Source organism: Mercenaria mercenaria, chromosome 14 (genome assembly GCF_021730395.1).
Source record: "Mercenaria mercenaria strain notata chromosome 14, MADL_Memer_1, whole genome shotgun sequence".
Taxonomy (NCBI): domain Eukaryota; kingdom Metazoa; phylum Mollusca; class Bivalvia; order Venerida; family Veneridae; genus Mercenaria; species Mercenaria mercenaria.
The window spans coordinates 62450624-62522712 of NC_069374.1; positions in this window are offsets into that span (position 1 = coordinate 62450624).

Genomic DNA, 72089 nt, shown 5'->3' on the forward strand with positions numbered 1-72089 from the left:
ATATATACAAATCAATTTTCTGCAGTTACTGTAGCCCCGGACAAGGCATAAATAAAATGTATGATTATTACAACGCTACTGGTTGTGGTAGAGTTTCTTGAGTCCGTTTTTTACACTATTATCCTGTTTTATGCAATATAACAGTTACTATAGTCTGGTTTCCTCGGCATTGTGCAAGAATAATTTGTGAGTAAGCTCACAGTATCAAAGAAAATAGAATTTCAATAAGTTCTAATTCAGCTTTTATATTTTTTATAGGTTTTCAGTTTGCATTTCTCTCTGTGATAAAAAGGCAAACTTCTGCATAGCCTGCAAAAGTTTTGCATTTTTCATTAATAGTAAAGTACCCCTAATTCGTATTTGATAGTACAAACAGTACTAAATACGTAGTATAGCTTGCCATTTTTACATGTCTATTTAATATATATTAAATTGTGCTGTATGACCGGTCTATATTCTACAAGTGTTAACTAGGCATATAAGTCAAATACTTAGACAAAACTATTTAATTTTTATGCTTCTTAACAAAACACTTAATGAATGGCTCAAAATCATTCGCCCTATGTCCTTAATAAGTGTGTACATAAAAAAATCGTTTCTACTGATTTCAAATCATTAAAGCTTTCCTTATATTAGCATTCGTTTACACGTAATTGTATCGTGGATATTAATTCGATTGTTTTAAATGTTTTGGCTTTGCTAACACTTGTTGCAGTGCATATAAGTTAGAAAAGATCAGTAAAAGTCAGTGCCTTATCTAGATAAGACATGGTTTACAGGACACATCAAATTACGTTAAATGAACTAAACCTTTTAACACTACATGAGATAAGGTAAACGTTTTAAAAAGAGCAAAATAAATGCCAAGATTTTATGTTTCAGAATACGTCTTAAATTTTCACATTGTGCTTAGGGGTAAATAAGTCTGTCGTAGGTATGTGACGCAAAACATTATACGTGACTTAAAGTAATAATAATTACGATAAATATTTGAGAATAACGCTTTTACGGTTAGAAAGTCGTGTGGGTTTTGTAATTTTGAAACTCGAGTTACAGTCAAGGGCACTTATTGAACATTTGCTGGCGAACTGAGAGTCTGCACTGACTTGTCACCCAAGTTAATATACCGTGGTCACCGTGGCCCAGTGGTTAAGGCGTCCGCCTCGGGATCGGGAGGTCGAAGGTTCGAGCCCCATGGGGAGCGTTCGTCCGGGGGATGTTTGTCATGGGACTCATTCCGAAATGGCCGGTTCGTGAGCCGCGAGCTAGTTAAATGAATGGTTACCGATTTCTATCCGCCTGGCGCCTGGCATAGTGGTAGAAGTTGGTAGGTAATTAGTACGCACAATAAAAGGTGTCTCATAAGTCAAATTGGCTGGCCCTTTCAATAGGGGTGACACTATAATAAACAAGACCTTTACCTTTACCTTTTATACAAAACGCTGCATCCATTAAAATAACATTTCGTGTTAGACTCTTTGAACCAAGGAAATATTTCCTACATTCTCCTGAAAGTTGAGTATTTATTTTGTAATAATCAACTGTCATTTTGAAAGACTTTATCGTCTACGAAAAGCATTTTGACAGTTAAAAATCCAGTTACAACAAACTGAAAAGACAAAGGTTTTTTTTTTTTTTTTTTTATAAACTTTGGGTTTTCTTGGCAATAAAATTCGTCTGTTTTGAATAACTTCACAATATGTTCGCTGTTTAATGGATAATTATACATGTAACCTCAGTTACTAACCCATTTAAATAAGAAATTGCCTAAAAGATTACAAGATAGTGGCGGATGGTGGGTGGAGAGCTATACTGAAAATACCTATGTCCACCGGCAAGTCTGTTCGTCCGTCCGTATTTCATGTCCACCTCATATCTTCCTAACGTTTTAGATGATTTTCATAGAGCTGACACCATTTCTTTCCTCATCTAGACGACGTACAAAGCACTGGACCCAAGGTCAAGGTCACACCTTGAAGTAAATGTCGAAAAGATTAGATTCACTTCTGCTCCATATCATCTAACTCTGTGGATTCAAGGTCTAGGTGAAACTCAATGATCAAAGGCCATTACCTCTACATTTTACTCACGGTGGCTGGTAGAATTATCTCTTACTAGACTAGTAAATTCCATGAGAAAGTATTGTTTAGGTAAATACACATCTTAACAGTCAAATTAATTGACAAAGTTGAATGCCTTGTTCTGCTTTAGTAGTATAGTAACAATATATTAGGTAAAGGAGGGGGCGAAAACAACGAAATTTGTAAGTTAGTTAAATATCATTACGAAGACATTATCCTTCGATATTAATCAACGGATATTTGCAAGTTTCCGGCTATTAATTATTTTGAAAATAAATACTGTTTAATAACGCAAGTTGCCATAGAAACTGAATGCCCATTTTTTCGTCATGTATTTTGTTACGAGGAGTGTTTGGTTAATGTCATGCATCTAAATCATAATTATTCTGACAGAAATTGCTATCAGAGATTTTATGATTCATTAAAAACTATGTCGCTATTCTTAGATAGCCTTTCCTAGATGCTATTAAATGATTTTAGTAGTGCGTGTTCTTTGAAATTATATTTCTATAGCTAAACCTGCGTTCGAAGATTTCGAAAAAAATATTAAAGTGTCAATTTCCTTACTTGTAAAATCAAAATAAAAGGGACTGGGAAATCATGTCGCATGCTAATTTATATCGTATTAGAATGAATCAACGCACTGAATATGTGAAGTCTCCTATATTAATATTCAAATAAAAATATGTACCTTTCACTCAAATCAAAAGTCATTTTTATCTAAATTTCCGAGTTTAACTTACGCTTTGACAAATCAAATATAATTATGTAAAAAAAATGATAAAAATTTTGAAACCCGTTATATATGAATCGGAATCTCTACACTGGATGCAAACCGCTTGAAATTTATCAGGGCGGATTAAACAGTTTATTTTTAAAAACATGACAAACTTGTTTCAGAACGTTTCGTTATTGCTTAGGTCCTTCACAGATCATTTATGACTTTCTCGTTTATTTCATATTTCATAATGAACAGATATTAAAATATTATAATCTATTCTAAGCCGGTTCATTTCTAATTTCTCGTCGCAAGTGACTTATCGATGGGCGACCAAAACCTTTTATAACATTAAGTCATACTGACAACTTGATGCTCAGAAATATAATCGAGTCCATATGTATTTTTTTTATTCAGATGTATGACAAATGATATCTTTTTGTTTATAAATTGGATTAAACTGTACGCTGCCGGTTCAGTACTGAATACAAAGAATTGATCATGCTTAACGATTATGACTGAATGTTATATATTTCGCTACAGCTTGAATGGCATGCCGGGAAACAGTTATACAGATTGAGCATTTACTTGATGACGTGGTTAGCTGATGTTTGCACTGATATTACACTGAAATTAACTAAACAAACATTATAGTCTGGTGCATAATACTAGATGAATACAGAGTATTTTAAGACTAATGAGGTTCCATAGAAACTATTACAAACACGATACTTCTGTGGACTTCTATGGGGATTCCAGTAATCATGTATATTGAACATTTCAACCCAATTGGTTTTGATATTATAACGAAGGGTGTTCAAAAAAATACCAGAAAAGGTGCTCTCATTTCTGTTTCTTCATATATCATCAAAATTGACTGAAACTGCTATATAATGTAAATTAGGGAATACCTAGTTGATAATTTATGTTAAAATGATATTTTCTTTGGATAAATAATAAGTAAATATTAGTTCCTATGGCAACGTTATGTGACGTCATCTGGCCCAATTTTGTCTCTTTTTCTATTTTAAATTCCCTAAAACATTATTTGCCACAGGCGTATTTTTCAAGTTATCTCTTCTTAAATTGGGTAAGTATAAATGTGAAGTGTAAACGTTACCCCGATAACGTCAAATCATAAATGCGACAACACTAAAATGTTTGATAGGCATATTGTGTTGGTCATCGTTTGAGAGTCAGTGTTGAACCGAGTCATGAGAAAACAATTTGTGTTTTGAACCGAAAATCAAGGAAAGACACAAATGCTAAGTGCAAAAGGTTTAATAGACAATGCCTTGAAGAAAACAAAATTTAAGCAGTTGAGCGAGACGTGTAAAAGTGGTCAGGAGAATATTGCGGACGACTTGTGGTACAGACATTAAAAAAAACGTTCAGTCACGTTTAATTAATTAAAGAGCGTCACGATACGGCATCATAGTTCAGTGTCCTATTTCATCAATGCGACATACATACCCTATGAACAGTATTTATTTATTCGTAGGAATGTGTAGAAAATGCATTTAATGGCAATAAACATTGAATCAATGGTAATCACGAGTTGTACTGATTAATGGTATGTGATATGACACAGCTTCTTACCTCATTTGGCCGTTGGGCCGCTTTTGAGGTAGTGACGTTTGCCTAGGAGACGATAAATAAATATTGTGCATATTCTAAGATCTGTAATTTAATTATTCGCATCTAATATGTTCATATCTGTCACATTTTCAAAGTTTAACAAAAATGAGTCAGACAAAAAGATATTAGAGAACTTTTCCATGTATTTTGAACATCCCTCATATAGCTGAGTAACAAACGTTTAAACATCGCATTCTCGTATACACTGGTATTACTATATCGTAAGCATGGAGTGAAGGAAATTAGATCCTATATAAAGATGCGTTGTTCCCTGAATATATATCAGCCATGCAGATTCTGCACTAATTTAAAACTGCTTAGGGTGATTCTTCCCCATCCAAAGACACATTTAACAGTTGGGTAAGGGTATTTAGAAAGGGAGAATCAAGAGATCTATACCGTGTATGCTGTCATGAAACGTGAGCATCCTCTCATAACTTTGCTGCCCTAAGAAGCCATTTTAGCAGAAGATTTGAGATATACAAATTCCAAAATAGCTGAATTAGTGGGAATTATCTCGGGAAGTATTCATGAAATTATCGAAGGCGTGTGCAAGGTGGTTACCCCAGTGTTTAACCAGAGAGTAAAAACCGAAAGGTTGCAATGTTGCAAATACTTTTAAGCATCTATAAAATATTATATAAAAAGATAGATGAAAGGAGGTATATAATTTCGGGCCTCAAAGGCGGATAAACAATAGACATTTGCTTATTAAAGGACATGAATGGCCAGTTATTGCAAAAAGAACAGTTTTCTTCAATTCACAATGCTCTGTTGTGCAAATACCAAGTGCACCCAGCAGAGCAGTTTCTGGGCAAGAAAATCAGTTACAAAACATTACGTTAAATGTTGCTCGAAATACTAGTTTACGAGGCATCTGCCTTATTCATGACAAGGCATCTGCACACAGGAGCACCATGGTACAGCAGTATTTACAGAACAAGCAGATGAAGCAATTGCCGCACTCTCAATACTCCCCCAACGTTAGTCCCTGTTCCTTTGCTGATTCAAATACTGGATGGACGTCGCTACAATTCAAAAAGCGCCAATGATAGCGCAGTGTGTCAGTGTCTGTAAGGTATATTATTGTTATCATTTTTACCAATTTATACCGAGGTCAGTACACTGCGTCTTTTCTGTCACGGATAGCCCGAAAGGAAAAGTATGTGTATGTAGAGGTTGAATATTTTGAGGGAAAGGTGTGAGCAAAAAGCGTAAAAACAAGCTTTTCTATATTGTATGTGGACGATCTCAGCAATCTCAAGGTATTCTGAATTTACCTCGTATGCACTTAGTAAATGTTATAATTGTTTGCTGATTCAAATACTGGATGGACGTCGCTACAATTCAAAAAGCGCCAATGATAGCGCAGTGTGTCAGTGTCTGTAAGGTATATTATTGTTATCATTTTTACCAATTTATACCGAGGTCAGTACACTGCGTCTTTTCTGTCACGGATAGCCCGAAAGGAAAAGTATGTGTATGTAGAGGTTGAATATTTTGAGGGAAAGGTGTGAGCAAAAAGCGTAAAAACAAGCTTTTCTATATTGTATGTGGACGATCTCAGCAATCTCAAGGTATTCTGAATTTACCTCGTATGCACTTAGTAAATGTTATAATTGACTACCTAATTTCATTCGGAGTTAACATATTAAATAACTTTCATTGTATCGTTTAATATACAGATAGTAGTTATAGATAGAAAGTTCTTTGCAAAATACCAAGTATTAATAGGGTAACAGTCATTACAGTCACGCAAAAACACAAATGTTAAACTAATACAATTTATACATTTCTGGCATCTGTTTGTACCCGGAGGATATCAGCAGCCAATATGCCAATAGGAAATTCAGAAGACATTCCAGAATTCAATGCCAGTTTTCATATTTTCAGTAATTAATTACCTTTCAATGAGAAATTTCAACAGCTTTAATAATCAAAATAAGGTATTTTCCTTATATTTCCACGAAATACACCGATCACATGAGTTTTGACTATTTACTATAAAACCATAATAACTGATAACTTTTACAAATGATTTGAAATAAAATTATCTATATTGAAAGCCTTATTTATTCATTTGATAAGTGTGCATTAAAATATGTGATCCAAAATGAATATCAGAAAGTTAAGACTGACCAGTTAGATTTAGTGTAGTGTAGACAGGACTTTAAACTATTCGGTTATTTCATCATAGGCTTACTTTATAGAACAACTGACGTTGTCATTGCATTGCAGTTTCCATCGTTATTTAATTGACACACATAACATATATTTTTTATTTCAAAACAATGTGTACAATAATGTATGAAAACGTCAAACTACTTTTTTTCACAATGCATGTCATAGATCTCTCATATTCGAGTTAATTATTAATTTTGTCAGGGCGACGTCAAACCGAACAAACAAACAAAAATAATAATTATAAATTTGTGTAGAATAAAAATTGACATTTGCAACTATTAGAGCTATCAAATTGTAAGTTATAAAGAATGTTGCAATATCAGAATTAAGAGTTTTGATGCTTACTGTTTTATGGTGACCATTCTTTAGACATTCTCATTTACAGATAAAATACAGACTTTAAGATCAATGAAAAACAATACCAGTGCCATTTAGTCGTCTTATAAACAAAACAGTAGATAATATTAAATCAATGAATGTCAATACAATTTTTATTTAACTATGAAAATTGCACTGGCTTTGGTCGTAAATATTTTTTCCGACTCAGATTTCATGCGATAAAACACTCAGAAATACAGGGAAACCGAAAGATCAATGGTAAAGATAAATTATTTTGTTCAACTCCAGCCTGTTATAAACCATATCAATATATGCACGAATCGGATTGGTCAGCCACCTCCGCTCCGCACACACAACAACCAACCAAGATGACATGCTTCGCAGAGATGAGATTATCATCTTCGCAGCAGAAGGACGAACAAGAACATATGATTCTCTTACATGGCTTTATATCCAAATGTTTTTCAATTTTGAGTGGATTCATTTTGCAGACTATCTGTTACAGCTACCTGAAATTGTCAACAAAATAGGCTACTGTTCTTTTCATATGATACTAATATTTTTTGCGAAACAATTTGTCAAATATTGACTGCACGCAGCCTCTATTTTCAGACGTATTTGTCTTCAGGAAAATCAATTTTGAGGTTGGAAATAATTACTTCGTTTCGTTTTCTCTAGGAGGCCGACTTTTCATAAAATGTAGTGTGATACGTCAATCAAATGTTCTTCCAAGTTAGAGATTCCAAGTTAGAATTATACGCCTGTTGCAGTCATTGTATGAGATTTTTCATTTATTGCAACTTGTCTTGGTTTTTCCTGAGGATCTGATATCAATTAGACAACTCATCTACTGGTGACTTTACTGTGTGTGCCCGTACGTGTGTGCGCGTTTGCCTAAGACTGTGAAAAAAGTGAGCTCCGGGGTTGGTGCAATATTAACACAGGGGTATAATTTGAAAAAAAAATGACAACGCTACATGCCAAAAGTCTAAGCGCTGTGGTCACAATAGCCAATCCCAAAAAACTAGTTATGCTCAAGTGAAACAAAACTCTTTTATCCGTCCGACTTGGTGTATGTAAGTAAACAAATAAAGGAAATATCAACAGAGTTGTGAATTTCTAAAATATTCAAGATTGATTATGTATATTGAATTGATATTGCTTTTACCACATTTTACAGTTTGAACCGACAAATAGTGAATATCTTCAGAAAAAACATGTCTGTGCTGCAGTATATTAGTGTTTTGCTTCACATAACGAATTAAATTGTCATTTTAAACTACGATTAGTCAGAAGAAAATGTGTTTGAACGAAAGCAACTTCACCTGGACAACATTTCAAAGCACAAGTTAAAGTTCATACGAATATGTTAATCTAAAGTAACAAAAAATTCTTCGATACCTGAAGTAATGCAACCATCAATAAAGCTAGCGGCATTATGGCCAATAAGATCTGTTTTATTATATTGCATATGCAGTGTGTATAGATTACATTACTACTGAAGAGGTAAGCTATTGGTTTGCACTGACTTTACGTTGACACTATTACATTAATTGCGTAATAAAATCTGTGTAATGTGTTGCCTAGACAAGCCTCTAAGTTTACATCTGTCTCTTTCATCTTCCAAATTGTCTTTAATTAAGCTGTGCATCGACAGATGTTGCATCGGATTGCAATAACTTTGTCTGACTTAAAGTCAATTACAAAGAATTATATCGGAATCCTCAATTATACAGCATCTTGTGTCCAATCTGTATTTATTCTCTACACTCTCCTTTATCTTGAATAAGATCAGAGAATGTGCGTATCTTCCTGTCATCTCGGATTTTGCCCAGTTTATAATAACTTTAAGGTAAATGTAACATAAAGTTTTATTTGCGAATCAATATATGTTTGACATGTTAAAACTTCAAAATATCCCCATGTATACGCTCTCATAAAAAAATGTATTATATCAATACATCATGGAAACTTTGTATATGTGCTCTCTTAATGTACGTGGTTTAGGTAATTACAAAAAACGACAGCAAATATTTCAATGGTTAAGTGATAGGAAATATAAAGTATGTTTGTTGCAAGAAACCCATTCAACAAGTGATGTAACTGATACGTGGAAAAGTGAATGGAAGGGAGAAGCTTTCTTTAGCGGGAATAAAAGTAATAGAGCCGGAATAGCCATACTTTTTGACGAATCATTTTCTTATTCAAGCAATAATATTTACAAGGACTTAATTACGGGTCGACTAGCCAGTGTAGAACTCACTATCAATGATAGAAAAATAACGATATTTAATATTTATGGTCCAAACGATGATAATGCATTAGTATTTTGGTCAATTTGAAAATGAAATATTAAAACAATATGGCACAAACATCTTTTTAGGGGGAGATTTTAATACGATTTTAGACATGAACTTAGACAAAAAACATGGAAGAAATGATACCCATAAAATGTGTAGGAAAAAAATAATTGATTTGATAGATTCCTGTAACCTTATTGATATTTGGAGGAAAAATAATCCAACGCAATTAAAATACACATGGCACTCTAATACAAAACCAATAATTTTTAGTAGACTAGACTATTTTTTAATTTCTGATACCCTAGTAAATATTACTCATAGTTGCAAAATAAAACCAGGATACAAATCGGATCATTTAACTGTAGAAATTAAAGTTGAATTAACAGACATTAAAAGAGGCCCTGGTTATTTTAAAATGAATAACAGTCTGTTAAATGAAGATGAATATCAAACAATTATAAGAAGTAGTATTAATGAAGTTGTAGAAATAAATAAAGAATGTAATCCAAATACATTGTGGGAAATCATAAAAGGTACAATTAGGAACCAAACAATAAAATATGCCACAAATAAGAAAAAAATAGACAAGGTAAAAGAAGAAAAACTTACGAAAGAAATAGAAGACCTAGAAGATATAGTAGTTGATGTGACTGATGACACAGAAAACAATAAAATCAGTTTAGAAAAAAAAAAACAAGAACTTGAAAACTGAACGATTCAAGAATAAATGGACTTTTAGTTAGAAGCAAAGCAATAAGCATTGAAGGGAATGAAAAAAAATTCTAGATATTTCGCAAGTTTAGAAAAGAAAAGTGCAGAGAGGAAAAACATATTCAAAATAAAAATTGGAGATGCTGAAATAAATGATCAAGTCGAAATTCTTAAAGCTGAAAAAATCATTTTATGAAAATTTGTATTCAAAACGATCAAAAATAAAAACAGATTATGATTTCTTCAATCAGCATATAAAAAAACTAAATGAAAATGAAAAGGAAACATGTGAAGGGTATTTATCTGAATATGAGTGTTTAGAAGCTTTAAAAGAAATGAAAAACCAAAAGAGTCCTGGTTCAGACGGGATTACTAGTGAATTTTATAAAGTTTTTTGGGAAACAATTAAAACACACTACGTTAAAGCAATTAACTATTCCTAACAAAACAACTAACAGACCTACAAAAGCAAGGAATTATTACATTACTACCAAAAGAGGGAAAAGATACATTATCTTTATCAAACTGGCGCCCTATAAGTCTCTTAAATGTTGATTATAAAATTGCAACTAAATCAATAGCGAATCGTCTTAAAAAAGTTATAAATTCCATAATAGATAAAGCTCAAACAGGATTTTTGAAAAACAGATACATCAGTGAAAATATTAGGTGACTATTTGAAACTATGGAATATTTACAAACTCAAAATGAACCCGGCCTACTACTGTTTGCAGATTTTGAAAAAGCTTTTGACAGCATCGATCATACTTTAAAGTTTCAGTGCTTACACCACTTGAATTTGAGTGTCTCTTTTTTTGATTGGGTAAAATTATTTTACAACGATATAAGTAGCGTAGTTATAAATAACGGAAACTTGTCCGAATCCTTTCCAATAAAGAGGGGTGTAAGACAAGGATGTCTATTGTCATCTCTGCTTTTCATAATATGCATTGAATTTTTAGCAAATTCTATCAACACTGATAATTCTATTAAAGGAGTGACGAACAATGGTAAAGAAATTAAACAAACACTTTTTGCAGATGATGCAACCTTCTTAAACAACGGACAAAGAAACTCATTCGAAAATCTTATTGATGTCATCACTAATTTCGGAAACATATCAGGACTAAAACTTAACTTCAACAAATCAACAATTTTAAGAGCGGGATCTTTAGTAAATACAAATATGAAACTGTGTAATGATAAAAGATTTAATTGAACATCTGAATCGGCAAAAACACTTGGTATGACATTCTCGAACAATATTAATAAAAATGTAGACCTTAATCTAGACCCAAAATTTAATAGCTTTAAAAACTGTTTGAAACAATGGGAACACAGAAAACTAACATTACTAGGAAAAATTACAGTGATAAAAACCTTTGCGTTACCGAAGCTTATATATCCCTTTACAATTTTACCAAGTCCGTCTGAAGAAAAATTAAAGGAAATAATAAAGATAATGTATTATTTTATATGGAACAATAAACCAGAAAAAAAAATCAAAAGAGATGTACTACAACTTGATTACGAGAAAGGAGGACTAAAAATGATAAATATTAAGTGTTTTTTTGAACTCGATAAAAGCCTGTTGGATAAAACGATTTATGTGTAACAGTGAAAGTGTAATTTAGGGTACTTTCTATAATACAATTCTAAAACCAGCAGGGGGAAAGTTAGTATTTGAATGTAATTTAAATGATAAAGACATTGAAAACATATGTAAAAACAACACATTTCTCAAAGATGTTCTTATTGCATGGCATACCATTAAGAAGGTTGAATTAATTGACATAAGTGGAAAACAGATAATCTGGAACAACTCTGACATAAGGAATGGGAATAAAACGTTGTATTACAAAGAATGGAATGAAAAAGGAATAAAATATTTAGAACACTTATTTGATTACAGGAAAAAAGATTTTTACTCTTTTGAACAATTCAAGTATTTATACAGTCTAGAAGATAATGAATTCCTAAAATATTATCAAATTATCACCAGCATTAAGCCAGATCTAAAAGAATCACTTAAAAAGAAAACATTATTTACAATACTACAGACAACCTGCTTAATAAAATTCAAGCAGCAAAAGCACCAAACAAATTACTATACACCAAACAATTAAATGTAAGACTTAAACCAGAAATAAAACCAGAAAAGAAATGGGGATCTACTGTTGAAAACAATAACATAAAATGAAATAAAATTTATGGAGAAATTTTTAAAGCAACGATAGACACATAAATTAGAAACTTCCAGTATAAATTTTTAATGCGAATAGTTCCAACAAATAAATACTTGTACAAAATGAAATTGTCTAGAACAAACTTATGTGATTTTTGTAACATGCAAGTGGAAAGTATAGAACATCTATTTTGGGAATGTAATCATGTTCAAATTTTGTGGAATAGACTAAGTAACTTTCTTGCAGAAAAGGGAATATCGTGCCTGTTCAATCTAGAATGTAGAAGTTTTGGCACTGTGCAAACGGGGTTAAAAAGCAATACCATAAATTTCATGATTTTTTTGATGAAATATTTTATTTTTCAAATGAAAAATAGACAAAAGGTTCCCGTATTCAATCAGTTTTTATCCTATTTAAATATCAAAATTTGTCTAGAAAAAGAAATAGCAATAATGCAAAACAAAATTGATTATCATTTAAAGAAATGGTCTTTCTTGAATTTTTAATATGCATCCTTACCACGTACATCACTGAGACACATGAAAAAAAATTTTTAAAAAAATTGAAATAATCTATTTCAAAGGTTATCAAGAGCGCACATGGGTATACTCTATACTTTTTTTTTCTTTACTTTTATTTTATACAGTGTTAACTTTCTTCTCAAATTAAGCGTCTTATCATGCAAAGTGGATACTTTTATTTCTCTTTTTTTGACATACAAAACGATTTAATAAACAAAACTGAAGGGGAAATAATTGCAATTGTTTTATATATCTCAAAGATATTATTTCTGTTTTATTATTATTTAGTAGGTCTGCAGAATTGTACAAAACAAGTGTAACGTGTTTGTATGATGTATGTCATAAAAGAGAAAAAATAAATTATAAAAAAAAAAAACTTCAAAATGAATTCCGCATTATGTTGACGGAATTTGTTCAGTTGGACTATGAATGGAAAGTGACGTCGCTAAAAATTTGGAAATTCATCTGTACCTGAGTTTGGTTTGAAAGTGGTTAGAAGTTTCGTGTATTAGATAAGGTTTTGACATAAAGACATAAAGAGAGAATGAGAGAGGAATGCATCCAGTCTAACTAGTCAAAATCTACACCTACATTTTCAACAAAAGAAAATGCGTACATCTGATCTAATTTGTATATAAACAAATTATAATGCATTAATCTAAATATTTAACGCTCCCTCATAGGTTTTCGCATTTTCTAAGACTAACAGATTATTTACGAAATTTCTTAGACATTTTGACAAATGTGTTGTTAAGAACATATGAAACTTCCCACAATGTCAAAGAGTGCAAATGTATTAATTCATTCATTTTACTACTTCTTATCAAACTAGAGTACAGATGCAGGTTTATTTCTTATTCTACGTGCCCTTATCTTTATAACACTCCAATAGTGTAGCTATTTAATGTTTACTTATTTATGGTCTAATATCAAAAATGTTGCAGGCTCGTTTTGATTCAGCCTGTTCATGAACGGTAGTGAAAATGAAAGCTACCGTCCACGCACTCTAGCCTCCTGTTGAGCAGAACTTAACATTTACACATGCCTGAGAGTATAATGTAGACACACCGGCAAATCTGAATTTTTCCAAAATATGGCAGAATAAGCAAGTTACTTTTGTCGTGACTTTCCTCCCTTATTACTTAAAGGAATTGCGCTAGTTGGTAAATTGTAGACATTTGATATAGTTACGCAGTTTTGTAACTGTTAATATTTACGTTGGGATCGTAAATGCCTAAAATGATATCATAGCACTGAAATTTGTACAGCTTTAAAAATATATTGTTCATAACATTTGCAAAATTTTTACTCTATGCATTGCAAAATATATCAAGGGAGTCGTTAGAAGTTTCCCCTAATGTTTAAGATTGACTTAGACAAAAGATTTCAAGTATTGTCCATATTCATAAATCATAAGTTCACCAATTTCATATGAACAATTTCGTGGTGAAATAAGTACATAGCTGAAACGTGTTACATCTGAATTGTACTTACAGTTACTGCGAAATGAATCAAAACAATACTTTAAGAGGTATATATTGTAAACATACGGAAACACATGTATTTATAGAGCTGTTGTAACTACGGGCATTAAATCAAAACTAAAACAGAATTCGTTATTCGTAATTAACTAACATATGATTAGAAGTAAAAAAAAAAAACAGTAAAAGAAAAATCACAGGTAACATTTGAAAAAGCTGACGCAAACTGAGTTTCAATACATCAAACTTAATCCATGTCAGACATTTGCAAGTGTTAAACTTGACACGTGTATATTATATTCAGGGAGAATATCTGCATCTCGTATATTTCTTATATATTTGATAAAGATATTCGTTTCATGAAAGAACACGGATTTAAAAATAAGCTTATAGTTCTACATTTTGGGGTTTTTAATAAGAATTTTCTTTCATAAATTCGTACAGCTCTTTGGGATCATTGAGTTCATTCAATTGATATGTAACAGAGTGCCGTTTATGTCAGTACTAGGGGGCAGGAGAGGTGTTGCATTATTTTCATTACCTCTCATAAACAAACTTAATCAAACCGGGTATGTTGGTATTCTGCCTGGTTGCATTCTTTGTTTCCAAAGGATCTTTTTTACAGGTTCCATTTAAGATTCAAGCAAGCATTTACTTTTATCTCTTTAATAATTGTTTTCTATAAAATAAAAATGCAATAAAATTTTGTTATACTATTGTGAAGGTTACTGTTTGAATAGCAGCGCACTTCAATAATAGCCATAGTAGTGTTCCAAGGAAAACGGTGCTAAAATAAAGAAGACGAACCATTTAATAAAGACGTGGAAAGCAAGACTGACAATCGTCAGACTTTGTTCGGATATACTTTAGCAGTGTAATGGAAACAGAAAATTTCATTAGCAAATGTCATTGAATGGGGATAAAAGCATTTAAGGGGTACGTTTAATGCTTATATCGCAAATTGAATGTATACGTCAATGTTATAGGTCTAGGTATGTTGTCTGAGACATGAAAAATATATTTCAATGTATCAACGTTGCTTAATTAAATTTACTAGATTCTTGATAGAATAGTTTTTCTTTTAATATGTTTGTACAAGAAGAAGAAACGTTCTGGTATATTGTTCGATGTTGATTGTATTGGGAGAATAAAATTGTGCGGATATTTAAACAAGTTGTAGTGTTAATTGTAATTATATAGTGAAAAACAAGTTTCTATACCGAGCTTTTTTATCATTGTATCAGTTGTGTTCTGTTTTGAACCACATAGTCTTACGAAGTTAGCAAGAGTAAGGGACGCGTAAGAAACAAAGACAAGTGACGCTTAAGTTGCAAAAGGTTCAGTAAAAACCGAATTAAATTAATTTGGTTTATGTTAGACATCAGTAGGAGTTGCATGTACCACTCAGCACGGTCATTATTCCAGTTTTAGCTTAACACAGGATTAAAAATTTAGCGGTACAAATAAAGCAGTGTACACGTGCCTCGAAATTTCGATGCAAATACCGGTCTTATTAAGTGTCACCTTTGTACGCTTTTACTGACTTGAAATAAGTATTCAAGGTCTTGAAAAGAAAACAATTAAAGTCTTCCTCTACAATGTATGTATGCCACCTGTTTTGTAACGATGAATCTAGCATAAGGGGTTTTCGACTACACGTTTATTACCCAGTGCTTTAGCAACTGTCTATAGCTCTAAACCAACTACCAAGTTTCAACGCCGCGTCGTTTGAGTTTTCACTCTATTTCTATTTGACCCCATCAGACAAATATTCTGGACGTGTCAAAAATAGTCCTATATTTTTTTTAAATTTTTGGTATTGCGCGAGTGTGTGGGCAACTGAAGGGAAAAAAACAAGTAGCAACGGATTCTACAGTAATTATGAACTTTATATTCACATTCAAAATATTTGAATGACTCCGCTCACTCTGTCTTTTTTTCTACATGAACCCACTCTCGCGCATACCTAAATTTCTTCTCGTAATTCAATACGCATAAATAAAATTCTGTGCGCTCTGATTGGTTAACTACATGGAGAGACGGTGTCCTCATTAGTTAACAGCATAAAATGGCGACATATTCTAGAAAAGTCGAAGTTAACACTAACCCTTACCCTAACTTAACCCTAGCTCTAACCCTAACCCTAACTTAACTCTTATCCTTACCCTTATCCTAACACTAAAATATCACTCAATAAGCATTGGCTATCAGTCCTTTCAGGGCTTTGATTTAGTTAAGTTTTCTAATTGTTAATAATTTATGTTCATTTATTTATACGTTTCAAAAGTGATCGTAAAACATGTGGATCAAGATGTATGTATGTAAGATGTAAGATTCAGTATGTTGTCGGAAAATAAACCATATGATTGACATCTTAACTTTGTATGACTTCACCTGAAATGGGGGTCCTCTGCGGCCGAGTCGTTAAGGTCGCTGACTTCGAATCACTTATCCCTCATCGATGTGGGTTCGAGCCTCACTCGGGGCGTTGACTTCTTCATGTGAGGAAGGCATTCAGCTGGTTTACGGAAGGTCGTTGGGCTACCCAGGTGCCCGGACGAGATGAACTAATGCACGGAGGGGCACCTGGGGTCTTCTTCCACCATCAAAGCTGGAAAGTCGACCTATGACCTATAATTGCGTCGGTGCGACGTTAAACCAAACAAAACAAAAATAAATAAAAAAATAGCTGAACTGTAAAATCAGAGCGCATGGGTGTAATAGTATTTGTTAGAATGAATTGATTAAACCTAAAGCAATCATTTGGCTAGACTTTTTCTCCAAAAGTTAAAAGAAACAACATGCATTTGGAAACGTAATAAAAGAAATGTAACATATAAATAATACGCAACCAAGTATATATGAGATAAGACTCTGTTCGATTAAGATATAAAGTGAATTCACTGCCCTAGTACCGGCTTCATCATAACAGTGTTATACAATCTTGCAATGGGTGGCTCCCCATGTGCAAGTACTCTGCGACATTTTACGCCAAATAATAACTACTCTTTAAATCATATCTGTGCAAAGATTTTTTCGAAGAAACAGTAGACTTGATTTTATTAAAATACATAAGAAACAGCCCTTGCACTCCCTTAAAACGGCTTAAAAATCTCACGCTTAGTTTAAATGAAATTCAAATTTGAAAGAAATTATATCATGACATGCTTTACAGGAATTCTATCATAGAATTACACTGAATAGAATACTCCATATAAACGGATTAGAGACGAACATTACCTTATCGTCTATGGTTTTCACTCAAAGTATCTGCTGCTGTCGAACTTTGCACTGAAGTTTCACATAAGTCAATATAAAAATCGCTGCATGCATTGAGTTAAGAGTCAGTGATAGCCTATGCGAACAATGGAACCATTTCCTGCGTTTTTCTGAAATGCAATACGTTACGTATGGTGAAGCAAGTAGAGTATTCATTTTGTAATAATCAATTGTCATTAATTTTATAAAAGGTTTAATTGTTTCTGGAATGCATTTTGACAGTGCAAAATCCGTATACAACGAAAGGTATAAACAAAAGGTTATCGTTTGCAATAAAAAGCACCTGTTTTGGAATAACCACTAACCTTTACTAATATGTAACCTGATGGATTATTATACTTGTATCCTCAGTTATTATCCTATTCATGTATAGAAGATTATTACACATGCATCTTAAGATTCAAAGTAGATTCAAGGGGTGTGTAAAATGGGGGGGGGGGGGGGAGCATATATTAGAGATACCCATATCCGTCAGGCCGTCTTTTCGTCCGTCCGTAGTTCGTATCATCTTAACCATTAAGATGACTTTCATAGAAGCTGCACCAATTAATCACCGCCAAAGGACGATGTGCAAAACGCACAAGCAATGCCAATAGACCGACGGTCAAGGTAACATTTAGAGGTAAAAGGTCGGAAAGTTTAGTTTCAGACCTGTTCCATATTACTCAGTAGGTTCAAGGTCTAGGGCACTCTCAGTTATCAAAGGACATAATCTTTACATTTTTACTTAATTTGTTTCGAAGCCGTGTCTCGGATTCATTTTGCCTTAATGGATCAGAAATTGAAATGTGCTGTTGTTCCGTAATTTTCTTACCTGATCGTTTTACAAGATTGATTTTAATAATGCTATTAAATAATGTATTTTTATGTGATTCAAATGAAAACTGGCATGACAGAGCCTTATTAAGATATTACATACGGAAGAATGTTACAGTTTTGAGATGACACAATTTCAGGCAGATTCTGTTAATTTTATAGAACATTTGAAATCGAAATAACTTTACTGAGTGAAATCCAGATGAAGTATTGTTTCAAGACTGGCCTAGCTTAGGGTTAAAATTCAAATATAAACTATTTTTTACCAAAAAATATTTTTATACTATCTCATGTGCTCTTCAAATATGTAAATATCTATGCGAATTATTATTTACTTCTAAAAGTTCTCACTCTTGAATGTTTTAAATACGTTTCGACGCGCCGACAAATCGAAACAAAATAAATCAAATATATACAAAAAGAATAAATTTCAAAACACCAAGGCAGAAACAGATAATTGGTGTCTCTACACTGGATGAAAATCTCTTCAAATTTTTCAGGATGGACTAAATATTCTATGTAGAATGTAACTGTTTACAAATGATAAACTTGTATAATAACGCTTTGTAATTGCTCAGATCCATCCAATAAACAATTTTACAGACCATTTAATACTTTCCCGTATATTTTCTGAAGAACAGATATTAAACTATTATATTTTAGCTTTAAGCCCGTTTCTTCTAATTTCTCGTCTCAATTGACTTACCGAAAGGCGGCAAATTTTTTATACAACATTTAGCCATACTGACAATTTTATGTACTTAAACATAATCGAGTCCATATATGAATTTGTTTTGAGATTTAAAATATGTATGATATTTTTTGTTATGAAATTTGATTAAATTGTACGCTGCTAGTTCAGTTCTGAGAACAGATAATGTATAATGCTTCACGATATGATTTACGTTATGTTTTGCTCTAGGGCTTGAACCAAAATATTTGACCTGACTGCATTGCATGGCGTCAGACAATTTTGCTTGATAAAGCCATTTAATCGTGTATTTTGAAATTGCCTTTGCATGTAGGGAAACAGTTATACAGTTTAAGCATTTACTTAGTGACGTGGTTAGCTGATGTTTGCACTGATATTACACTGAAATGAACTAAACAAACATTATAGTCTGGTGCATAAGACTGGTGGAATACTGATAATTTTGAGACTAATGAGGTTCCGTTGAAACTACAACCAGCACGCTACTTCAGTTGAATCCTAGTGGATTTAAGTAGTCATGTATATTGAACATTTCAAATCCACTGGTTTCGGTAGTATAATAGATGAGTTATAAGCGCTTTAACTTACCATTCTCGTGTACACTGGTATTAGTTTACCGCAAGTTTGGATGCAGGGACGAAATTAGGTCCTTCGTAAAGATCTGTTGTTCCATGCACATACCTGCTATACAGATTTTGCAAGATTTTAAAACTGTTAAATGTGACAAGGCCACAGTTCACAGGTGGGTAAAGGTATTTAGAAAGGGAGATGATCTAGCGATCTACATTGTGTAGGCAGCCACTAAACGTCAGCATCCTCTCAAAATTATGCTGCTGAAGCCACCATTTTTACAGAAGACTTAAGATATACAGTTTCTCAAATAGCGGAATTAGCGGGCATTTTATCGGGAAGTATTCATGAAACTACGACGAAACACTTAAAATAATCAAAGGCGTGTACAAGTTGGGTACCAAATCTTTTAACCAGGCAGTAAAAAGCCCAGGTTGCAATGTTGCAGATACGTTTAAAATTCTATAGAAAATTTGATGAAAGGAGGTATAATGAACTGGTAACAGGTATATTATCTCGAGCGTCGAAGGCGGATAAACAATGGACAGCTATTAAAAGCAAGCAGGATCAGTTACCGCATACATAACTCAAAGTTCCAAACAGGTTCTTTAATCAATTTTCTTCAATTACAAAGGCCTTGTTGTACAAGTACCCAGTGCATCCGTCAGATCAATTACTGGGAAGTTTTAAAGGGACAATTAGTTACAAAGCATTACCTTAAACGTAGCTCGTGAAACTGGTTTACGTGGTATCTGCCTTAGTCATGACAATGCGTATGCACACTAGAGCACTATGGTACGGCAGTATTTACAGGACAATCAGGATAAGCAATTGCCGCAATCTCAGCACTTGCCCAATCTTAGTCCCTGTGATTTTTGTTATTCCTAGGCTTATATCAATCCTGAATGGACGTCGCTACAACTTCAAAAGCGCCATTGGTAACTCAGTGTGTCAGTATCTGCATAAAATACCAAGGTCTGACTAATGGGCTTTTAGCAGTGTTTTGCAATTTTGAGTGGATCCAATTAGCAGAATACCAATTGCAGCTATCTGAAATTGTCAACAATAAAGGCAACTGTGCTTCGCATATGATAAACATATTTTCTGCGAAACAAATTTGTCAAACATCGACTGCACGAAGCTTCTATCTTCAGACGTATTTGTCTTACAGGAAAATCAATTTTGAAGTTGGAAATAATTATTTGTTTCGTTTTCTCTAGAAGGTCGACTTTTCATAAAACGCAGTGTGATACGTCAGTGAAATGTTCTTCCAAGCTAGATATTTCAGTTAAGAATAATAGGCCTTTTGCAGCCATTATATAGCGTATGAGATATTTCGTTCATGAGCAATATTGCTTTTACAATTTATCTGGGTTCTGTGAGGATCTGATATTACTGTAGACAACTATTGGTGCTTGTGTTTGCGTGTACGTGTAATATAAGACTAAGCAATGGAATGATTATGACTGGTCTGTTATAGTTGCCTAGCTAAATGCCTCGAACAAAATGAAATATTTGTGAACCATTTTTGAACCATTTTTTGGGTTTCTCTTCATTGAATGTTCAAATGCCTATTGTGCCATAAAAGGCAAAGGTATTTTTAATGAAACTGTACTGTATTTATTTTGATCCGTTTAGAATTCCTTTTGGTTATCCATCTTGGACCAGAAGATATGTACGCTTGTTTGACCAACAAGGTGAACTCTTATGCGTTCCGTTCTGATTATTATAGAAGGAGAATAGATAGTCAAACGATTTCTTTGTACTCACTTCGTATGTACAACCATGCCGAACACACTGGCACCAGAACAGAAAGAAAATGCCTCTGTACATGTTATACCTTACCCCTAGGTATTCTATAAGAACCATGGTCATGAAGAGAAAAATATACTAACCCGTTTCAATCGCGCATTTCATACCTAAAACACGCAGTTCGATGAATGTGCAAGATGGATATCAAACAAGTGGTAATTTATATTCCATTGTGTACTGGTCACATTTCTTCAATACATCTTATCTTAGAAAAACAACGCGTAGTTTACAGTTATTTCAACGTTACTCAAAAAACTTGCTTGAACTTCCCTGGTGAAGTTCCGTTCTAGATTACAAAACCATTCTGATTGGCTAATGTGAAAATGAATGTCAATCGTCATTTTACTACACGTGTTCGCTAAAATGTGAAAATGCAGCATAAATGTGCAAAATGAATAAAATAAACAGAACAGATGCAGACCAATGTACGATTTCAAATTAAAGATCATAAACAAGATGAATTTCATTCATCATTTCGAGTTTTATTGTAAAAATGTGATTTATTTTTTAATTCTGTTTTGTATGTTTACATTTCGCCAAACATGTGCACACTGCCGTGACCGCTAGACCGGGTGTTCATTAGGGAAGGTCAAGCAAGTTTTTTCTGTAACGTTGACGAAAGCATAAAATATGCTGATAATCTCAGCAATATGGAATATTGAGACAATGTGACTGGTGCACGATGGAAGATAAATTATCGCTAGGTACCCATTCACCGAACTGTGCGTTAAAGTTGAGAAATTTACGATTGAAACGGGTTAGTATATTTTCCCGTTCATGACCATGATTCTTATAGAATGCCTAGGGGTAAGGTATAACATGTACAGAGGCATTTTCTTTCTGTTCTGGTGCCAGTGGCCGAACACACACGTATATTGCTATTAGAAACAAGATATGTAAATAACTAAAGACCATGTCAAAGTAATAGATGAACTGAAATTTTAGATCATTGTGGTTATAGACTGTTGGTTTATGCATAAAACTGGTTAAAACTTCCCGGTGATGTGTTTTCCACTGACCATTCAAATCCATTCCGTTATATTTCTACAGTATTTGTTGTATTTTTGTGAATATGTAATTACAGTGGAAAAGCTTCTCGTTTCAGTGAGATGACTGTTGTATTCTTTGAATGAGGTTTTTCCTTTTGGATATTTTTTTATTTATTATAATTTCGCAGACCATCATTCCAATCAATATACGTAGTATATCGATTATACCTTGTTAATATGTACAAATACGTTTTGGTAAACTTGTGATTTGAAAATTAAAAGTAAAAAGAACGAAGCACATAGCACAGCTTCATAGTGAGTCATACATTCCAAGTGAAATCATAACATAAACGTGAAATTTTATAGAAAATCATCTAATGTATTTGCAAATTAACATTGCGATATCGTGGGAGAAACCTATAATTTGAAATTACCATATATATGACAGAATTTGGTGATAAATGAATACATTCCGATTACATATAACAATATGTAGGACTGACGAGAAAGTGATGTAACCATATATTCATTAAATAAAACACTTCTCCAAAGAATGGTTGAAAGGAAATATTATTACTCAAAAACTTTAAATAAATATATTTGTACTACTACTAGTTTATGACCAAATTATTTTGACCAGAGACAAAGTTTTTAAAAATGCAGTACAAGGTGTTGCATTGCACAGAAACTGGAAGAAGTTAGAAAAAACTTTTAAGCTTTTAACCGGATTACAGTAAAAACTGAGCAAATGACAACCTGTGAAATACGGCCATAGCTATTGCTTGTGTTGATGAGTTCCGATTTCTCCCTTTCCATTAAACTATAAATGGTGTAAATTTAATTGAGTTCATACAACATCAGTCAGCTTGCACTTTCCTTGGAATGAAATCCGGTTTAGCAATTTTCATTCTGATACGGAGTAATGGGCGTTTTTTTATTTTTTTATCAAACTCTTGTTTTAGTTGCGACGCTCCATGCGTCAAAAATCACCATTTCAAATGAGTTTTTAGCCTTATTGTGTCTGATATAACAGTAAAAATAGGCATTTATATAATTATACTGAAACGTTCGTTTATGCTGTATCATACATTTCAATGAAACACTCGGCTTTCGTGGATTTTGCCAAACCGGATCACACTCGGCGTAAGAGTCTCATAGGATCCGGAGCTTGCAAATCCATTCAAGCCGAATACAACATGTCAGAACAAAGTACTGTTACAATAACCTTGTCATATTTTTGTAAAAATCGAAAATATTTTTTAAAAGTTGTGTCTTTGCAAGTAAAATTAATTTCTATAAGTCAAAATAAAAAAAATAATGTTTTAGTTCATTCTAGAAAAATATAAAGAGGCCGTAACATTAACCATTAAGATAATGGTAGCCCGAATTTTACATAATTTTTATATTTCCACAAGGTACAGTATAGAAGATTCAAGGAACAGTGCGGGTTACATGTCTTATGTTTATATCCCAAACAAATAAAGACATGTTTCGCCGGCTTGCTCTTCCATTTTTACATGTCTAGAAAACGGCCTCAAAATTTCAACATCACTTATTTTGGTTATAATCAGGTCTTTTTTTGAAAAAAGGCTAAAAACGATCGAAATTCTTTCTTGCTATTCAAATATCTGGATTTTTATTGAACAGAATTGCTTCACATTTTCTTTTAATTTTTGAGGTAGATCAAAGATAAAAAAAAAAAGAAAACAAAAACAACAATGAAACAATAGCTTTTTGTCACTACTATAGTGTGCTATGTACCACTTATTATATAAAATAAAACAGAACGTGTTTAAACGTAGGTTGATACTGTGTTAAGGAGTGAAAGGTTTCAAACTGGATTTTACTTAGTTTATGATAATTCTACGGTAAATATATTTGAAAGTTATATTTGCTATTTAAATTTCCAAATGAATGCCGCGTAATATTGACGGGATATATCTAGTAAAATTATGACTGGGAAGTGACGTCGCCAATAGATTGCATGTTTATTTGTACCTGAGTTTTGTTTGAAAGTGGTTAGATTTTCGCGTATTTGGTAATGTTTTGACATACAGAATTAGAGAGAAGTACGTACGGGCTAACTTTTTTGTGTCTCTCCTACGTTTTCAAGTACATAAAGTCCATACATGTAATCTAATTTGTACAAAACGTTAATGGGGATATAAACTGATTAAAATGCATAAATCGAATTTTTGAACGCTCCCTTAAAGGTTTTCATGTTATCTGTCTAAGACTTATGGAATATACATTTTGACAAATGTGTTGTAAATAACATATAAAATTTTCAATAAAGTCAAAGAGTGCAAATATGTCATTTCATTCATTAAACAACCTCTATCCATTTATAAAGGTCACAAAGTACAACAGGTTTATTTCTTATTCTACGTGTACTACTACAGTGGTGAAGCTCTTGAATGTTTCCTGATATATAATCTAATATCAAACCAAATTTGATTCTGTTTCAAAAATATGACAGAGTGGAGAAGTTACTTTCCATCCTTAGATTCCTCCCTTATAAGGTTGCAATATATAGACATTTAATATGCGTAGTTTTATGACTTTTGATTTTGTTGCAATTTGTCGATCTTTTCCAAAAATGTTTTCTTAACATTTGTAAAACCTGCACTCTATGTATCACAAAAAACATTGTTAAATATATCGAATTTGAATGTCTATAAATGTATTACATAATAAAGTATAAACCTGTTTGAGTGATTTAAATATTTTCCTGTTTCATCAAAGTTCATCAACATCACATAACAAATTTCGTGGTAAAAACAAGATCAGTTATCGTTCTGTAATCCAAACGTGTGATTTTGGAGGAGTAGTATATAGAAACATGTCATTTTTGAAACGTACTAGCTGCGAAATGAATCAAACCAATACTTGAAGAGGCATATGTTGTAAACATACGGATATACTTATGTATTTATAGAGCTTTTTTAAGTGCAGACAATTTATCATAACTAAAATAGAATTTCGTGAGGCGCACTTAACTATCTTACGATTAGAAGAAATAAAAAGTAAAAGAATTACAGGTAATATTTGAAACACCTGATGCCAACTGAGTTTCAATACATCAAACTTAATCCATGTCAGACATTTGTAACACTTAGTGTTAAATGTTATGAATGTAACACCAGGTGCCTTGTATATTATGTAAATGGAAAATATTTGTATCCAAAAATGTCTAATATATTTGATAAGGATTTTATGAAAAATCAACGACTTCAAGATAAATTATTATTCTACATTTTGTTGCTTTGAATAAGACGACATTTCTTTCTTAAATCAATACAGACCTTAAAGAATTAAGCAAACATAAAGATTTATGTCTTCAATAATTGTTTTCTATTTTAATACAAATGCATGAACAGTTTGTTATGCTATTGTAAAGGTTCCCTTTTAAATAGCAGCGCACGTCAATAACAGGCATAGATGTGTTCAAAGGAAAACAGTGCTAAAATAAAGAAGACGAAACATTTAATAAAGACGTGGAAAGCTCGACTTAGAACCCCAGAACCTTGTGCGGATATACTAAAGCAGTGTAATGGAAATGGAGAATTTCATTACGAAATGTCAGTGAATGGTGACAATAGCATTGAAGGTTAACGTTTAATGCTTATATCGCAAATTGAAGATATATATCAATATAATAGGTCTAGATATGTTGTCTGAGACATGAAAAAATATTTCAATGTATCAAAATTGCTTAAATAAATTTACTAGATTCTTAATAGAACAGTTTTGCTTTTAATCTGTTGTTACATGAGAAGAAACAAATGTTCTGACGTATTACCCGATGTTGACAGATTGGGATAGTACAATGATACTGATAAACAATTCCCAGTGATTGCACATAATCAGTTATATAGTGACAAACAGGTTTCTGTACTGAACATTTTTATCATTGTATAAAATTATGTTCTAATTTGAACAACATAGTCTCACAAGGTTAACGAGAGTAAAGGAGAAGTAAGAAAAAAGGACATGTGACGCAGAACAGCAGTAAGTATAAGTTGCAAAAGGTTCAGCAAAACAGAATCAATTTTATTTCTTCGGTTTGGAGACAACAGTAAAAGTTGCATGTACGACTCGACTTGCTGATTGTTCAACATTTAGCTTACCACAGTTGGTATAAATAAAGCGGTATACACGTGTCTCTTAATGCCGAGGCAATTTGCCATGCATTAACAGTTCCTCCACTGAGTCTAAATGCTCGGCAGGATACATTTTACGGGAAATAAAAACTACTTTGTAAAACAAATATGTACGAAGATCATTTCGAAGAACAGATCTCATAAATAGCAGACTAGATTTGAATAAAGAACGTATAACACCCCCTTAGAAATTCAACCATACTTGGCTTCACGAAATTCTATCATGATAAGCTTGAGACTTTAGGCTTTGAAGAAATTATATAATAGAGTTACACTGAATGGCATACTTCATGTAAACGGATGACAAACGTACATTACCTTTTCGTCTCCGGTTTTCGTTCGAAGTGTCATCTTTATAAAACAGTCCTTGTAATACAAAGTAGTCTAAGTTTAATTAAAATTACTAATTGATACATGAAATGTAAAGGCTGGTCTTTTCAGAACATTGATATTTCAAACTTTGTTCAATTATGTTAAACCTAGGTACCTCTGTAGAAATCGCTTAGTGCCGGAACCTATCAGGGCGAGGCTGCTCTACCAAATCCTTGGGGATTTTGTAGCTGTTATAACAGGAAAACATGTAATTATGGTAAACAAGTTATCTAATGAGTTTTATTTCGACAAATGTTCATTTCTTCTTAATGCTGTTAAATTGTTGTGTATTTACGTTGAAAGTCTATTATCTAAGCTTTTTGTTACATTAGATAAATCAAGACGAAGGAAAAGAGCTGCGTAAAGATTTTATGTTTATGACGTGTCTTCAAGTTTCATTTCCCTCTAAAGAGTAATTTAGAAAATATCGGCTGTTGTTATGTGACGCAAAACCTTCTACATTACCTAAAGCAATAAGACCATAAATAATTAAGTGAAAAACGCCATTACAGCAATTAGGCATGTGTTTTAAAATCGAAAGCACACGCAAGTAAAACAAATTGACTTCAAACCACGCATAGGTCATTACAAAAATCGCTACGCTAGCAAATATGATCTTAATAAAACTGGATTATCAATTATTCCCTGATTTATCATACTTTTAGTTATTGGTTGCATTCTTTGCTTCCAAATGATCTTTTTACAGACTTTATTATCTATCACAACAGAAATTTTTAAGTGTCATGTGGCGGCTGTAAAAAGTACCCGGTACTTGGATTCAGTGTTGTTATATTTTCTGATCCTTTGTGATCATGGAGTCCATTCAACATATGTGTAATAGTTTCCGCTTAAGCCGTTGTTAGAGGGCGTGAGAGGTGTTGCACATTTCATTATCTCTCATGGACAGACTCAATCAAAAGATAATAGGTAAGGGTAGATTTCTCGGAAGCACAGAGCACCATAAACACAGCCTCAGAGCCACGCATTTGCAAAGTAGGCCTTCTACAAAAGGAAGCTGTAACGAAAAAATATTACAGACGGGTGCTTCAAAACTCCAACAAGTATATTTTAATTTTATGCAAAATATAGTTCAGAGAAAGAGGAAGGGGTAAGGGGTAGAACGGGGGTGGGAGTGGGGGTTGAAGGGGAAAGTAGAACAAGGATGAATATACAAAGTAAATGTTACGTTCCTTAATCACAGTTGCACTACAACGTGAACCACAGTAGCGCAGACATTCATTTACCAAAGACAAACACACCCACACACAACTATCTAACATAGATAAACAGACTAGTAAGATATAACAACACTGTAGGGCAACGCCCAAGACACACAGACGAACAAGCACACAAACGCACATATATAATCTTGAAAAAACAACAATCGGGCATCGCTTTAGGATTCCGGGAGCCAAAATTAGGGTGGGCAGATAACTTACTCATGGTAAAGTGGGAGGGGATGGCAAAACAAGGGAGTGCAATTACAACGGGAAAGGACTGGGGCGATAGGGGGAGTGAGGAGAAAAGGGAAAGAAACGCTAACAACCAACAAGACAACATACGCAACACAAAATACAAGACAGACAGAAAACAAGTTGAAAATAGAAGCACCGCCTTCCAATTGTCAGTAACCTATATAAAGGAAACTGGGGGTTTAAACGCGTTTAGGGTATGCCAACCTCGCACTTACCCTATTTTCACCTATTTTCAGCAAGTTAGACAACACAATGTAAATAAAATCCCCGCTGAGAAACCGAGTCAGACTTTGCTAATTTTCATCTTGGTTGCATTCTTTGCTTCCAAAGGATCTTTTTTATTTACAAATTGTTGCGTGTTTTAACTCTGATAATGTTGCACACGATTGATTCTGGCATTACGACCAGTGCAGGTCATGATCAAGCTGCACATCCGTGCAGTCTGTTCAAGATCTGCACTGTTCGCCATTCATTTAGTATCTTTTTGGTAATCACCCCCTTTTAGCAGCTCTCTGTTGGTGGACTGAATATGGTAGAGACGCTGAGTATTCTCTACTATGTAGTGTGATCGAAGTATGTTTTATACTTAATGTTGTAATTTGCACTGTACAGTAATTTTGTCAAGTATGTCGTGTTTCATTGTTTGATACCATTATGTATATATTTTATCATAAATTTTCTTTTTTTTTAATTTAATATACAACGCAAGTAAATATACTATGTGTAAAATTAGGCGTTTAATAAAAAAAAAAGCAGTTTCAGTTTCAGCTAATGATACTGTCAAAATGGAACGATGGACAAAGGTTAAGCTTCATGAAGTGCAGTTTTGACTGTGTTAAAGTCCTGGTGTATTTTTATATTCTTAACACTAGTTTACATTGTTAAAGAGTGTGCACAAATCAATATATAGACGACATGAAGCACGTAAACAAACAAATAAAGGATGATAGCGGGACAACGCCTTGTAGTGGTCAATGACAAAAACGCAACTGGGGGAGTTGAAATCGGTTAACATACTTTACACCAAACATGTTCCAGATTTGAAGATTGGTTTAAATACTAGTTGTTATGCACGTACTGGTAACAGAAGGCGAGATATGTAGTTGCTCTTGTAAAAATATTTATTTCGTAATCAGTTAATACACCGTTAAATTACATTTGAATCTGAAACATCAATAGTTTTCCATGTGATGTCTGAAATCTAGTATCTAACGTCATTTGTGACGTTGTTTTTATGCGTCTCGTCACATTTTCCAATTTCTTCGGGATTTTATTAAATATATTATGTTTTATCATTTAATTCAAAGTAAAAAAGAATATAAGAGATTAGTTTATTATATGTATTATTGCTTTCTAATAGATACTATCATTCATTTCTATACACTGACTATCCGTACTGTAACATCAGTATTAAACTGGCGTCAGTTTAAAGAGGATGTTTTGATTACCTCATGATGCATGGTCAGTTAAATGTATTACCAAAACAGGGGAAGGAAATTCAAGATCGGTATAATAACATGTTAAAATATGAAAACTTATTTGACATATATTTGATTTTTACTAACTGAACATCAAAATCATTTTCATGTAATGTATGTCATAAATTCATATTAATTGGCCTTAATAATTAACAACGCTTTAATCTTAAAACAGAAATCAACACTGAGGAATTTTCCGCAATAGAATAATTTTACATTATCTATAATATTTAATATACATGTATATCGGACATAATAATGTTTGCCCAAACATTTCCTTAGACGTTTGCCTCCAGTATAGAAGAAACGTGTTTGTGTTCTTGTGAAAATGTCATCGGTTTAAAATTCAGTTGAATAGTGTTTATTCTGTTAATGGCAGTAGCGTATTGGGTAACCTGGCATTTCAAAAGATTTGAAGTAAAAATAAACGTGGGAAGACACTTGCAAAACAATGTGCAATGCAATTCTCTACGGTACATAAACGGATATTTGAATGTTTCCGATTACAAAATCTATTGTAAAATGATACTGTTTTATTACGTCGATTGTCACATATCAAAAGGGTGTAATTTTCAGGACTTTCAATTTACATGACATTTATAGGACTTCTAAATTAATAAATGCTACCTTGCAATGTTTAGACATTACTATGTTTACATCGCGTCAGCATTTAGACATTCTGTAGCTTTGTGTACACACTTTCGCTATATTAACTTTAAATCATTTCAATATGGTGCGTTTTTTGTCGTTATATATGAACAAAGGTTCTTAGTTGGAAAAAAAAATAGGATTAACATAAGATATGTATAATATCGATTACACGGGGCAGCATAGCCGGCAGTTAAATTTTTTCTAATGTTTACTTAAACGATAAAGCATTAAGGAAGATTGCAAAGAAGCACCTAACACAAAAATACAAGTAAGCATTTTCTTTATAAATGAGACTACATCGTCCCCCCGTACAGACATCGTTTTTTGTCTTCAATAGATCAGTGGAATACTGCGTTTGTAAAACACACACTATCGATCAATATAATTATGTAAAGAACAATTCAATTATTCCTATCACTATGGTAAAATGCGGAAAACTATATTCAGTAGCATACGATCAGATAAATAGTTTACATAACATTACATTTTAAGCACTGTATTAAATTAAAAAAAACACCATTTTCATACGTTCAAATGAGCTTTATGGTAGACATTCTTATAAATATATATCATGCATACAAATTTATAAATACATACATAAACCAAAGACATTTAAGGGGAAGATTAGTTGGTGAGCAATGGCATAAAGGGAAAGATGTTCTTTTACTACTATTTCTGTCATTATATTTTGTTTAATGCTGTCTCAGCTGTTTCGACAAAGGTTCATCAGCTTTGCTTCATTTTACATTAACATTTTCATGAACACAGCTAACTGTCTTTCACCAGACAAATGCTAACAATACGGTAACCATTAAACGAAATAGTACGCATTTTCGTAAATCTTATTTTAAAAAAAGAACATCGTAATTTTCTCACGAATTTTGTCTCATTTTTATATTAATTCTAAGTAGTTATTTCAACTATGGATATCCAGTTATTAAAGTTCTTTAATGTAAAACAGGTACAACCTACTAATTTCAGCCTAAAGGTGTTGCGTTCTTTAAAATGATTTCCGTGTTTATTAAAACATTTTAAAAGAACCATAACGTTATTGGTCGTGTACGAGTACTATACCTAGGTTCAAAACTTTAAACTTTCAGAGATCATTTCTATATGGTTACTATTTCTACTAATTTTGATTAATAAACAGTTCATTCATTCACAAGGAACTTAATGCTTTCAAAAAAGGTATGCGTTTTTCTCATATTGTGGTCAAGAATGCAGTAAAAATGCGGCAATGGCACAGAGTACATCCTAGGAAATGTTTAGATCAGAAACGATTATGGATATTCACCCCTCTATCCAAAACAATCACTGAAGTCCATATTAATCATTTCCAAGTATAAGTCGATACAGTGTTGTAACCCACTTTATGGAATTTAAAAGATGAATTTTCAAATTTCCTACTGACTTTAAAGGCGTGATAAATGAGCACTGTATGTAGTTTTGTATATAAGTATGACGAGTGTTATATAAGATCAATAATTTTCCCAGAAAGTACGTTTATGTTTACAATCGAACGCACAATCACGGTTATATTTAAGACATTGTTGACTTAAATTAACTTGAATATTTGTGTAATTCCGCCACATTTCACAATCGAATAACGTTACCTTGATAGAAAACGTTAGACTAAAAGCAAATATTCAAATATGTTTGTCTGGTCGTTATTTGTCACCTACTACAAAAGCATGGGGGTGGGGGGGGGGGGGGGGACGCAATAAAATGATTGCATTGACAGAGTTAAATGACCATAAATTTGTCTTAAATAATATTAGAATTATCTCCATTTTTTGTCCATACTTAATAGTCATCTTTATCTTTAGGTATTTACTTCAAATCTACAACATACTCATCAACATTACTAAATGATATATTATTTTTTCATATAGAGCTACATTCATAATAAAATGTCATGCAGTAACAGGTGATTGTTGAAAAACAGCTACATTTTAGTTGTAGTACACATTTAAATTGTGTTTATCTATATATGTTTACATCATGTACTAATTCAAACTTAATGCATACTACTGTTAATACACATACGCTTTTGTTTACATACACTATATGAAGTTACTGTTATTATTTTTGAAATATGAAATTCGAATCTAATATACCTTTAATCCTGGCGGCCGATTGGGCAATGTCAACTGTTATTTCTCGAAATTTTGTCAACGAATTCTAGTAATTCAACTTAAAACTTTGAAACCAATATGTATTTACAATTCTTTAATATTCATGTTAGTGTTTATACAGTTTCACAAAGATGCATCAAATCGTACAGTTCAATTTGTTATTTTTTTATTTTGAACATTAATGAATTCTGCAAATGTGTATTGCATTATATTTTTTTTCTTTTGGAAACGCATTCTCTCGTGATAAAACGATGCCTCGAGGAATGCAAAAAAAATAAATAAATCTTAATGACATGCCTTGAGGCATAGGGAAAAGATCAACCAATGCTTAATGAAATCAGTGAGGTGAAATTTTAATCTTTCCAGTATGAAATACAATGTATTAATTATGTAAATTTTGATTAATTAAATGTTCAATTGTCTCGTTTATTTAAACATTGATTTTCTGTAACTAATTCAGTAAGAATTGTTTTTTTTTTGGAAAATACTGTTCTTTCATAGTATGTCATTTAGCTTGAAATTTGAACGGCTATCACAGTAACGAAAGACAGCCATACTTACAAAGTACACTCTAAAGGAAATAGAAATAAGTACTGGACATTATTTTTGTCTGGATAAATGAGATGTCATTTACCTTATAGATTGAGTTTATCAGTCGATGTCAGTCACTGTTGCAGCACGAGAGTAAAATAAAGTCTTCAACATCACATTGTTTCTTTTGTTTTTTTTTCTTTTGCCTCCGATAATTATAAACTTTTATGCAGCTATATGCGTATTCATTTGCTATATGAAACATACAATCATGGCATTGTTTCCTCCTCCTTTGTGTATATCTATGATATGTGTATTCACTGCTTATAAAAAAGAATGTACAATGCATATTGGAATAATTTGTATGGAAAAGACCAAATGCTAGTTGTAACCATGCGATAAATATGTAATACCATTGCGGGGATTATGCTGTTTTAAAGATGTAAATGGTGCTAGTATTTACAAATGTGAGTCTTTTATTTCGTTCCCACGTGATACCTACCTCGTGGCCTCGAGTTACTACATCGTTCCTACGAGTTAATGGCCGCACGATATCTTACTCACGGCCACAGGAAAGTACATTGTTCTCTGGAGTAAGTATACCACGGGTTAAAACACACTTGTCACCTCATCGCTTCCATAAATGTTTTCAATGATGGTTTTCTATAATATGGAGACATTCGAAATAGTATAAAATATTTTAAACTTAAGGTAGAAGAGTAGGTTTAGGTTGTGCGAAGATCTCATGCCAAGTCGGATAAAGAACAAATTATTAAAACAATAGTATCTTAGAAATAAAATTCGTATTCTGTTTCATTTGTGGTATATTGTTTTGTACAATTTGAAAGATGTTTTATCAGTCATATCCTGTTGCACAAACAGATTCTCTCATAAATTCAAAATGTTTACTATATGAAATTAGGAGATGCTTCAATTATGGCATCTTATTTCAAGAGATCAAATTAATAGTTAAAGAACAGCTCCTTACCTTGTTTTGATTCACAAATAAACATGCTTAGTGTTACAGTACAATTCATTTTATAGCAAAAACAAGCCCAAGTTAACTTTGGTGTCAAAGTGCGAAACGTCACGCACGCTTATACATTTTTTCTCTCCTAATTCAGCGTTAAAATAGCGCAAATTTGAGTTACCTCATCAATTCTTAGTCGCAAGATACTGTGTAAATCCCCTGACAACCCATCCTGAATAAAATACATGTTTACAGACTTTTTTTTAGAAGACGGCAAAAAATGCACAAAGCAAATTGATAGTAGACACGCCTTATTAAGTATGTTCGTGAGAGGTTACGCATGGTGCAGTTCACACTCCTCGGTCACTATTACCGTAGTAAGATAAAGATATCGGACGATTTAAGTGATTTTAAAGGACCACTGGTATTTTTTCATGTTATCGTTTTCATTCCCTCTTGACATACTTCTTTTTACATCAGATCTATTTAAATTTTATCCAAATTATTCACGTTTAGTTAGTCTGGCAGTTCTCTTATTTGAAGGTCTTTTAGCAGTTACTGTAGTCTAATGTTATAGACGAAGCATGAATCAAGTAAGCATCATGAAGTTTAGACTCGAGTTTCGTCATCTTTTAAAACAGTAGGAGAATTCAGTTTGCAAATATACAAAGGTGACATTTGAAACGTCACTTCACTTTAATAATAGCCACTGGGTTTCATTTTACAACAAAAAATTTGATACTGAATCTACAGCTAATATGCTGTCAACGAAAAATTCATACAAAGCCATATTCCAAAATATTTGTATGATATATGTTGTTGCAGCATAGAATGACACAAAATAAAGAACTAATCATAATATCAAATGTAAGATACGTTATTCTTATCATCGGGATATCTAGGTAAATGTGTGAGGAGTACAGACACTGGTCTGGCGAAAACATGTGCCTAGATGACAAAAACATTTCTTTAACATTGTTGGTCAACCATATAAGACCTACATTAACCTTTCTAATATCTGGATGGCTTGAGATTGACAGTCCTTATATTCTTTGATTGTGTATTCCAACAAGAATTAATTTCTTCTATTTTCAGCTCATGTTGTACTTTCCAATATGTATTAATGCAACTTGTCAAGCAAAAGACACGATCGTTCCCATTTTTATGGGCACTGCCAGCTATATGTAATAAGATATTGAGAATGTAAATCGGTTTTGTGGCTTCTTCTGGTCGTGTAATAACAGTGCCCAAATCTAGAGAATTCATTCAAATATGAAATATTTACTGGAAACCAGATCCATAAGAAAACCTCAGACGATGTTTCACTGAGACACTTACAAAAAACACAGAAACATTTAAACTACAGGTACATATACAATATACAACAATATTGAAGCCCAAATGGCAACAATGTCGAGCGTATTATTTGTTGATCAGCACCTCAAGGATTCAGATAGTTGAAGATAGCTCAAGCAATTCAAAGTTACAGTTCTTCCTTACTTTTGCTGTTGGTTTTTGTCTTACAGTTTATATATTGACCTTAAAAGGCATGTAATATTGCACTGGTACATTTGAACTATCGTGACAGCAACTGAATTGATTTACAGCTTAACACATACAAGTATTTCAAACTCCGTATACACATTAAAAAGAATGTATAAAGCGATTACAGAAGTTGTATCTGCCTGCAAATGTTTTCCTCGAACATCATGTTGTAATGATAAACTTAATTATAAGAAAGGAAATAACAATTTAGGAACGGAAAACCCGCATTTATATAAAGTAAATTACATTGCCTGACGCGAAGGACGTTCTTGTGTATGCATGTATATTTGTATAATTGGAACTAAACTATCACTATTAAAAATCTATTTTTTACCTTATACCAATATATTGCGCTTACAATTATATAAAGGACATTTGGAAAAATATCTTGTTTGAAACAATTCGATTTCAGAATAATTTCACATAATCTTTCCTTTGGTGACCTTCTAACAAAATTGTTAAATCAACATAATAGCCTCGAAAACATTATGAGGCGGGCAATCTAGGGCCATCGTGGCCCTCTCGTTTTTTAACCTTGATACACTTTATTGTTTATTGATAAAAGGAATTACGTCAAAAAAGAAAACAATGTTTATTCCCATTTGGGTATCAATCATGACACTTAGATCAACATGATTGCGAAATGTCTCCAGTTAATTGCAACGTCGGACGCAAATCTCACTATTAAATGGGTATGGCGACGTAACATTCACAGGTCCTGATTATCTAGGCATGCACAAATCAAGGATCAAAAAAGCAATGAAATGATTTACAATAACAATGTGACATTAACTTTTAGCGCATCAATAATTTAGATTAGTCAACATTTGAAACCTGCCATAATAGTGTTGTTTTTGTATTTTAGACCTTGGAATAAATTTTGTAAATACATTATGAATAAGATTAGGATATAAAAGCAGTGGCTCATTTCTGAAAGATACCTCCGAATGAGTGACTGTAGTTTGTTTATTTTTGACGCTTTAACTTTGTGTAATGGCGTGTCCCATTATGCCAAAGACTTTGTTATTTACTATAGCTTTGATATAAGACTATAGATATTGAGCATATTTAAATGTTCAGAGCTACACAAAGTATGAACGGAGAGTTACTTCCTTTATTTGTCTTCATGCTGAATGAAATTTTATTGCAAATGGGATTGAATATAGGTAATTTTCTTCTGTTTCTTACATAATTCCTTTAACATAAATTTAGATCACCTAAAACACAAGATGAGTCTGTTATCGTGTCTAGCGCAGTTAAATGACAATCAGGCATGCTCGCTGAAGAATTAGTCGTGCACTTCAAACTCATTTTAAGATAATTATTATTATGCAATACCAACCCCCAACGGTTTACAGGAAAAATAAATCCTAAATGTCTTTTAACGAAGATTGCGAACGCGTTTGATGAAAGGATAGAGCAAAAGCTTATATAACATAACAGCACGTAACTTGACGACATGACAATGACATACGACTCTCATGTCTGTTCAAATCCTTGTGCCGCATAAGAGGTTGCAGATGTAAAGTGTTTAGTTTACTTTTCAACTCGAAAAACACTGATATCCTAGCCGAGCCGATTTGTTTATCTTATTTTGTTAATATTCTATACATATACCAGTTATTAGATTAACTGATTTTAATCAATTACACTTCCAAAACTTTTATGTTGATTATTTTGTATAAAGTGCTAAAACGACGCACCCATCTTCTCACTCAAAAGTTTTAATTTTCTTATTTAGAAAGTTGATGGATTTAGAAGATTGAAGTGCTGTGATTGATTATGTTCTATTGAAATCGCATTTCCGTCATGAAAATAAGCTATTGAAGATGGTAGAAATGAAGATACTTAATTTTACCTATCAGTGAAGTGGAATTTTGATGTTCTCAGCGGAAATCATAATGTGTTCCTTGAGTGAATTTTAATGTATCAAATGTTCAATTTTCTCGGCACATAAACTTGCAAATGCTATAAAATGCACTTGTTTGTAATATACTACCAGAGGTTTTGTCAAAATGAATGATTTATTTCGAAATAAAGCTGGGCATGTTAGTATACTAAACATACAGCAACTGTATATATAATAGACATACATAGGTTAAAGCATTGGAATATAAATCAGATTATGTAAATGACTTTTTTCTCTTGAAATATGAGTATGTCAATCGCTGTAGCAACAACAGAACAAATTTGAAGATTTCAAAATAACACAACTCTTTAGACCTACAATATTCATTCCACGTATCATAATATATTGAAGTGTTGTTTTTTAAAAAGGAACAATTATAAATGGCTTTTTTCCTGTGAAATCAGTCATTATTTAATATTTCCGTTATATGGCACCAATGGTATAATATGCAGACTGTAATATTATAGGGACTAGCTGGTATTTTCATCATTGTCTGTGTTACATTTGTAGTCTATATAATGGAGACTTCTGTGATTGAATTTTGGTAGTCAATAATATAATTTTTCAAGGTCAGACGCACTTTACCTGCATTTTCTTCTGAGGTGGATTTGAAAGAAACCCTGAAATATTGCAAGCTTTAAATATTATTTAAAAGTTTTAAATCCAAAGAGATGTCTGCGTCTTTGACAGCATGACATCAGTGTGTACATACAATTTTGACTGTGGGAACATTTTTGTTCTGAAATCTGTTCTGAGACATATGACAGTATGATTTACAATTATACTAGGTTGCATGTATTTTGTACCTGTTTTGTATAAGAACGGAGCCTTCTCCAACAAAAGACTTACTTGTATGTGTGAATGAACAGATAATCTGTACAAAAGTACATACAATAAAGTAAAGCGAAAAGACAATGCGAACAAACAAAATTAGGGAACAAAGTTATTCTCACTCAGTGACAAAACACCACTTATGAATTGAAATCGGTTATTATGCACTAAACATTATCCAGGAGATACTACACGGTAGTGGAAACAATACACTTTACCGTCGCCAGATAAGTCTCTTACAGGAAATTAATCAACAAAAGCATGAAAAACACAATAATTCTTGTGTCATGTGTTTACTAGAGTCAATTGTTCGTGTTTGGTGTGTGCAAATTGAAAATAAAGGGGAATAATTTCATGATAGATATCACTTATAATTGTTCTTTCAGAATGTCAATTCAGTTTAATTCCAGATGTTCACAAAGGCAAAAATGACGGTATCCGTGTGAAATATAAAAGTAAAGCTCTCATAGACTGTCAAATAAAAGCGATTTGAACTGTTATACCGTTATAAACAACACTTTTGAAATAATAAAATGTGATTTCTTACATGGTAGAAACAATGCCAATGTGCTGCGGTATTGCAAACAAACGTTACTATTCTCCTTTATATCTTATAAAGCAACATTCGATTTTTATCAACAAACTTGGGATAAGTCTCACTGCACATGTTATAGGTATCACGTCATCGTCGTTACTTAACACAAATTCTCTATCCTCGTGCTTGTTTTTTGAAAATGGTTATTTTGAAGATATAACTCTTAATTAATATATTGATAAAGTGTCAGTCAATAAACACTTTTATCAGTTATCATTTGCCAGTCTGAGACCAAACAAAATATGTTTGCTGAAATAATCAACTGAATGAAATGGTATAATTTTGTACGTTCCAGTTAAATTACAACTCCACAAATAACCATCTATGAACGTCATTTAAATTTTGAAGCCATTTAAATGCAAAACAGATGCTGCTAACACATCGGCAGAAATTGCAATTACTTTGAATGATTCTTTTAATTTCAGTCGGAAATGCGACGACTCTTTAAATAGATTTTGATGATGATAACCCCGCTTCTGTCAGGTTTGTAAAATATGTATCAGAGAGTAGTTAGATAATACTCTAATACTTGTATTCTTAGAGCCAAATATTTGATTCCAGGTTAATCATTATAGTAACTATATTTATTTTCAAAAACTTATATTCATATCTCTGTGTACTTATACTGATCAAGAAAACTAATACCGCATTGCGCCAAACTAACAACTTGCATGCAGTTTCTTCCTCAATTGCAGGATAATAAGAACTGAACATTCTTTATTAATGCATACTTTGATAAAAAAGGTATATCCTGCATTGACAAAAATACAGTGAAGATCGGTATAAAATATATGGGAAAGCGCATGTATATCGCTGTAAGTGCTTACATTGTAACAAAAGTGGCATGCGCATTTCCGATATCAAAATAAGTACACTAGAGCTCCGTCTGTCCATTTTACCAAATATATCCTAAAATCTCTCTTGTTTTAGTCATTCGCAAATAGTTATATGTATTTTAATAAAAGAAACCCGAAACATACAAACATATGATCTCTGTTCACCGGAAATCATGCCTGTTAATCTCAAGTTTTATTCTTTAAGTTATTGTGTCCGCACCGTTGTTCTCAGATTATCAGCTTTCAAGGAACGCCACTTTGAACAAGTAAAACTCGCAATTTAGAAAATCGGAACGGTTCATTAAAAATGGTTTATAGCGTTTACATAATATAAATTATGAAAATAACACATACAGCAAAATCATCAGTTTACAAATAATATCTCGATTTAAGTTTAGGCATGCTTACCAAACAGACAATTGCAGTAAAATGTATGTTTTAGACATATTTTATTGACTCTGCGTCTTGTATTTTATTGTTGGTCTTTTACCGTATATTTTATAAAACGTGTTGTTAACGTATTGCAAACATTCTTTTAGGCATATCAACTAACTAGTCGGGAAGCTTTGATTAAACTCTTAAAAAAGAAACTTTGATTTCGTACCTTGTTCCAGTGAACTGACGAAAAGTCGACATTTGCAAGTGTTAAATTTAATGAGGTGAGAATCAAAGCTGCAAATCCATACTTTATTCATTTCATCCCTAGTAACAAAAAGAAACCGAAGAAAAATATCTATATCAAAAAAAAGAAAGAAAGGACAAAGCTACATAATATAATGACAAAAGTGTAGAATGTCGATTCTGTGTAATGTTATGTCGAATCAACATTGTTATTCTGACCGAAGTTTTTGATGATTTCATCCATGCCGTCAAAGACTACAGTCAAACCTGCTTAAGAGACCAACTGTATTAAGCTAAAACCTGTGTTACAAGACAATTAATTTTAGGACCCTTTATAGTGCATTTCATATAGATCGAAACTGTATTAAAAGACTACCTGTCTTATGGGACCACTTTTTTTCTCTCCCTTAAGTGGTCTCTTAAAACAGGTTTCACTGTATGTTATTTACAACAAATAATTCTTGCATTGATTATATATTGTAAAATGCGATCAAAATCAAATACCTTGATAGTTAGTTGATCTCAATTCCTTACTGTATACTTCTCGATTCAAAATAAGTTAATTTACGGGAAAAAGACAACGTTTCGCTACAACCGAAAACAATATGAAACCGGAGCTTTGTTGTACGTCATTGTAACGTCATAATTTCACTTCTCTTTTCGGACGTTTATTTCCAGCACTTTGCTTAAATATGTTGATGTAAAGAAGAATACAAGTACAAGTATTTTGTTTTGCTTTATCTATTCTATAGTTTGTTAAGATACGGTATGCAAGAAAATTCATCAACCCTTTTCTGCACATGTAGATGGGAATATCCGGGTCTTTAGTTAATGTTTAGAAGTAACTTGGCAGGGCCTCGTTACCGCCAAAATAGTCACCTTCGAACCTGATATTCCTATCTGCATCTTCAACCAATGACAACTAAATATGATATTGAAACGTACACGGGGTATGCTAGCCCGTGCACACATCAATATCCAAACGTGGGTTCTTCTCAAACACACGTGGGTAAAATAGGGAGATGATAGGGAGTAAATTATACGGGCACTTGAAATAAAATTAAAACACAATAATTTATATACTAGTATATATGTCATTTCACAAACAATATGCGATCGGATATGGTGTATCTGTATACCTTGTCTACCTCTGGTCAGGAATGTTCGTCTGAGACAGTTAAAAGATAGTTCCAGAAATTCTAAAGAGTATAGAAAGTCTTGACAAAAACAGTGTCACATCTTGCCTTGGTAATATTGGAGGCTTGACAAAAACGGTGTTACATCTTGCATAAAGGTCTTGTCAGGAAATCTGGTTGATGGTACTGGCTCTCGGAATGGATGAGAGTAAAAGCTATATAGTTGAAAGGAATCTATGTTAAGTTTACATCTATAGTAAATGGTAATATTCTGTTTGGGACTAAGAATAGAGTCCTAAGTCTACTAGAGATAGGTAGTGTAACTTTTATTGTAGGTTTGAGGCTATAAGGGTCTACTCGTATCTAGTCTTGGATTTTGTAGTTTTATTCAGAGCTTTATTATATTTTCGTAGGTTAAGGAATTCTGCCAAACTGTCAAACCCTGCTAGAAATTCTAGGCAATCTTGGCGTCATTGCGCGTGCGACAGAAATAAATTCAAAAATATGTACAGGAGAGGCTAAACTCTTGATCCACATCGGGTATCGGCATGAGGACGTCCTTATAACATAACTAAGGTGCGAATAATTACTGATTTCGGATAATCTACATCCGGACGTAAATTGATGATGGCTCGTTACAATATATCTACATTGAGTGAAATACATATTCATCGTAGGAAGTAAGTGCAGCACATAAAGGTAGTTTTACATAACTTAATAAAGTAAGTAAATAATATTTAATGAAAAAGTTCACCATTTACGAACATTAAAACAGGAAACAGCTTAGGCTGCTCATATATGACAAAAGGACCAAATAGCCGTGGGCCGCACATCTGAGGGACATGGAAGACATATCAAGTAGATGATTAGTGAACGTCCAACTGGTTTTAAGAACGAATCCGATATATTTTGTTCAGTTTACATCTGAACCTATTTGTTGAACATCCAAAAGTAGTTAAAAGCGCAAGAGTGAAAACAAATTTAACAACAACTTGTTTGTTTTTCTTTTTTTGCTGCTTCAAGGGAGCATTACTCCGTTTCAAATGAGGCGATATGGCTGTTCAAGAAATTAACCGAGAATTTTTGTCCCTTGGCTTGTGTAACTCGTGTTACAGACCAGCAAACTTAAAACCGGCTATTTTTTCTACTTGAAGAGAAAGTGACTCCAGCGCCAGTTATCCTAACATTTGACCAAATTTGCAATATCGTGGGCGCATTACCCTGGCGCCAACAATCTGATCAGGCAGTTTGGAGAACATCGTAGGAACTAGAGTATACACAATGCAGAAGTCAGCAATTTTTGCCATCTCATGGGCCATAACGCTTACGCCAACAATCTGATATGGCCCATTGTATCCAGAATTTGAGATCTTATAATGCAAGACTGGTTAAAATCAAATGAAAAAGGAAGATGCTATCATAATATAAATGGACCAAAAACGATACTTAGTCTAAATCCTCTTCTGAGCCTTTCTTATGAGTAAAAGTTAAATGTTATAATAGCAAAGCAGATCCCTAAACTTGTTGATTTCCCTGTACCAAGATAGATGCCTTGCCCGAGATAAAATACCTTGAACGTCATATAAGTAAATCAAAAAACCTTTTACGTCCGCTTTTACGGTACAATACATATAAGAAAATATGATGTAAACAGGATATTAGTTACAAAACAATATGCAAAACTTAATTCTCTTTGGTAAATGAACGGATATTTGAAGGTTTCCGATTACAGTCAGTGTAAACAAATATTGTTTGAAAATGCTGTCATATTACTCAGAATGCTCGTTGTGATATTATGGACGTGGCACCGTATTACGAAATTTAACGCATCTGTGTGTAGAGTCCTGTAATGGGCACGACGATTATACAAATTTAAGTCATTATTACAATGACAGTGACTGCTTCAGCATTCAGAGTTGTTGAGAAATATCTGCTGTTTGAATAGCCTTTACTAAAAAGCCTACAGCGTACTATAATTATTGAATTACATCTATATTTTTTTTGTTTGGTGTTGTTTATGAGCAGGCATGGTGCGTTGGCAAAATATTATTGCATAAGAAAGTGATAACATAGTTCTAATAGCCATATAATGATAGCATAGTTGTCTTGCGAACAGTTCATTGACAAATTGTTTTATGCAGTAAATCAGCATAGGATAAAGGGAAATCAGAATAAGCACAAATAAAACTGAATCTAAATATTATTATTATCAAGAAAACCACATTTGCTGTCTGTGTTGTGCACTTGAAGAAAATCGATTAATGTATCATGTTTCCAAAAGTCATTTGTAATTTGTAAAACATAATACATGCAATGACTCTCTAATTATTCATGTAAGAATATCTATAATTATATTATGGGCAGGCTTCATATTCTTCAATGTTTTAAATGTTTGAACCATGATTCTTGAATTTCTGAAACATATCTGCAGTATTCGTCTATGTCAACTTTAAATCCAGATGACATAACAGGCGTGGAAACATAATAATGCAATACAATATATATAATAACATGATACCTTTTGGCATGCGCCAAAGATGAGCATTAGTGACATGTGCATATTAGCTATAACTCTAAATCTATGTTATGAAAGAGTTGAAATGTCGAGTTAATAACTCGAGATTACGACATATTTGCCTTCGGAACGCCTCAAAAAAAAAAAGCTGTAAGGACGTTGACTACATGCTATTAAGTTATGTCTTTAAGACTCGGTCTTAATCGAATTCCTTCAATATAGGGTTGTGTGCTTGTTTTTTCTCTAGAATTATTTGAAATAATTTGGCCTTACGCAAATCTATAGGAAAGTCAAACTTTAGATAACATTTCGCGGATGATTAATATCTTGTTGAAAAAGTAATAGGTGCGAGTGGTTATTTTAGGGATACTTGCCCATTGTTAAAAATATCTGCACATTTTAGACAGCTAGTCGAAAATTCGAGTTAATATCTCGAGAGTTTTAGTTGATCAATAACACACACCGGACATTGATGTTCTTCCTTAAATAAGATTATATTCGAAATACGATGTATGTATATAGAATAACAATTATAACCTTTACAGCTGAAACTATTGCAATGATTTATTGCGATGAAAATATATATGCTTCTTGTCTATTTTCATTCATGCTATATGACTGTGCCTCTTCAAAAAATTAGCATTAATAAGACCTTGATTGCATGTGTAATACACTCCAGGCCGGTATTTCATTATCAGAAATTATTATAATTGTAGTTCTTTAAGAACTGTCTATATTTAGATACAGTACTACGCTTTGCTTTTTGACTGTGCAATGACAAACGTTTTTCTGAGACCCAGTCATGTTCTTTTTTTTTACCAAATTTTACACATACCGTATGGAGAGAGTAGTCTTGCCTAATTACACCATTACAATTATGTCATCGGCACTCTGTCTTCAGACAAGATGCTGAGTACATTTGTGTACTGAGACCTCAATTTGGCCCTTTTTGTATGCCTTATTGTATATAATTGAGTATTTTATCATTAATACTGGTGAACTTTTTATACCGTCTATTCTGACAAGTTAAAAAAGAGTAAGTGTGATGTTTGAATGCCCATAACTCGTTTAAACACCCAATGAACATTTACAAAGGTTACAGACTGTCCCTAAGGCAATAAAACCGATTATGGCCCTTTCGTGTTACATAACCCCGCCCATTCCCTTAATAATTTATATCGTATCGATATGATTTAAACTCTCAGTCTGCTTTATCTTTCCACTACAGTTTCTACAGTTTATCTTGAATGACGAGACCACAAACGGAAATGGTAAAAAAATGGTTTTGTAATAAAACCAGACTATTATTTTGTTAACTGCATGTGAAGAAACTGAAATGAAGGTGTCTTGAGCAATCTGATTGTGTTCGGAGCGTTTGCTTGGTGTTGTCCTATCGCGTTTAATTGCTCATCTTCAGAGATTATTCTGTATTTCCATTTCTCACTTTTTAGCTCACTGGCAGTGCCAGTGAAGTTTTCTGATCGCTCGATTCGGCGTCCGCTCTGTCGTCTGTATGTCCGTCCTGTCGGGCCGTAACATTTATCTTGTGTATAGCGATGAGGCTTATTTTCAACTACGATCTTCATGAAGTTTGTCAGATATACTTATAAAATCTAGACCGAATGAAAATGGTCATCTGGTCAAAAATAGCACTAGTCTATCAAGAAACCTTATGTATGCGTAGAGGCTGTATTTCAGTTGATCTGCTGAATTTGGTCAGAATGAATACTTGATAAACTAGGCAGTTTGGAAATGGTCATCTGGGGTCAAAACTAGTCACTAGGTCAAATCAAGTAAACGAAATTATGTATCGATAGGACTGTATTTTTTAAAAGATCTCATGAATTTGCGTCAGAATGTTACCTTGATAATATCATCTAGGCCAAGTTTTAAAATGTCATCTAGGTCAAAACAAATCATAGTCAAATCAAGAAAATCTTGTGTATGCGATAGAGCTGTATTTCATAATTTAGATCAGGATAATTAACTTGATGAAATCATAGTCATTCTGAAATGGGTCTCTGGTCAAATAGTCACTAATCAATAAAGAAACTTGTGTATCGATAAGGCTGTTTTTTCAATGTCTCATGAATTTTGTTCAGATGATACCTTGATGAATCTAGTCGAGTTTGAATGGTACTGTGGTCAAAAATCATGTTATAGGTCAATCAAAGAAAAACTTGTATGCAATGAGATGCTGTATTTTCTATAATGATCTTCATGAAACTTGGTCAGATAAATGCTTGATAAAATCAAGGCAGTTACAAATGGGTTCTGGGTAAAACTAATACTAAGGTACAAATCAAGAAAAAACTTGTGTTTGCAATAGGCTGCATTTTAACCGGATCTCATAAATTTGATCGAATGGTTTGTATGGTGAAATCTGGTCAAATTTGAATATGGTCATCTGGTCAAAACTAGGTACCCGTAAGTTAAAACCTTGTACGCATGGGTCGTGCTTTACTGATTCATATAAACTTTGAAATGTGCTAATGACATCTATAAGTTGGAATAGGTCATCTGTGGTTAAAAAACAGCTCTAGTCAATAATTAAACTGTTATGCGGAAAACTGTCTTTTTCAATGATACCCATAAATTCGTATGTCAGAAAAGATAGCTTGAAAATTTAGTCATTTTGAATTACAGGGCATCTGAGAATCAAAAATAGGTCGTCATGATCAAAACAAGAAAATCAGGAATTTTGTTGCGAAGAGCTGTATTTTCAATGAGGTTCTTGAATTTAGTCAATATTGCCTTGTCAAAATCTAGGCAATATTGAAGTACTTACTTGGCTTACAAAGGTCATTATGGTAATGAAGGAAATACTGTTTAACTTCAAGACTTAATTTTTTGGGCATCTTAATGAAATTGGTCAGAATACTGTTCCATAATCAATATGTCAAACATGCTTACACTGTAATGTGTGTTAGGTGACGGCCTAGGGCCATCTTGGCCCTTTGTTTTTTTTTATAGGAATAACTGTTTTGTACGTCATAAGTTTAAGCACAGCTCTTCCTATTCATACTATTCCATCTCACTTACTTTCAAATATTTATGGTAGTGTTTTCATGTATAATCTACACTCTTAAATTAAAAGGATGTTTCACAAGTTGTTAAAAGTGCAGTGTATTAACCTTACGATTCTAACCGATCTTTTTTACATGCTACACCAATGATTTAAAGAATTGTTAATAATTATAGTATGAGATTTTAATAAAAAATAATGACATGACAAGCCGGAAACAAGGTGATAGCATGGACAAATGATTAGATTTGTTTTAAGAGGACAAAGTTTCATTAAGACTATAAAACATGGAATGGAAAGTTTCTAATTACTTTGTGAATTCAGATTTCTATTCACGAGTGGCAGAACTTCAGATATATCGAATAAACATCTAGCGTTAAGAGTTTGATCTAAACATACACATCAAAGTTTATTGTAATTCAATTTTCACGTACCAACTAACAACATGAAATGGTATGTGTACAATGTAAAGAACATAGCTTACATTTTGTTTTTTTTCATCATAAGATGTTCTCATCACGAATATAAATGTTAGGACTGTTCATTGCATCACGATTGAATGACAGTATCTTTTGGGATTTGCCTGAATACCTGACATCAGGCATTGCCATTGCATTTCTTTGCTTGATAATGTTTACGACATGTCCTTATTAATTAGGTGTGCGTTCAATCCAGTGCATGCAAGAAATATTATGACGAACTAACATTTTGTACCTGTGATTGTTCACTGAACAACTTAATTCATAAGTAGGCCTAAAAGGACAAACAAAGCATAGGAAATGGCCATAGCGTTGAAATTTATGTAGATACTTTGACTTGCCATTATTCATATAGAGACACAAAAAGATGTTAGTCGTATTTCAACATTTGAATATGTGCAAGTGTCATTAAATTATTTCAACAAAATAGTGGAATTTCAAATGTATCTCTGAAGGTGAAACATTTTGCAGTAGGCTCATTAAGTCTGATTAAAGTTACTTTCCAATTCAAGTGCAAATGTTTTAAATCATGGGATCTGATTTCGAGACAGAACATCCACTGGTATTGTCATAAATCGGTTAAATATATCGATATGTTCCGCCCTTAATCGATAGTAAAAATTACAACAGACAAAATATTCTGGCACCATAATAACGTTAGCACAAATTTAATATGTTCACTTAAATAATCATCAAGCTATGATGGAAGATACACAATAGAAGATGATCCTTGACGCTGTTTCAAGTATCAATCTCAGTAATAAAACTTTTTGGGCATTTAAGCCAAACCCTCACTATATAATGAACTGCTTAATTCTTACATTTGATCTAATATATTTAGACTGTCAGTACTGAACTATCTTTCACGCATACCATACAGTTTTGATTTGTTTAATTCTGCAAAATAAACACAAGTGATAAAGAAATAAATGTTTAAATACATAATGGTAATAACATTAAGAAGGGATCTATGGTATAACCCTTGCATATACAGTTTCCGAAACTGAAAAAAATGTACGTGCTGACATTATACAAGTCTTCCTTGCCTGTCTCATATAGCTTGTGTTAGTGTGTTAGTTTCAATACTGGTTTAATATGCTCAAGTGTTTCAAATTCATGTGGTATCTCCTATTTCATTTCTTTTATTAGTCTCCTGAGCAGTTCAGTGAGTTTTTTGATCGCTCGATGTTTTCAGAATAGGACCGTTTTGCTCCAAATGTACAAAATGCAAAATATTTTTCTCCTAAAAAAATCAAAAATATATGAGCAGTACAATCCTGTAAAGACAACGTAAGCGCTCAGGCCCCTCGCACACCATACCTATAGTTCGGACTTCTTTAATGTGTAAAGGCATGTGCACAAAAATGACAAATTTTGCCAACACCTGGTAAATTGTAATGTGTTTTTTAGAAAAGTAATGAACGGAAATAGAAAAATAGCTCTCAGCTTATTTACACGGATAGTTTAGCTTTATTATGTATGTTATAGTTTTTCGCAGTTATGCACGATGACATAGAATACTTACCCCGAAAATTGTCACACGAACATACTGATAACTTTTCCCACTTTACTTTTTAAATTAAAGTAAGAGTTCAGCACTTCATGGTTTTGATGTATTGTCACATTGGAATAACGTTTGTTTTACAGTAACTTCGAAATTAATCAGAAATAATATCATGTACCCCGCCCACCTAATTCATAATTTCAAAATAGCATAGGCCTTAAGCCAGTCCCAGTTGGCCTCAGGGGTGTTGTTTATTTCTTTATCTCTCTAAACAGACTCTACTATTTTCCTTGTTTCCGTTGTATGTTCTTTTTTATTATCATACCAGCAGTATTTCAATGCAGTGTTAGGGCTGTAAAATATATCCTTTCGTGTGGACTTAGTGGTTTGATATTTCCTTGTCTTCTCAGATTACTGAATTTATGGCGTGTTGCACATTTCATAATCTCACATTGACATGCTCAATTTTATGCTTGGGCGCTTATGTCGCCTCCACAGATATTGTTTTATTGCTGACATTTACATACATATTTGTAATAGAACTATAGTAATACACGTTTTACACGGGAAGACGCCAGTTCCTTTAAGTTCTTATAAATGTAAAGCATTCGATCGATTTATGTAAAAATATAGAGGATATTGTTGTTTTCTTTTTCAAAGTAAGATTGAAATAATTATCTTTCACGAATAAACACCATATGCAATAGTGTCACGAGTGGCAAGTGAAAGATATGGTGTTCATGAGTGAGAAATATTTTGATCTTACATGTAAAACAAGCAATGTTTCTCATTATTTCACGGTTGACTGAATAAACCCATTTTATAGTGTCTTACAAGCAAAAAAAATATATTTGATATTTTTCACTGTGAAAATACAATATATATTTCACTCAATCTTTCAATAATTTATTGTAAAGCATTCATTAATATTTGATATTCTTATACTTTAAGTCATAGATTGATTTTCTAATTAGATTGTTAAGTAAGACTGTATGGTTAAACTAGACTGACAATGTGCACAAGCTGAATTGAAACCATGCAAATTTTACTTCTTTAATCGATTGTTAGTCGAAATTGTGTGATCGCAGTTTCAAGCATACTAATATATTATTCATAAGGTATAGATTAAGATCCTCAAAGATGAATGTGGGAACATGACACCTGCTTTGCAAACACATTTTTTTTTACAAATGATCAAATGAGCAGTGTATCATTTTATAGTACAAATTAGTGTCCAAGATGTTCATATAAAATGAGTATTAAGAAAAATGTTTTATTCATACAACTGAGAAATGTGCTTTTCTTTAGCTGTTTTGTATTTGATTAAATAAAAGTGACATGTTCTTAAGATGCTTCTTTTCTAGAACTAATATTTTAAAGGCAGATGAGTAATTAGACCTTGAGCTGACAATAACCCCCATCCCCACCTCTAGGGATATTTCTACGCTATGATTTTCTTAAAGCATATAATATGAGCTATCATTCCAGAAATTCTGCCACCTGGCAGTCGGGTCCTTTTTACGTTATAGCCCACTTTATACGTTACCATTAATAATTTCTAGAAAATACTGACTGGCACTACAGTTAGCCATAAACGGTTTACTAGTTACACAATATATCAATATATAAAGACAGAATATACAGATTTATATTTTTCAGGTAAAATTGACACTTATAGTCATGTGCTTTACGTTATCAAATGTACGCTACCAAAAATTGTAATGAAAATAGAAAATATAACTATGTGATTTTATTTTTTTTTTTGAAGTGTCTATTACAAAAGTGTTATAAAAAGAGGTTGTGGTTATAACAGATAAGAGCTTGACATAATTATATTGATATTGTTAAATATTTCTAATTATTAAGAAAAAATAAGCGGTAATGTATGGTAAAGAAGATAAAATAATATAATGTTGACAATATGAGTTTCAAATTTATAATAATTATTATTTTTAAAAAAGTCGAAAAGTATTTGGGATGTGGTAAAATATTTTGTTTAAACAGATATGTAACATGTACAAATTTCATAAATATGTATTATATATTTTAAAACATAAATATATCACAAATTATAAATCTATGTAACGAAAATTACTAATTAGATAAATTATATATAATTTTCTTCAAACTAAGTAACCATCAAGATTGACCAAAAAAAAAAAAAAAAAAAACCAAAAGAAAAAAACATTTTTCATGTGAAATGAATCTGATTTCATTGAGTTGAAAATGAAAGGAAATGAAAAGATATTAAAATGAAATAAATTACAAATGTGTGAACTGATTTGCAGAGAGTGAGTGCTCAAACTTGCTTCATATATATGGCACCTTCGAATTATTACATCCATTATAATGTTACAGTCCAGCATTTGTTAAAAACGTCAGTAGATGCAAGTGAAGCTGGTCAGAAATATTCTATGGTGACTCGGCTGTTGCTAAGAAGGCATATTCTTTGGTTCTGCAGTCTAGAGGTGGATCTGGTAACATAATTGTTAGAATGGGTGTGTTTCACACAATCTGCTCTACATTTGGGCCTGTAGAAAAATTAATGAAGTGCTATGGTCTTGCAAAACTTGTAATAGAATCAGGAATTTGTTCTAGTGGTTCACTTGATAAAGTATTACCAGGTAAACTCTACACACATGCCCTAAATGAACACAGGACTATCATGGAAGCTCTTGAGTGTGGTGCAAGTTTGAAAAGACAGAACCCCGCAAGGAAAGCATTTCAGAAGGCATGAATAATACAGAAGCGGACTGAAAGTCCATGCAAAGAAAAGGTGTTTGAAATAATAACTCTCCTGACTTTGAAGAGTATTTCAACAGGCATGAGCAGTTCAAATCAGAAATCAGAAAGGGTAAAAGTGGCCAAACTGCTCAATTTTGGTCAATGCATGTAGACCTAATTCACATGATATTGATGCTCATCAAAGCAACACAGATCAATGCTCTTGATTTACATATAGCATCTCTGTAATAACTGTGATCAATGTTCTTCGCATTTGACCACAATAATTTTGCTCGCTACCTCCTTGTTTACCTGTTGACATTGATGAATATTGATCCAGGTGCAAAAGAGCTACCCCGAAGTAACGATTTTAGTGTATCTAGGTCTTCTGTACCGGCATTGAGAAATGCTGTAGATATTATTACAGAGCAGACAATTAACAGACATGAAAAGTCTGAGGTTGGCATACTTGGTTTCAGTAGAAACTATGCTGTATATTTCTACTGGTGCATGACTCGTCATTACAGAGAAAGGTATGTTGAAGCAACACTTCAGAATGCAGACATACATAGAGAAGACATGTCCAACCACAAAGAAATATAACCTGCTCAGATAGGCATGAGTGAAGAGGAAGTTAACAGGGTTATGATGGCAAAGAATCATTCACAAACCCATTCCAGGCTGAAAAAAACAACAACAAAGATGAAATTTACTGTGTGTTGTCTGGTATTCTTGCGAAGCAGAAGTCGCTCATGACCTTAAGGCAACTGAAATATGTGAACAGACAATGGATTTGATTATCAAAAGAAGATTGATTGGAAAATCAATTCCTTTCCAAGACCCCATGAAGAGAAGAAAACTTAGAACTTTTTCCACAGCTGAAGTCAAAAGGAAAGTAACCGCTTCTCAAAACAAAATAGTACAGATAAGAGCAGAACGTAAAATATATGAACAGTTTGTACTTTTGGCTGTTCCGCACAACTTAGATCTAGAATTGACACTTTCTTTTCCTCTAGGACCTGTCACCTGGCAGTTATAGCTACTGCAACTGGAATGCCAATGAAAACAGAGACGTCAAAACTACTTCACTATGTAGAGGCTGCAGCCGTCGAAAAAGATGACATTATTTTGTTGATTGACAGTAACTCCCTGCTGCAAAACTTAGTAACCATCCCTGCTACATGCCACGACGGAGTAAACTACCTAAAACTGCTCGAATCGATTCTGTAACTGACACTTACGGTCATCGTGACTGAAAAGCATTCATGTCAAATAGTGAAAACAAAACACAATAATCAATCTTATTTTCGAACAATGAAAATGTTATTCCTATGCACTAAAAATGAAGAGAAGACACTGCATTTTGTTAATGGTGAAGCGTTATTTACTCACAAGTGAAGATGGGAACAAAGTTCAAGCTCAATCAAAGTTAGATCCCCAGATAGATGCGTTTGCGTTATTGGTGGTATCTTCAAAAACACAAAATACTGTTTTATTTTATACTGGAACAGGCAATAAGAGACGCCATTCAAATGCTCACAACATCTTTATAAGCAGAGGACAAAGAATCTGCTCAGTTTTGCCTGCAATACACCATCTGACTGGTTAACATAACCGGTGCTCGCACACGGAAAGTAACACCGCTCAAATTAGTAGAGAAAAACCAGGTGTATGTTGCAACATTAGCAGAAGTAGTTCATACACATCACAGATCTGATGACCTCTATAACAGCATCGAGAATATTGTCTGTGCAGTCTATGGATTGAAGAATATAATAACATCAACAAACTTATATATGACATGTTTCTTGCAAAGTACGTGCCGGCAATGTCCCGAGTACATATAATGGTATGGACATGAGTCTATTTCCTATGTGCCAATTGTCACTTAGAATGCACATAACATGTGTGAACTATCAATTTAACCCATTCTACCAAAGGTAGATGAAAGTGGATATTTGTGACACATCAGCAACATGTGACTCTGATGATGACTATGAAGAAGTAGAGATGACCAATATAATTGACACCATAAACGAAACAGACAGTGATTATGATGACTTAGGTGACTTAACCCCGCAACTTAATTGTTTCTCAAATTTGATTTATGTGAATTTATTTGGTTAAACAGATAAGCGGTTGTAAGCGTGTATTTTTCAATTACTAAAATACACATTCAGTAACGTGTCGTAGGTTACAATGACAGTGCTGGGCTATATGCATTTTTATATCAAACTAGTTCGAACTTGATAAGATACTCGCATTATCTAAGATTGAACATGATTACATAAACAGTCTATTGACTGAGAAATGAAAATAATATATCGTGAATTTTAGTAACGTATATAATGATGGTAACGTACTTGTTCTTAAAACTGTTGAACGATCATTCTTAAATACTAATGTAATGTGTATCTGAAAATACTATACTTTAGACATATCTGATATTTTCTGACAATTAAACCCATTGAATTAATTGATAAGCGTATTTTTATAAAACAGAATGGTAAAGTAAATTACAAAATGAAATGATCGATTTAGAGAACAAAATTAAGCCGGAACATTGACAACAGCATATTCTGCTTATTACTAAACCCACTTGCTGATGATTTTGGTTGTTTCTACCTTATAATTCACCACGTTCTAGTTTAATCATTTATTAAATAATTGTTAAGGTAACGTAAATAACAGGCTGTAACTCATAGAGAACCCGCTTGCCAGATGGCAGAATTCAGAAATATGATCTACATACAAGGGACTTCAAAAATAATGGGGTCTACAAAAATCCCTAGGGGGGGGGGGGGGGGGGGGGGGTAGGGTTTCACCTTCCAGCTCTAGGCCTAAATTACTTGGTACAGCAATTACAATGTTAAGAGTTAGTAGCCTTGTCATCTTGTAGAGCACTTGGACTTGTAAGCTCAAAATGTAAGCTTTTGGAGGTTTCAACTTTTCAGCATTTTCAAAACTATATATGATACAATGGTTATACCTGTTAATATGTTATTCAGCTCCCATCTGATGTATAAATTCCGTTGATAACAGAGTCATAAGATATTTTCTGGGAGTGGGGAACTACACAACAAATGCAGCTGTACTTGGGAATATGGGCTGGAAGGCAGTATTTGTTAAACAATGGGGTGCAGAGGCAAGGCAGTACTGTAGATTTTCGAAGTTTAAATAAGAAAGGATTTTACTGGTTAAAATCATCATCCAATGTTAGATGTGAAAACATTTTTTTTTTTTTTTTTTTTGCATTTGTCAAATGTTTGATGAATTAGTAAGATGAAAAGTTTGTAATAACGTAAGAACTTATAAATGTATAAAAACTAATTTTGAAAATGAGTCAATGTTAAAAGAGTCATTACCATTTCACTTTCCACAGGGAGATATGAAAATTTAGACGTAAAGGAACGAATTGTTTCATTGTTCGAACTGTATTGAAGATGAACAACATGTTTTACTAAATTGTCCGTTATATTTATCTGTGAGGGAGGAAAATATACACATATTAGAAGAAATTTAAATGATTTTGATAATTTATCTGATCAGGAGAAATTCTGTGTATTATTCACTGACACAAATATAGTAAAGTATGCAGCCAAAGCCTGTTGTAATATAAATAATGTCAATAATATTTTAGCATTGTCAGTTGTAGTTTAGAAAAAAATAATATGAAGGAACATTGAATATATCTGCAAATACATGTCAAATCTGGTATGGTACAACCTACATATTATAAAATATTTATTAATAATGCTTTAGGCAAGTATTTTCTGTTTCATGTCTTAAAGCAGTTTTTAGCTCGTCTGATTTTTGAAAAAAAAAACCTACGAGCTCTTGTTGTTACTTAATCGTGTGCGTTGGTTAACATTTTGTTTACTCCAAAACTATAATAGTTGCTGCTTTGGAACTTTGCACACTTGTTTATCATCATTAGGTGACTTAGTAGGTCATGAACCATAACTCTGATATGCTTTTTGTCAACATTAAGGCCCTTTTATACTTAGAAAATATGAGTTGCTTGGTTAAAATATTTGTTTAGGTCCACCTTTTCTCAAAAGTTATAAGAGATACAGCTTTGAAACTTTGCACACTTGTCTATCATCATTTGGTGATTATATTTGCAAAGAACCATAACTCTAATATGCATCTTTTTAAAATTATGAATTTGAAGATATGAACTAAAACTATTTTCTTACATATTGTCCAGCACTTGCAGATGAGCGATGGCACCCGTAGGCGGTGCTCTTGTTAACTTTATTTAGTCACATATTCAAACATTTATCTGCAGCTAGACACAGATTCAGATTCTCAGTTTCCACACGCTTTTTATGTAAGGAAACCTTTTGAAGGTATACCTTCTTATAAGGATTTTATGTTAGTGACTTATTCATCTTACTAAACAGTAGGTTTTAGAATATGTAAATATATAAAACTAGCGTATACATCAAATTGTCTATTATATTACAGTATAGAAAGGCATACGTATTTTTAAATTATAATTGTTAATATAATAATGTAGTGTTTTATCATGCTGTACGTAGGAAGAAACATCAAAAAGTATTTGACTTGACTTGAGTTAAACAGACAGTTTATCAAAGTGACGGATATTATTAAGGCATGAATCATTGGCACTACCATCTATTTACATATATTTCCTTTACATTTACAATAAACCTGTAACAAACTGTCTCATTACACACCACTCTGAGTAAACATTTAGTTCTTCTTTTTTGTAACAATTAAAAAATTGTCAAGTTATTTTATATTTACTTTTCTCATTTTCATGCTTTTTACTGCAAAAAAAACATAACAATGGCAGAGCTGTAACATTCAGAGAATCTCACATCGAATATCTACATCTATAGCATCAGCAGCAGCAGCTTGAACTATTGTGAAAGAGTTTAAAACACGATCAATGTTTTAATTTAAAACATCGTTTTCCAAAATTGCAGAGCGAGTCATATAACCTAACATATACCAGACAGTGGTTAGAGGTTTGACGAAAAACATCTAAAAGTGATTTCTTAGTAGAAACCTAGCAAGATTTAAGTAAACATTCTAAAACACATAGCAGATAATTGCTTGATCCAGTGTTAGATTTAAAATCCTCCTTGAATGAATACCGGATATTTTTCTTGCGAGCAAGATAAGCCCTTCTTCAGTTTAGTTCATGTGTTTAAACATTTCAATAAAACATGTAATCCAATTCCTTATTTCAATAAATTAGCTCTTAGTTTATCAAATATTCCTTATTTCATTAAATTGATATTTAAGTTGATCATAATATTAATTTGTAAATTTGTATAGCATATAATTGGACGCATCATGTATAGGTCTTATCTCCTGTATAAAATAAAAAGTAAAAACTCCACAGATCGCTCATTGCAACAAATGATAATGTTGAAGGATCAAACCGACTGATCCTAAAACACATATAAAACAAACAATTTGTACATAAACTTTGTGCATAATGTCAGTGTCATATCCAACACAAGGTGATAACTGCTTTTGTGAATATATGTTTACAGTTTTTTGTTAATATATTAATTGTCGACTCTAGACGATGCATTTTCAAAAGCTTTTCACGGAAAAAAACGTTTTGGATATTTTAACAAAAGCGTCCACAATAAAGGTTATAAGTGAATGAAACACTGAAACATTGAAGTTGCAATACACTGATATTACGTTTTCACAGGCAATATGTACATACTTAATCTATGCAATGTCATATTTCATATATGAATGGCATTGTACATTGTTTTTATGTTATCTGGTTTATGTTATCTATCAACTTGAATGTTCTGTGAAGAGGCTATAATGAAGAACATTTACAATACATATATTATTATAGGAGTCAGTATTGCTGACTAATAAAGAAAATATTTTGTCAATAATTATACGTTAACAGGTTTCAAGCTTGGATATTCGAGCACTAATATTATCATCGATTGTCATTTCGTCTTGAAAAGCAAATTAAAATGAAAAGGGTGATTTCTTGGTTCCACTTGGGAACCAAATTTCACTTTCTCCGAATAAATTGTTAAATGTATCCCAAGAATTTGAGTACTCTATCGCAAAAAAAAACTTGATCATAAATGTGTATGGCGTCGTTATTCTATCGCTTTTTTTCTAATCATGATTAATAGAGTCTGAGAATCAAAAACATTAGAACATCAATATGTGTATGTGTTTTTCTTTCCTTTTGTTTCTTTCTTTTGGTAAGCTGTTTATTATTTTACCTAATTATCATTACTTAGTTTTGCAGAGATTTTTTCAACGTTCTATTTCAATAAACCACTAAGAAACGTATTTGCACAAAAAACGTAAGTGCATCTCTATAACTACACACAATTCCAATTCCTAAATTGTTTCCGGTTTGTGGTATGAAAACTTAAAGCTTATTAAAATTATTTTTTTCGTACTTAAAATTTAAATTTCGAGTTTCACAAAACTTTCCAAAAAGAATTGTCTTTTTTTAAACTTCCCAAAATATAGAAGAAAAGAACAGAACCAAAATTGATTAGTTTTTAAGCATATAACAGTTTACGGCTATACGTAAGAAAATTACAACGTGCATACGTATCTAGACAAATCAAAAATTTTCCGGAATTAAAACTACATAATAAACTACAAAAAAAGAAAACAACTTTTAGACTAATGAAACAGTATTTCCAGTGACAATTTTAAAAAAAAAATTAAATACAACAAAACCAAAAATATAAATCGGAATACCGTGTTTTTTCCATTTGGTACCAGATACAGTACTGTCAAAAATTGAAAACAAATATAAAGCTTCAACATTAATTTTTAAAAACCAAATTTTAGGTTTATTGATATGCCTGCAATAAAAATTTTTTTTTTCCAAAGGGGGGAATACTTCAACTTTTTGGCTTTACGTCTATTGTGTTTTAGTCCACTTCCAAAATAAAAGTTTAAAATAAATCTCAAAGGGGAATTTTTTGTTTTGGTTTTTTCTAAGTGCACGAAACTTTGGATATTAAATTTCAAAAAGTAAAACAATATGATTAGCTTAATGATAAAATTTGTTTAAATTTCTTAAACTTAGGGGCTTCACGGAAATATCAAACGTGACTGTCTTTACTCAATGGACTCAATTTAAAATCATTTCAATTTTTTATTAGTTAACAAAAACTTATAACATTTTCATTGCCTTTACATTATCATTTTATGGGGTTAATTAAAAAAAGTAGAGAAAAGTAGAAAATTAGAGTTTCAATTAACATCAAACATCAGAAACTGTATGTCGTACCAATAGTTTGTGCTTTTTTTTTAAAGAAAATCCCGTAATACTTCCCAATATAAACGTTTTCCCAACTTTTCTAGAAAAGTCGTGAATGCAATTGAAAGGACAAAAAAAATTTAAGTTATTTTTGAAAATTTTCCCTATGGGAATGAGTCATAATGAATGCCTTTGTATTCTTTTAAAACTCAAAAAAATTGTTTGTGAAGGGAATTCCTTTGGGGTTCACAGTTTATCCCCAACCCCCCTCTTTTTAGTCGTTTTATGTTTTTGATAAAATGTTTTCTATTTCCCCAAAAAACTTAAATCATTAACACTCAGGCTTTCCAATTTCTGCACGCAAAATTGTCTAAATAATAGCTATCTAGCTGTTGAAATACAGGCTGGGGATACAAAATGAGATCACACAGAAAAATTTTGAATGCCAGGATTTTTCATTTTCAAATTTTTTTTAATACGACATGTTGAAATTAGAAAAAAAAACGAACTTTTCATTAATTTTCGAAATTTTAATTATGTGATATTTTACTTCACCAAATATATTTTCAAAAGGAATTGAATACATTTTATTTTGCATATACTTCTATTTAGACGAGATCTACTTGTTTACATAAAATATTTATAAACAAATCTCAAAATGTCATTTTTCTGTCGCATAGACCTGTCAATACAAGTATTGGATGCAATTTTGCAAATACACGCACACTGAAACGTTAAAGAAATCTGCATATTTTGTATTAAAATTTGAAATGCTAACACTTTATGTTTTTCAAAACAGAAAAAAAAAACTTAAGAACGGAAAAATCAGTTTTTCAATTATAATCAAATTTCAGTCAGATTTTGATAATCCTAACTGCTGCACTGTACAAAAAAAACAATACCAATTTATAGGTCCAACGTTTGGAGAAACTTTTAGTCAAAACTTTATATATTACATTTTTCGTTTCTAATTCTGGAACAAAGCTTGTGACAAATTTCTGATCGTAGTAATATATATTAAGCTAAAATAATGAATTTATTTCAATAATGCTACATATGGAGGTAGGTTACCTTAAAATTTGTATGTGCGCATGTCCAACCGGGGAACTAACGTGACGATTTACGACGACGTTTACGCAAACAAATATGTTTTTTAAACCCTTCTTTTAAAACAAACAGGGGCCTGTCTCATCTGTGCTTGATGGTTTATTAATCAAAAAATAAAAATAAATTGCCGCAGAAACGCTTCAAACAATGTTCTGAAAGACTTCATTGACGTCAAACGTTACGTTCATTACCGCGCAAAATTAATCCTTTATTTTGAAAAATTTTAATTCTGTGCTTTTTCTTTATTTGAAATATTTTCAAACAGCCATTATTTGCTAAAAAATTTTTGTGAGTCTTTTTGCTTAAATAAAACAAATTTTGTTCTTTTATGTAGTTATTTTGAAAGTTATGGGAAATAAAAGAACATGGATGTGGTCCCAAGCTTTTTGGGGAAAAGTTGGGTAAAAGATTCTTGTTACGGCCATTTTCAAAAAAAAAAATTTGCATTTGATTTGAAAATTCCCCTATTTTTTAGTTCCTTGAAAAAGTTTTTATTATATACTAAAAAAAGCTCTAATTTGTTAAAATTTCAGTAAAATTTTGTGGTTTTTTGAATTGAATTGGGTTTTCCCCGGGAAAACAAACCCCGTGACATATCAAATTAAAATTCAAAACGTTGACATGGTTTTTTAAAGGAACACAGTTGGGCTTTTTTTTTCTTTTAAACAATTTTAAAACAACTAGTAAATTTATCAATTAGGCGCCTTTAGGTATCAGTGAAAAAAATTCACAAAAAAGGTTAAATTTCGTATTTTCCTTTTCTTCATTTTAAATCATTTGGGGGTCATGTTTTCAAACCTGAAAAAAAACGAACTTGAAGGAACAGAGATAAACGAAATTGAGATTTTACTTTAACAAAATTAACGAAAAAAAAAAAAATTTTCTGGGTTCACTAATTTGAATTCCCCTGGTAAAAAGGGTATCTACCTCCTTAAGCTCTTAAAGGGGAAATATGCAAACTTTGATGCCTTTAGTATTGAACTATTCTTCTCAGCACTATTACAGCAAACTTGTTATGTACACAATGTTTGATACAAATGTTAAACTTTTTAAATATAAATTGAGCAAAAATGAAAACATCTTGGCGATTAAACGGAAATATAAAAATTTTGGTACCTTTACTATGAAATAGCTTCCTAATCGCGTTATACACTGTTTATCCCCTTTTTAAGAATATCCAAAATATAAGGTTAAACAAAGTAAGGTTTATGAAAAAATGCTACCGATCTTTTTTACAAAACGATTCAAGGAGCTTTTCGCTGTCTGGAAATGAAACCCAAAAAAACTGTTTTAAGTTATTCCAAAAAGGTTATGACTTTAAATCATTAATACATGATTTTTATATTTTTATTGATTTTTATTTGCCATTGGTTTTAAAGTTTTAAAAAACTGCAAGAAAAAAATAAAAAAAAACGCATAAATTTTTCATTATTTATTTTATGCCCAAAATTTTAGCAAAAACCGGAGGTCATTGTGTTGGGGGCGTCTGGGTTTTAAGTGTGGGGCCGGGCCCGAAAAAAGCACGTGGGTTTCATTTGCAGGATGAACTAGGGGAAAAAATGTTCCTTGATTTAAAATTTGCTGCATTGGGGTGTATTTTTATATTTACAAAATAAAATCTTTTCCACTGTGTACAATTTCACTGAATTTTTTTCGACGTTTGGAACTGCAATGCTAAAGGCGCTACACCAGACACACTAAGAAAGAAATCTCCCCTAAAGAAAACACCGAATTTTTAAGTCTTCTTAGAACAAGCCATTTTCTGAATACTGTATCGATCAAAAATTGCTTGGGCGTTTTCATATTGTAAGTGATTTCTTACCCAATGGGCAACCGAAACCGTGTCTGTCGTTGTAGCAGTCGTTTCACATGCCATTCTAAAGCAAAAACAAATAATAAATGTCTAAATTTAGAACGTTATCATCAACATCTCATATGAAATAATCGCGTGACATGCAATTCAAAGGCGCGAACCATTATAATGGTTTATTTTTAGAAATTGAATCCAAGGCTACGAAATCATAAAAAAAAAAAAACCTAAAAGGGGAATAATGCTTAAAAAGGAAAATTTCCTTTTTTTTCACTGCCCCCTTGTGATTCAATTCTAATATTTTTTTACGTTCTAAGCGGCAAATGTATAAGCAGTTTACCTAGTCAAAGCTATGCTAAGGCCGTTATCATGTTAACCAAGCGTTTTAAAAATTTATTACTACAGACCAATTAGATAAAAATGAACAAAAATAGCTTTAATCCAAGAATGAGAAGACTTAAAAAAACATAAAAATTTTTTAAAAAATCCCCCCATCGTCATCGAAACCATTTTTTCAAAATTTCCGATTTGCTTGATAAAAGACAATATGTCTGAAATCATTCGTCCTCTCTTTTTTTTAGGGGGATTTGGCAGTTATTGCGAAAACATTTTTTTACTGGTACAGAATCCAGGAACACGGGGTTGGGTTAACTCCGACTTACATAACTAAATACTGTAAAAAACGGCGTAAACTCAAAACAACAAAAAAAACAAAATCAATTTGATCCTTTTGATGGTTAGTTTGAGATACTTAAAGGGGTCAGAGTAAATTTGCCACTGGAGCTCGTGTTGCAAATAATGTCATATAAGATTAACAGAGCGCAAGTTGCAAAAAGTTAAATGTTATTATGTGCTGAAGTCGATTAAAATCAAAAAAAAAAATTTTGTGGGCTTTTCCCCGGTTACATTCAATTTAAAGAAAAATTTTTTAAAATTTTCACTGAAACTTGAAATGTTTTATTTTCAAAAATAAAAATCATATTTCAGGGGCAGCCACTTGCATACATTTTCGGTCAGATAGTTGAACACAAACAGGTTTAATTAAGACAATTATCCAGACAAATTAAATTTCCACAGGAAAAAGGTTTAAAAGGGTACCCAAAATCAAGACAAATGCCAAACAGAACCGCCGGCCTTCCGTTAGGCGGCTGGATGGCTTCCCTACATGAAAATCTGAACGCCTGGAGCGAGACTCGAACTCACAGGGGCAAGTGATTAAAACTCACCACCATTACCCATTTGGTCACATAGGCCTTTATGAAATTATTCAGAATTTAAGGTTGTTAAGTAGCGACGAAATTTTCGCACAGTCATTCTGTTTCCTTAATGTAAAATTGTGTTTTATAAAGCGATTTTTTTACCCCATTTAAACAATATTTTGTTTTTCAGAAGTTTTTTCCCCCGTCAAAAAATTTGTTTTCTTGCCTTGCCACGTATTCAGTTTGCAAATCAAAAGCTTGATAAGCTTAAGATAAATTTTTCAAATGGAAGATTTATGCAAAACCTCCCGATTGGACGAGAGTGCCCAAATTTTTTTCACTTGTTGATTTTGCTACCTGGTGAAATGTAGACAAAAGCGTTTTTCCCCAAACACATGTTCACGTTTTAAAGCTAAATTTGGTCAGTAAATTTTTTGCAAGAATATTTATATTCTCAAAAAGTAAATAAGTTTAATAAATAGATAAAAAACCTGTTCAAATACCAAATATACAAATTAAAGAAAGAGTGAATATGGTCTGCTTCATTGAAAAGGGGGTGATAAATCTTTTTTGTAGAGAAATGCTTTTTAAAGAATTCCTTGTTAAATTGTGTCTGTATATGAAAAGGTTTTTTTGCTTTTTTTTTGGAAGGTAAATACGGATTACGATTACAGCATTTTCTATGGTTTTTTTCAGCTGATACACGTTCCGCTTTTCCCTTATTTGTGCGGGTTTTGGTCTTTTCCCTCTAATATATATTTTTTAATAGACTAAAATTTGGCGACAAGAAATTTATTTAAAAGCACATATCACAAAAAAAAACAAAAATAAAAAAAGAAGGATTGCAGTTTTTAGCTGCCCGAACCCCCAAGATGGAAAAGAAGAAAAAAAATTTTTCAGTATTTTTACAATCTGTTGAAAGCAGAAAAAAAAAAAATTCAATCCCCTTTGAAAAATATATAAAGGGGAATTTAAACTTGGGATAAAAAGTAAAAAAAAGGGGAGAGATTTTAACTTAACTTAATTAAAAAATTTTTTTAAAAGATTTTTAAAAATGAAAAAAAATTATACTTTTGAAGGAAATATTGCTCAGGAAAAGTACTTTTTTAGGTTTTATAAAGAATATAATCCTAATTTTAATTTAATTCCAAACCCATTTATGAATGGCAAAATGTTTTGCACCCAAGGGGAAATTCATAAAACCCTTTTGAACTTGCTGTAAAAAACCTCAAAAAATATTTTTTTCCCGTTAATTAGCAAATTTTAAAAACATCACATAAAAATGTTAAGTTCTGTAAAAAATTGATGGTTTTTTTTTTCCTTGAACGTGGTTTTTTAACTAACAAAACTTTTTTAAAAAACAATTCATGAAAACGGTTTATAAGCCCCGAGGGGCAGTTACAATCTTTTTTTAAATTTATCATGTTTTTAAAAAACAGGGAAAAAAAAAACCTTTTGTCTTTTTTTTATTTTAAAAACCGACCCTAAAATTGTTTTCAAAGTTTTAAAAAAAGAAAACAGAACTGAAGAAAACGAGTTGGTTTTGTTATTTAAAAAAACTACTTTAAATTACACGAAAAAAGATTAAACAAAATGCTCAAAGGTTTTAAAATTTAAATTTTGATAACAATTTAGAAAAAAGACTTTTAAAATCTTATTCAAAAGATATAGATAATATTCCCTTTTTTTTAAATTTTTGTTTTTTAGATTGTTTTTTTAAAAGATTTTTTCTTAAGTATATATATAGAGGTTTAATAAAAAGTAGATGAAGATATGTCAAAATACTAACGTTGGGAGAAATAATAAAATCCGAAAAAATTCTAAAAAAAGTTCTTAAAGAAGAAATGTTTTAAATCAAAAATTTAAATCAAATATTTTAGCGATGAAAAAAAAATCAGTCATTGATCAATTAAAAATTTATAGACCTTTCTTTAAAAAAAATTTTATTTTGAATGGAATGTGGTTTTATTAACGAAAAAAGAAAATACTAAAAGGTTTTATGTGATTGCCCCCAGACCAAATTTATCAAAAAAACAAAAAAAGTATTAAAACCGATTGTGTACTAGAAAGAAAAAAACAAAAAAAGCACTTACAAAGTTCCAAAAAAATTTGGTTAATGCGGGGGTTAAAAAAAAATGTGTTGTAAGGGGAAAAACCGAGAAAATTTTGGGGAAATGTCAAAATTTAAAAAAAAGTTTTAAAATTTAAAATATTTATTCTTCTTAAATTTATTTTTTTTATTATTTTTTAACCCTTTTTTTTGCTTAAAGTTTTATTTTTAAATTAATATAGAGGAAATCGGAGATCAAAAAAATATTATAAAAAAATTTAAAATTTAAGATTAAATTAAGAAAGACCAAAGAACAATTATTTTTTAACTAAAAAGACTCATTGGTTTTCTAAAACCAAACTTAACTTTTTAAAAGGTATAAAAAATAAACGTTTTTTTTAAAATAACTTCTGTAAAAAGGAAAAAACTGTGCAAAATAAAATCGCTTTTTTCATCAGAGGTTTTGAAATTTATTAACACAAACGAAATGAAAAAAAATTTACGTCAATTTTTTGAAAAATAATAAAAGAATTGGTAATTGGATTTCAAAAGGAAGGGGTTTGGGAAAATAGAGCTTTGATGCTCTTTATAAAAATGAATAAGTTAGTCATTGGCTGCTTAATTTTTTTTTAAAAATCCCAAAACCCATTACAAAACCCAAAAAAGGTTTAATAAATATAAAGAATGATGATAATGAAGTTTTAGATGGTGCAAGCTTACAAATTTCCCTGTTGAAAAAAGACCTCAAAGAGTTTCAAAATATAAGAACATAAAACGATCTTGATTATACTAAAATAAATTTCCGTTACATTAAAACAAATACCTAAAGTGGGGTTTTTAAATGAAATATATTTAAAAATTTTTGGGGTTTGAAAAACCCTGGGGGAAATTTTACCTTGTAATATCAAAATACAATACGAGAACACGTGATTTTTTTAAAATCAGTAAAAGAAAAAATAAATACACGTCCCGGGAACCCCGGGTCCTCATTATTTTTTGGAAAAAAGTTTAAAAAAAGAAATTTTAAAAAAAACAAAACACAAATAAAAAAATTTGAAAAATCATGCTTGAAAAAATTTTCACAAAAAAAAATATTAAAAGAACTGTTGAAAAATTGTTTAGCACCCAATGGGGTCAGGGTGTTAAAATGCCACCAGAAGGTAGTAAAGTAGAAAAAAAAAAATACCACAAACAATAAAGTACCTTTTGTTATCTATGGTTTTTGAATCAGTAAAAAAAAAAAGTTTCAATTTTCCCTCACCCGATCTTCTTTACCCCGAAAAAAAAAAAAATATAACTGGGGCTAGGGTTTAAAAAAGTTTTTGTTGTTTGACGACAAATATCAAAACCCAAAGGGTTACGGGGCCCCAAACGCAGTTTAAAGTTTATAAAAAAAAGCTCGGGGAAGAAGAGCATTAAGGAAATTTAATAAAAATTTTAAGAAAGTTTTAAAAATATTAAAAAAGAAAGTTTTTTTTTAAAAAAAAAAACATCTTGTCATATCTGGGAAAAAAATATAAAAAAAATGAAACCCTTTGTAAGAGATAAAAAACAAATTTTTCCCAAAACGGACCAAAGGTCCGGGTCACGTTATAAGGAAAAATTTGAGGAAGCGTCATCAGAGTGAAAATTTTAAATTTTTAGACTAAAGATAAATTTTGTTGTTTTCATAATTAAAGGTTAGCACCCATTTTTTTAGCAGAAAATGGGAAAAATTTCAAAAAAAAATTAACGTCTTTCCCAAAACAATAGGAAAAATAATGGCGTTTAGTTTTCGATTTAATTTTATTGAATTTTCCAATTTAGTCCAGTCTTTGGGATAACTTAGTAAAAAAACACCCAGATTTAAAAATTTTTTCAAAAATTTTCAAAATAAACTTATTATTAAAAAAAAAAGGTGTTTAAACCAAGGGTTAAGGATTATTAAAAAAAATTCAAGAAACTAAATTACCACAAAAAAAGAAATTTTTTCAGTGTTTAAAAGAAAACTAAAATTTTGAAATGAATACGAACATGCTAAAAAATTTAAAAAAAATTAAATAAAACAATGGGGATTACCTGTCTCTACCTAAAAACGACGTATGCTTCTAGCAGACGTATTTGAAAATTTTTTTGAAGGTTGTGTTTATCATATTTAAATTTGGCCGTCCATTATTTTAGTAGCCTTGGTTAGCCTGGGGTGCAATGCTTAAATGACCGAACATTAGATTTTAAAAATGATATCGTATGTATTTATTATTTAAAAGGGCCTTTAGAGGCGGGAAATTTGCATATTTGAACGATTAGCAAAACAAATAATAAAAATGAAAGTTACAACCAAAAGAAAAAAGTAAAACCTTATGTACCCTTTCGCCCCAAAAACCTTTAGGTTTTGGGCCTGTGCGACCTTTACCCCCTGGGAAATTTAAAAACTACCGAAAAAAATATAAAAAATTAATTGCAAAAGGAAAACAATTATATTGATGTGATCTTTTACTATCCAGAAAATTCATTTGTTCACAGCGATTACCCTTTTGCTCCAGAAAAATTAAAAACCAGATAAAGGTTATCTAATTACGTAAAAAAATTAAAAAAAAATTTTAAATAGGAAAAAGCAAAGTAAGAAAATTTTTTTCCAATTTAATGAAAAAGGAAAAAAAGTTTTTCATTTTAAAAATCTGAAATTATACACAAATCGGTTTTAAAGTAAAAAAAAAAACATGAGTATTAACTTTTTTGAAGTCCCTGGTTAAAAAAATAATTTACTTTAATCACAGAAAAAAATCTGAAACAAAAAATTATTTGAAAAAGGGTTTTTTAAGTTGAGAACAACTCGTATCGGTAAAAACGATGGAGATTACGCAAGAGGGTTACATTAAAATAAAAAAGACGAAAATATTTTATTAAAACATGTTGCCAAACCATTTTTTTTGCAACAAAAAAAAAACGAGATCTTTTTGGGGTTATAGAATTTAAAGAAAATTTATTTTTAAAAAGACCCCTTTTTAGTCGGGGTGCATTCTAACTTACAAAATTCAAAGTATGATTTCCATTATTTTAAAATTACTTTAATGAAAAGTATGGAGATTTAGCAAAGTTTATTTACGAACAGATCATTTTTAGAAATTTAAAAATAAAGATGTGTATAAAGACCTTTTTAAAGATAAAGAATTATTTGATAAAAGTGATTACGAAAAAATTCAAATTTTACTTCGGTAAAATAAAAAAGTAAAAGGAAATTTTAAAAAGAAGCGCCGGCATTTCCAAAAGTTTAGTTGTTGGGTTACGGAGTAAAGTATTATATTTATTGAGAATGAAGGGAATATTAAAAAATGTAAAGGGAAATTAAAAAGGGTTTTTGAAAACCAAAAGTTCTAAAGATTAAAAGTACTTTTTTTAACTCACACCAAAATATGCTAAATTTTAAAATTATAGATCGAAAAAAAAAAATGTTTCTGTTTGTTTAAATAAAACATTTATCATGTTATATGATAAAAATATCCTCGAGGCGGGGTTATACCCCGGCTTTTACATAAAAAAAAAAAAAATTTTTAATCTTTCACATTTAGAAAAAACACAGTTTTTATTTTTAGGGGCACTTTTACGATTAATTTTTCACCTTTAGAAGAACAAGTTTCTTATTTTTAGGGCATCTTTTACGATGTATTTTTCACATTTAAAAGAAATAGTTTTATTTTTGGACTCTTTTAGGGTAATTTTTCACATTTTGAAAGAAAATGTTTTTTTATTTTTTGGACATCTTTTGGATGTAATTTTTCACATTTTAGAAAGAACAAGATTTTTTTTTAGGACATCTTTTCGAGAATTTTCTTTGGGACATATTCCCAATTTGGCCGGTTTAGGAAACAAAAGTTCTGTTTTTGATTGTTTTTGGAGACACTAAGTTTCTACTTAAAAATAGAAACCCAAAAAATTTTTAAATTTAATATTTTTAACGTTCAAAGAATTTAAAATAAATAGATCATTCATGTTAAATTTTTAGCATAATTTAAAAGAAATAGATTCATTTTTTTGTTTTTTTTTAACGTAACTTTGAAGAAAATTTTTTTGTTTTTTTTGTTGTATTTAGCTTCTCCTTTATCTAATTTTTTTGCACAAAAAGAAAATTAAAATAAATTTTAAATTTTTTCTTTAATTTTTACCATTTTGGGGGGGGGTAAACCGGCTAGCATTTACAGTTTTTCCCTTTAAAATCCACATCAGTATCCGGGAAACATGTTTAAAAACAATGGAGGTTTTCTTATTATTTGTCTTTCTATTTTACTTTCTTTTTCGTTTATTATTGAATATTCCCCCTTTTTAAAATTTAAAGATTCCCCTTAAAAAAAAATACGGTAATTAATTTAAAATTTTTAATTTAAAAGTTTTTTTTTTTAATTTATAATTTTCCAAAATGTAAAATTGACAACCCCCCGTATAAGGTAAAGAAAATTTGTGAATGAAAACGTCATAAGTATGAAGTAAAAATTTTCCCTTTTGTTAAATTTTAAATTTTTTTTTTGATATTTCATAAAATTTTAGTGGGGATACTTCCAACTTTCTGGGGGTTATTTTTCGCTCCCCCGGGAAATTTACCCGTAAAAACCCTTGCCACCACCTAAAAAGAAAATTTGATATTTGACATTTTTCCACCTGATCATACGACACTAAAGAAAACCTAATATCTATTATATAAGTTCCAGCTTTTTTGACTGAAAACACATTTTTTTAATAACACATCCGGTACAGCTAGTTTATATTCTTGGTTTGTGTTTATAAAATCTTTATAATCTACTACATTACCAGATTTCAAATTAAAGGCACTAAAATAGTCTGCACCACTATTAATTATATTTTCATATAATGAATATATCCAGACACCGTGGCGATCAAAATACTTTTTCAATTTTATGTATGAATATGCTACTACAATGGATTCTCCTTCATTATAACCGCTGTTATATTCAAAAAGAAACACTTCACGTCTTACTTTCTCTAGTTCTTTTTCCAATTCTTCTCTATCTTTTCTATCTTTCCTTTTAAGTTTAAGAATTATTTTTATATATGAATGTGGTGTAAAGGAACCTGGTATTTCTCCTTCAAAAACATTAAAACCGCTGTTATATTCAAAAAGAAACACTTCACGTTTTATTTTTTCCAGTTCAGATTTATATTCTGTAAATTTATTTTCATGTTCGAGAATTACTTTAGCTAAATCATCAAATCGTTTTGTTGTAGCAGCTTCAAAAGCAGACAAATTGTCAACAACACCTTTTGTTCTAGCTAATTGTGTTTCTTGTTTTAAGAAAACATTTTTTCCTTCTGTAATTTTTTCCCAATTAGTAGAAATTGATTGAGCATTAGTAGAAATTGTTTGAGTATAAGCAGTAATTGATTCTCCTTGTTTTGTTGATATTTCAACTACAGAGTCCAGATCATTTATTATTTTTTTAATTTTATCATTAAACTCGCTGATATCTTTTTGTAATATTTCTGTAAGTGTACTTAATTCCGCGTACTTTAAATTATGACGTGTGTCAACAGTACTAATCAAGATCCGGAGTTGTTTCTTTAAATTTTCTAGCCGATCATTAATTATATTAATTGCTTTTCCTTGTTTAACTGATTTTTCAACTACAAGGTCCAGTTCATTTTTATGTTCTTCAGCTTTAACATTAAGCTGTGTTATATCTTCTTGTAATTTTTTTGTAATATTGCTTAAGTCAGCATACTTTAAATTATGACGGTTATCAACAGTACTAATCCAAATTCGAATTTGTTTTTTAAAGTCATCTATTTAAGAATTAAGCTCTTTTTTAAGGTTATTTAATGTAGTGTCATGGTCGTCGCCTCTTTGCGAAGCTGCCTTTTCCAATTCAGATTTATATTCTGCAAATTGATTTGAAAATGTATCGAGTAAATCTTTTTTTTTTTGTAAAGCCAGTATTTAGTTTATTTATTTCTGTTCTGATTTCTAACTGATACATATTTTGTAACTTTTTCTCGGCTTCAATAGTCTTGTCTTTTAGTTCTTCATGTTTAATCATACTATCTTTTAATTCTTGAACTTGAGTGTATAACTTTTCAAAATTTGTTTTAAATACTTCTTTTATGTTTTCGTCTGTCAAATCAGATTTCTCTTCAAGTTCTTTAATAGAATCAACCATAGCTTTCATTTCTTTTTCAATTTTACCTTGTAATTCAACTATTAATAATGAATTCTTTTTAAAATCTTTTGTTAATTCTTCAATATTTTTTACTTCTGTTTCTAGTGTCTGTTTTATACTTTTGATATCTTCAAGATTATAATCATCTATTACACCTTGAACTTTTTTAAACATAAATCGTCTCGAAACTGCATCGTTGGGTTTATCTGGATTTCCTAGGTTTATAAGGTTATTACCCCCATATCCAATGCTCTGTTCATTGTGTTATCAAGTTCCTTATTTCTGTGAAGATATGATTCCGATTCTTTTTTAAGTTTTTTGAATTGTTTTTAGTAGCATAATCACTTAAATCAATATCAAATTTAACTTTACTTATACTGTCAGGTGGATTAATTTGTTTTACATCATTAAAAACTCCCATCTATATAATTCCTGTATTTTTTTTCTTAAAAACTTCCTTGGTTTGTCAATATATAGGAAATTATATTTTTGATTTGTTGGGTTAGCAAAAGAGTTAGGGTTAATATTTTGTTCATTACAAATTATATCATTTTCTCGTTTACTTGGACTTTCAAATAAAATATAATGTGAACAGTTAATCCGAATATCTTTTGGTGTTTTATAGTAAGACTGACTTAAATAAATAACACAACAGTTTTTGTGACGTCCTTGAATAAAATACTATGTTATTTCATTCTG